The 72,089-nt window shown below is 39.8% G+C and overlaps 1 long non-coding RNA gene across 2 annotated transcripts in view; it reads left to right on the top strand.

The window, feature by feature from the left end:
* The first annotated feature begins 70,915 nt into the window (after positions 1-70,915).
* LOC107506734 overlaps positions 70,916-72,089 on the top strand; it is a 7,704-nt gene continuing 6,530 nt past the window's right edge. For both annotated transcript variants that reach the window (XR_004953607.1, XR_001595993.2), the window contains exons 1-2: positions 70,916-71,229; positions 71,850-72,089. The exon at positions 71,850-72,089 is cut by the window's right edge and continues 6 nt beyond it. This is a non-coding gene — a long non-coding RNA (uncharacterized LOC107506734). The remainder of the gene's footprint in view (positions 71,230-71,849) is intronic.

Genomic DNA, 72,089 nt, shown 5'->3' with positions numbered 1-72,089 from the left:
TTAAGTATCATCATAAATATTTTTGTGATAGAAGTGGAAATAATGAAAACTGGGGGTGGGGAGAGGGGAGATAATAAAACTTACTAAGAGTAAATAATGACTTGGGAAAGGAGGAGTAGACCTAATTAGACACATACCTGAGCCCTTCTATGAGAACTTCTAAAACTTCAGGAACAAACTCACTTGGCTTTTATTGAATAATCCAAGGAAGGCCAAGTTCAAGCTAGTGGTCTGTCACCCTGACTTGGTCTTAATGGTTTGTGCTACAAGGAAGGAGATAAGCCCAGAGTAGAGTAATCCCATGAGCCAGAGAAACTGAAACACAGGCAAATGGTGATAGTCTAGGTGGAAAGGCATGAAGACATGTGGAAAGTCAAGCAGAAAAGGTCAGGAGAGAGAACGAGGCTGGCAGTGGGGTGGGGTGGAGGGCAGGCAATGGAGGAGGGTGTCCTAGACAATGCTTGCGGGTGCTGGATCCTTTTTATGGCTCTGTCACTTCCTTTGTAAGAAGGGCAAGATGGAGTACCTATCACTAGATTTTATAATGATTGGTTCACATCTCATCCTCAGTAGAATATGTTCTTTTAAAGAGATCAGTTTGTTTTTGTATAAAGATCAGATGTCTAAGACAAAAAAGAAAGAGAATCAAGTGATATAAGAAGTGTACAATAAAAAGAAATATATCTCTCTATCTCTCTTACACTGAATCCTGCTCCCCAGAGGCAACCACCATTAATACTTTCTGGGTAAGAATTCAAAACGAGCACTTCTGTAATATTTGTTAAGGGTAAAAAATAGATAATTGCATAACACTGTGGTAAATAAAAAAGAAAAAAAGAAGCCGTTGTGAATCTCCAACATAGCTGCACAGGGAACTCTCTGACAAGCTCAATTTTTCCAATGATGTCTACAACTGGCGAGGAAAATAGGCTAAATTTATAGGAGCGAGTTTTGAGGAATAGTGAGTAACAAGAATGGACCGCAGGCAGATGAAGACAGTCACGTTTGCAGAGATGAATAAAGAGTGAGTATCAAAGTTCGCAGTGATGGTTTTACTTGCTCTGAAGCATCATGCTGAGAAGGGATTGTTAAAGAGATAACTGGCGTGAGTTTAGATGAGAATTTTAGGCTTACCAGGAGCCAGCTTGTACTTGCTAAAATAGATCAGGAATTGGGCTAAAACACCATTCATTCTTTTAAAAATAAGGTCTTTAGGTTGGTGGTTCAAAGAGAAAGAATAGAAATAGTGTGCATGAAGTTAATCCGAGACTCGAAATGTGATATCATGATATTCTTGTGAATATAGAGGTATATGTTCTGGGTAGTACCGACATTGGAACAGTTTTTGACTAACAAAGGATGTTATAAACCATAACCAACCTCAGCTGAAAGTGGGATGAACTCTGTCCTAAATCTTATATTATGTTTTTTTTTTTCACTAACTTCTGTGAAAACATATATAGTGTCTGCCATATAAGAGCTGTACAATAACTATTTGCTGAGCGATGAAATGCAAAAAGAAATGCATGAACAAATGAATGATTGCATTACTCTGGGAGGGGAAAAATAATCTGGGTGAAACAACTGGGAACAAGCAAACAAACAAAAAGCAAAAAAACCTCTCAAGCAGTGGACGAGAAAGATTATCAACCTGCCTTGAACAGGTGGGAATGGAAGGACCTCTGTTCTTTCATGCAAATCTCAGCTTCTTCAGCACAGAGAGGAGGCTAGGTGGCCGGAAGTTAACTTGGTCTATTTTCTGAGCTTCCTCATTTCCTGGCTTTATGCCGTTTTAACATTGTAGCAGATATGGGGAGAAATTTCGCAGAGTCCCACCAAATCCTTCTGTCTTCTCTAGTGCCCCCAGAGAGAGCCCATGGTAAGCTGTTATGACTTTGCCAGTTTCCTACCTAACAGTTTCCTCACTGCAGGACCTCTCAAGCTTCTTGTGGCACCCACTTTGATGACAGCAGAAGGGGTCCCCAGCCCCTTGGCCGTTGAGTGTATTCCCGACAAGTCATTCCTTCTCTTACTTTGCCTTCTTTTCATTTATTTTCAAATCATGCAAACGAGAGTCCCTTACCAATTTTTGTTTGAGGTCTTAAAATTGAAGCCTGAACTTGGTTAGTTCAGCTTGTGCTTAAAAGTCGCACTGGACTTGTGAACATGCTGGTCTGGCCTGGGTTCACACCCAAACCTTCCTTTCCAGGGGCGTGAGAGAATGTCCCCCTCTTCCATTTCGCCAATTCCACGTGCATCCTCTCACATATATCCCCACTTCGATTAAGAGGCACTTCTTTAATGAAAACTTTTAAGATCTACCCTTTCAGTAACTTTTAAATAGACAATTATTTAGAGAACTATTGACTATCGTTGCCATGCTGTATATCACATCCCCGGGACTTAATTTATAAACTGAAAGTTGGCCCATTTGGACCACCTTCACCCATTTTGCCCACCCTCACCCCCTGCCTCTGACAACCACCGGTCCGTCAATTGTATCTCATTAAAAAAAAATTAATTTGTGATGAAGCAGCCCTGGTGCTCACTAAGGGGAACTCCCTGTTGGGGAGGCGAAGTAAGGATGGGTCCTGAACCGTCGTCTTGTTGTTGACAGCACAGTCTCTGCCCGATTCACCCTCCATCCTTCATATTTTTGTTCCCTAAAGTGTTGTCCACATCACCTGGGGGCTTGTTAGAAATGCAGAACCTCAGAGTCAGCCTTGGACCTGCTGAATCTGATTCTGCAGTTTAACGAGATCGCCAGGTGATGTTCGCATGCACATTAACGTTTAGCGGCATGGTCTGTATTCCCTAAGACAGGGCCGTGGGGGAGGAAGCAGTCAGCTAACACTTGTCATGATGGGGCAGAGCTAAAGGGGAGGAGGGAAAGGAGGGGAGGAGAGGAAATGGAAAGAGGTCAAATTAAAATTATATAAATCGATTTGAGGTGAAAGCAATTTGTCACAAGTATGACATAAAGTTGTACCTAAGTACATATGGCAACACAATGCAATTGCTATACATTTTTTCTCGTTTTAATAAAAATAAATATTATGCATCTTAGGAGGAATTATTGCATATTCACATTTTACTTCCTACCTTGAAAAATTATTTTTCAATAGATTAAATATGTCCCATACTTTCTTGGGTCAATATTTTAGCAAACTCTTCAAAAACAGGAAAAAAGTGAATTTCTTTCTAGTTTAGGACACCGTCAGAAAATCCAAGCTGGGGAACTGTCTGGATCCTGCATGTTTTGAATAATGCAATTGCTCTCAGGGAGCTGAGGTCTAGTGTGGGGAGACCAACCAACAAACACTCCACACAAAGCACATATCACACGCGTTTAGTCATATGCTATTACGGCTAAATGCTTGGACCACAGGAACTCCTGGAAAGAAAACTTGTCTTTTCTGACAGTGGAGAAGGGGTCACGGGGAATACCCCAGAGGGTGTGATGCTTGAGGCGGGCCTGGAAGGTTAGTTAGATCTGAGATCACCAGAGTACGTGCTAAGGAGGTCGGAGGGTGGCATGCCTTGGGGACTGAACTAATGTGGTGTGGCTGAACTTAGGATGCAGGGGGGTGTGAGGTGAGGCAACACAAGACTGGTGAGGTGGGTGGGACCAAGTCAGAAGGGCCCTGAATGCCAGCATAAGCAAGGGAAGGTTTGCAGCAATATTTTTATTTTAGAAAGATAATCTGAAAGGCAGTGTGGGTGATGGGTAGATAGGGGTGCGGATGGGAGGAGGAAGATGGGGGGTGGTGGTGCAGGAGATGGATATACTACAGTGAAGAAGACCCATGGATGGGCCAGTCGCATTGTTACAAGACTCAATGATACTGAGAGGTGGACTTTAGGCCGTGACCAACGATGGTGGTAGAAGGCACCAGGAACGTTTCAGAGAAATTCAGGAAAGATTCCGGCTTTACTACCTCCCGACTGCTTTAGTTATTGACAAATGACCCGCAACAATTTCAGTCCTCATCGCTGAGATTTTGAGTGCTGGCTGTAGGAGGAACAAGAACACTCGTAAGCCCAGAAGCCGTTTACTCTCATTATGTTTTGTTTTGCTTTCCAAGTAACTCTTACCATTCTGTAAGGCTCTCTAAAAAGCTCCAAATGTCTTTACTGCCAGGACAGACTTTTCCCACAGCTCAGGTTAGTAACTCACAGTTGTGAAGACATCCGAAGAATGAGTTTCCAGTCAGCATTTTCATTGTGAGTTCATGCGACTGCTCTAAAGGCACATCCAGGATGGTGCGGCACATGGAGAAAGAAATGGGGAGGAGAAGGTGGGCAGAGAGGTTTGTCTTCTATTTTAAAGAGTTGACAGGAGCCCAAAGTTTACTCTGCTGAACCTGAATATGTAAACTCGGAAGTGAATGTCACCTGGCTTCCTGGGAGGCATGTACCATGAGGAGTGCGGATTGGGATACTGTTGTCAATTCTCGTACTTGATTTTCTCCTAGCTTTTCACCTCCCAACTTCTTATAGCCAGGATTGTAGCTTGGCCCCTCTTCCTCCTCCCTGTGCTCCAGGGTTTCTTTTTTGGGGCTCCATGGTTCTCTACAGCATCCTGGAATATTCCGAAATCGAATGCAGTCTCCGTGTGTATGCACATGGCTTTTTGACATTTACCTGACAGTCCACAGCATTACATGAGATTCTTCAGAGATCCATGGCCTAGAAAAGAAGAAGAATCTTGGCCCCGCCCCAGCCTGAGCAAGCACATCATCTCCATCCTGGTCTGTGTGAACCCCTGAACTCTGTCTCCAGCTAATGCCACTGTCATGAACTCTCAACCATTGTCTCTATCGCCCATTTGTCTGCTTCGAAGACACATAGCAATGGGCACACCCCAAACCTGAGCTTATTATCTTCCCCCCAAAATTGCGCTCCCTCCTTTGGTGTGATAAAATGCCACCTACTCCTTTCTTACCATCTATAGCTGACCTGTCACTAATTCTTTTTTTTCCCCTTTTAATTTCCCCTCTTTTGAACATTTCCTTCCTCTTTTGCCTTCCTGTTACTTAGAAAACAAAAACTAAACTTGAAAGCAGGGTGTGGGAGCCCTTGAATGGATGAGCCCAGCCTTATGTCCCACTATCACATCAGCTTACTCCTCCTACACTTCGCATCTCTCCACATCTCTCTGTCTTTGTCCAAGCCGACCCCTCTACCAGAAACACTCTTTCCTTACACTTTTGCCTTACAGCCACATCTGCAAGACTCAACTATGTGTTCTCTTTGATGTCTTCCTGACTACCAAGCTACTTCCATGTGTATACAATGTTTTTGGCATAGCACTTAAGTCAGTGGGTTTATTTCTTTGTTTCTGACCCCATCCCTCCAGGCTGGGCCCTATGTTTCTTGAAGACAGAGACTGTGGTTTACCTATCCTCGAATCATAGTGCCTAGTGCTAGAGGGTTTGGCACTGTGTGATGTCAAAGATGCATGTGTTCTGAATTGTGTTTTGAATCGTATGAATCTCAAAAATACTCTCCATAAGTATATTTTAAATCCATAGGACTGATAAAAGATAAGGCTCCTGAGCCAAAGATTCAATAGGATCTTAGTTTGGAAAGTGGTGTTTATATGAGTAGAACATTGCATAGAATATTTTTCAACAAGAGGTCTTGGGCCCACACAAATTACTAGTGACCATCTGGGATTATCTGCTGATCATTTCTTACCAGAAACCAGTAGTTCTCTGGCACATTCACCAAAATTTATTAAGCTCCTATTTTGTGCCGTGTCTGTGCTATATGCTGTAGGCAAAGTGTTAAACTGAACAGTTATGTGCCCTGCCCTTCTGGGTTTTTACATTCTAGTTGTGTCCCTTGTGCCTTTATTTTACCATTGGCTTCCATGTCTTAATGTGTGATTATTTCTGCCTGAACAGAAATATTTGACCTGGATTTCTTTTTTTTTTTTTTTTTTTTTTTTTTTTTTTTGGTAAAAATAGATCATCTACTCTCAGAAATCCTATTACAGCTAAAATCAGGGTGATCTTAAATTATAATTATAGGAACAATTATGACACTCATTAAGAGTTACTACAGATCACATTGATTGTACACTTACTGTTATGGGCCAAATGCATTTTCTTAAAATGCATGTGTTAAATCCCTAATCCCCAATGTGATGATGTTACAAAGTGTGGCTGTTGAGAGGTAATTAGGTTTGAATGAGGTCATGAGGGTGGAGGCCCTGTGATGAAAATAAGTGTCCTTATACGAAGAGGAAGTAACACTAGAGCTTTCTGTCTCTACCACATGAGAATTCACCAGGAAGCAGATCTGATTGCACCTTGCAATTGTGAGAAATAAAAATTTGTTGTTTAAGTCACCCAATCTATAGCATTTTGTTATTGAAGCCTGAGATGACTAAGACATTTATTATATAGCTATTACTGTGCTAGGAACTTATCTGCATTTAAAAAATAATCTTAACAGGCCTGGACAGAGGTATTATTATCATTATTATTTTGCATATTTTACAGATGAAGAAACTGAGGAACAAAGAGGTAAAACTACTTGTTTAAAAACTAAGGGCAGTATAATTTCGAAACCAGTATCTTTAACCTTTTATCTTTATTTGGGAATTCAGAAATGGAGAAATTGTTTAGAGTAGTCAAAACACACCAGCCACACTTGTGCTCAGATCTATTCTCAATTAAAATACAAGAAGAGTATTTAGAAGCATTCTATCACATAGAAATGATTCTGGCTTTAATTCTAATCTCAGTTCGTCCCAGAGAAGCTTCAGAGGAAAAGAGTCATGTCTTCAATTTCCTCAGTGTTCTCCCACAACGCCTAAAAAACTCACGGCAAGTGTTCATGGAAACGAATTCGTTTGTTTACATGGGTTTTCCCATGAACAGCTATGGGAGAAGAAGGAATGGGTGATTCAGTGGACAACTATATACCTTTTCTCTCTGGAAAAGTGGAGCTGAAGTCATGGAGGATGAGAAAGGACCTACCAGAATGTGGGTTTACCACAAAGCCCATGATTGTGTTTTACTCATCACCTCTGGTTCTTGGTACAATAAGTACTCATCTGAATGTATCCTCAGTTGAAGAATCAAGATATAAATTATAATCATACTTATACCAACAGGGAAATGTTTATTAAACATTTGTAATCATAGTATGCTAAATGCTTTACATATTTTCTCATTAAATTCTTCCACCAATCCCATGGAGTAAATATTATGAACACTTTTATAGATGAGTAAAACGAGACTTAGAATAAATTATTTGTTCAAGGTAATGCAGAGCTGTGATGTGAACTCAGGAAGACTTAACTATAGTGCCTAACCATCTTCCTAATCCACAGGAGGGACACAGCTCATGATGGGGGTGTGTGTTCACTGGGGATGGAGGTAACCTGTGGGAGGCGGAAGAGTAGAGTGCTGAAGAAAGCAGGTCCTGGAATCAGACCGCCTGGTATGAGCTGTTCAGTAGGAAACCGCCTGCCATCTCTGAGGCTCAGTCTTATTCTAAAGGGTTACAAGGATTAAATGAGATAATACATATGGAGCCCTTAGTGAAGTATGGCTGACAATCAATAAATGTTTATCATTAATATTAACATTATTATTAGATATGTGAATGTAGTTCCTTCTATTCTGGACCAGGTTGCCCTCGAAAGTAATACTACACGACACAAAATCCAGAGTTGCTCAGGGTCATGGATCACAAATGCCTTGTCCAAAATACAGCTTATTAAAATTGCCATAATTTCGAGAGTTCCCTCATGACTTCTATTCCTCCGCTTTGTTAATGAGTTGTAACAACACTTTAAAAGAAAACCTTTTAACGTATTTTCTGTTTATCTCAAATATGTCCTTCCTTTGTCCTCAAGGTTGGGCAGTAATTAAAAAAAATATTCTATTTTCCTTTCTTTCTCAGATCCTGCTCAACTTGAGCGGGCCCTGGCTCCCTGCCACCCACCTTTATTCCAGATGTTACCCTGGCGAACCTCTCAGGCTGTAACCAGGCAACCATTGGGAAGAGGGCCCTCCTGGCTCAGGGCCTAGAAAGAGAAGAAAAACAAATAGGAGGATGTCTTGAGTCTTCTACTTACTTTGGTTTTCCAATCTCATTTCCCTCGAACTTTTATTATTTTTGTAATGGAAACTGGGGGTTGGTATCTGGGCTGTCTGTTCACACACCAAACGTCCGGCCTGTTCTGGAGCAGGGCTAGGTCTGGGCTCCGGTTGGATCTGATCCTACGAATCCTGATTTGAGACTATGACAGCCAAGGAAAACATTCCTACGCCCCCTCTCACCATACTGGGAAGGAAAGCAGTGACCATGTGGCTTTGTCGTGATGACTTCTGGGGCCCAGCAGAGAAAGTTTCGTGCAGATAACCTAGGCATCCAAAATGGAATTTTTCCGCCCAGTTTTGAATCCTAAAACATCTCTTCAATGCACAGCCACCTTGTCCTCTTTGTCTCCTGCCTGGACTAGAAGTTAGTCTTTTGTGTGGTCTCCCTTAGAACTCCAGTCCTCCCTTCCTGATTCTGCAAGAGAGATCATTTTATATACAACAGCAGTGATAGCATGACCTCATTTAAACCTCTCCACAGCCTATAGTCTTGTTTTTCGGTCTGGAACCCTGTCTTTGAGAAGCATCATTCATTCATTCAACATTTATTTCTTGAGTACTTACTTAGGCCAGGCACTGTCACTCTGCTAGATACTTTGAATATATCTTATAAACAAAACAGAGAAGAACACTTGCCCTCATGAAATTTGCATTCATGCGGCCTAGGGAGACAACAAATTAGCAAGAGGAAAAAACCTGTCAGATGATGTTGGAGTGCTATGAAAAATAATAAAGTGTGGACAGTGGATGAGGGTGCAAGACTAGGGGCACTGGGAAGGGTTCACTGAGAAAAAGACATCTGGAAAGATGTCATTTCAGTAATTGGTGACAGGTCTAGCCAAGAAGGAACAATAGAGAGAGAGAACATTCCAGACAGAAAGGAGAGCAAGTGCAAAGGTCCTGAGGTAGGAACATACCTGACTGTTTGCGGTATAACAAGGTGACCAGTATGGCAGGATTAGAATGAAGTAGGGAGAGTGAAACAAGAGATGAGTGTGGAGAGGGAGGCGGAAGATATATTCTTTAGAACATTATATGAACTTTACTTTTCACAAAAGGTAAGATGAGAATTCATAGGAGAGTTTTGAGCAGAGTAGTGACATGACCTAATTTACTGTTAGAAGGATCATTGAGGCTTCTGTAGAAGATGTGTTTGCTGAAAGCAAGAGCCGAAGTAGGTAGATTTGTTAGGAAACTATTGCAATATCTTGGTAAAAAGTAATGGGAGATTAGGTCAGAGCAGCCGTGGTTTTTGCCTCTTAAAACCTCGTTTTATGATTCTCTACAAATAGACATCCACTTTCTGATTGAATTCCTCTGGCCACAGGGAACCCCTACCCTACTCAGATTACCAGAACTACTTTGAAGATGCTTAGAATTTCAGTTATTCCTTTGAATGAGCTAAAGTCTGTCTTCTACAGGTTTCTTTTCTTTATTATTTTGGCCCTACCCCTTGACTTCATTAAAAGCAAACCTTGCTCCTTTCCTCTCAGGCCTCCTCTTCTCCAAAATCAGCACCTCTAGCTCCTTACTTCTTCATTATATGGCATTGTCCTAGCCATACCTCCCCTTTCTGGGCACCCTTTTCTGAAGGTTCTTTAGTTGTGAGAGCTTTATTTTTACCACCTTGGCGGTGTGGGGCTATCAAAGCAGACTCTGTGATCTGAATCTCTGCCCTTTTTCAACATTTAGTTGCTGACCTCTCCATGCATCAGTTTATTTGTTTATTTTTTATAGTGTAGACTAATTCATTTCCATCATCTATTTTTTGGGGGGGCATGGTAAGAGTTAACTTTTAAACAAATTCACATCACTTTGCAGATGACAGCAAACACCAGTGTAATATTATCCTTATAAAACATATCTTTCCATAATGTGGTCCAACGCATAGAGAATATTTTTACTGTAGCATTTCCTGCCATTAACATTTTCCTTTCGCAATCTTCAGATAATGTTATGAGTGAGTTTTGTGTTATAAAAAGCTACATAAACACTCTCACTTTGTAATCTACTGTAATAGCATTAGACAGCTGTAGGCCTTTCTGTCTTTTCTTCCTTCCCTCCCAAGTGTAACAACACTAAAGTGTTAAGCCTTTCAGAGCTGTATGAGATAATGTCTCTTAAGAATGATCTGTGAGAGGCAGAGAACATTATATTGAGGTGGTACTGACACTCAGAGCAAAATGAGTGTATGAAACTTGGCAAAACTCCCATTTCAATTGGTAGCCACCAAGTCATCTCATTTCTGTTGAAATCATTTCATTAAAATAAGAGTATACCCCCAAATGATGGTAGAACAGATGGACTTTGGAGTGGCAAAGATGGAAACCATTTTTTCTCTCTAAGTTGGCACTGAAGGGTTGGAGTATGTTCTGGACAAAGAGTAACAAATGCATTTTAGATCTACAATCATTTTTCAATTATCAAATACCTACCAATACCATGAAGCTGGCTATGGAAACATGAGTTTCACAGGCCCTTGCCTTTGGTAGACTTGAAATGGGAAAGAAAGATATGTGCCCTGATGTTTGCAATGCTAGGAGATGCAAACGAAAGATACATTTAAAAAAAAGGCAGTGATTATCATCATTCTAAAAATTATTTAGTAGTTCTTCAAGGAAATAAGTGCTATAAAACATAGAGAACTCTAGTGATGCAGAAATAGCATGGATTTACTGTACAACAGGCCTAATTTTGGGAATCTGGAATCTGCCCCCTGGCAGAAACTTCTATGTCCCTCTTGATATCGATTTTTCTCTTCTTCCTTAGGAAGAAAATAACAAAAACAAAACAACAAATTCCAAATTTGTTTTGGATGACAGTGGCCACCTAGAAGCTGACACTTCCCAAACTCCCTTACATCTTGGTGTGGTCATGTGACTAATTACTGCCTAGAGAGATATAAACTAAAAGGTGATGTGAAGGCTTCTTAAAGAGAGCTGGCACTGTTAGGAAGTGCCTCCTTGCTGCTTCTTTATCTCTGTCTGGAATGGAGAAGGTAATAGCTGAAGCCCTAGCAACCATTTTTAAGACTAAAGGCTACATGCTAAGGATGGTGGAGGCAAAAGACAGAAGTCTAGAGTCTCTGATTAATTTGAAGTACAGTTATCCTGGTCCTGGGTTGCCTGCCTTTGAACTCTTTATCTGAAAGAGAAATAATTTTTATTCTCATAGATGTTTTTACTCCCAGTCTTTGTAACTAGCAGTGAACAAAACTCCTCATATAGTCTACTTATTTTTAAATGGAACATAAAAACTGGCACATAGAAGCCATCTAATAAGCATACTTTCTCTTTCATCCACCCGTGATCACGCCTTATAGGAAAACTCTTAATTTGAAACAAAGAAAACTTAGGGAAGATGATTAAAGAAACATCATTTTAAGGTAGGAGAGGGCATTTGACAGAGGGCTCCCAAGAGGGCAATTACCTTTTTTTGTGAAACATTTGTTTCAAGTGAAAACTGAAAAATGAAGTGTTGAGAAGTTTAGAGAAGATGTGAAGCACTCCAGATTGCTCTTTCCTTATCAAGTCACTTGTGGTGCCACTGAGGTCACTAGGAGTGGTTCTATAAAGATCCAAATCAGTCCATTTTTAAGACCTTAGCAGTCTTGGATAATACAGGTGGCCTGATTAGGGGGCTAGGCATAGAAAATGGGACAGAAGGTCAATGAAACACAGAGTTGTTCAGTTGTCGGTCATTAGATTTAGGCTGTATATTGAGGTCAGTTGGACCAGGATGCTCTGATGTCTTAGAAGCATAAGATGGTGTTGCAACACTGGAAGGCAGTAAGGAGGGAAGTAGGCTCCTTAAGTGGGTAGTCAGAGAATAGATTCCGGTGTTGGGAATTTACACAGTTCCGAATGACGTTCATGTCCAAAGAGTGGACTTGCATTCAGGTAGCTGAAATTGTATGCGAGAAAACCCTGAGGTAGAACAGGCTTGAAGAGAGCCAAGATTTAAATGGAGCATGTCTAAGAAAGGGTATGAGAGAGATAAGCAGCTACTAGTGTCTCATTCAGCCAGCTCTAGTCAGAAATAGTGGAGGCTGAGAATGGGCTGTTTCTAGCTGTTCCATTAACTTACTTAAAGACCTTATTAGTGATACATGCTCATCCATTGCTAAATGTCGAGATATCAAGGCTAATAACCTGAAATAGGGCTTATGAACCAGACAGCTCAATTTGGAAGGGAAACATTAAGTCATCTTCAAAACGTGAGGACTTCTTAGTCCAAAAAAGTGTGTGTGTGTGTATACTTTTTTCTATCTATCTGGCTAAAATATGCAAGAAATATGTATGCATATGTGCATCTATGTGTACATAATAGAATTTTCATAATAGCTTACTCATAATGGTCCCAAACATAAGAGCCAAGGTGTCTGTCGGTAGAAGTCTTGACAAGCAGTCTGTGGTATAGTCATACCGTGGAGAACTACTCAGCACAAACAGCACAGAAATACTGGCACGAGTGCCAGCAAGGATGGATCTCAAAAACTGCTTCGTGACAGAAGCTTTGCCCATGCTCTTTCCCAGTCCGTCACCACCTCCACACCAGTAAAGGCAACTACTATTCTGACCTTTTTCCACCATAGATTAGTTTTGCCTGTTCTAGAATTTCATATATGTAGAACATACACTATGAACTCTTTTGGGTAAAGCTTCTTTCTCTTCACAGCATCATTTCTTTCGACACTCAACCATGCTGATGCTATATGCATCAGTAGTTCATTCTAAAATTATGATTATTACTGAGTGGAACTCCATTGCATAATCCATGTATTGTTTATTCAGTCTTATTGATGGATGCCTAGGTTCTTTCCAGTATTTTAACTATTAGGAATAAAGCTGCCATGAACATTCTTGTATGTCTTTTTGTGGACACAGATTTCCATTTTTCTTCAGTAAATATTTAGAAAGGGTCCTATTGGGCATAGAATAGGTGATATTTAATTTTATAAGAAACCACTAGACCTTCCCCAAGAACTGTATCCTTTTACACTCCCACCAGCAATGCACAAGAGTTCTGATCCCTCCACATATTTGTTAACCTTTTGTGTTGTCAATCTTTTAGATTTTTGTTATTTTGGTGTGCAGTATCTCATTGTGGAGAATACTATTCTTAAATATATGAAATAAAATACATAGGTTTCCAAGGAAAAACATTTATTTTGAAAAATATCAAAATATTTAAAATATTTTAAATATAGTATTATGTGTACTTCTTTATTGACATTAAATAATAAGATCTTGCATGAGATCAAATAGATCTATGATTTCGAAACCTTAAGGAGTATACATAAAATTTCAAGACAGCTGTGATAACTGCATTGGTGCGACGTCATTTGTGATATCAATTTGTGACCAAAAGTAAGGTACTACTAATTCAACTGTAATGGTTTATTATAGTCATAATAGAAGGAAATGCTAAATTTCACACAGGAGTTAATAAAAATGAATATGTACTTTTTGTCACTGAAGTTTACAGACTCTAGGTTAAGACTCTCTGATACAGAGTCTATAAAAACAGTCAGTGGAGAGGATGGTAAAATTAGGGAATCTCTCAGGTACTAACTAATTCTGAGAATCTAGGCTGTTATAATACAACCAACTCTAAGGTCAAGGCACCAGGAGAACTGAATACAAATGAAGGCTCAGGAGCAATTATCAGATAAGGTAATTGTTCTAGTGCTCAGAACATCAGGTGAATGGCAATGCAAAAGGAGGCAAGGCAAAGGGAAGGAGGCTGGAGTAATTGTGGAGACTGCACTAAGGGAGACCAACCTCATGCTCTAATTCAGCAGTTCACCACTATATCTTCTTCAGAATCATCTTTGGTGATTTGAAAAATAAAAATAAAGTGTCATGTGTCTATCCCTTGATATTTTGATTCAATAATGATTGCGGGACCTGGAAAATAATATATATATTTAAAAATACCCATTGGTGAGTTAAAATAACATTGATGGCTGAGAATCATTGTTCTAAGTAGGATGCTTTGCTATGGTGTAACTGACACATGTGGGGACATGAAAGTTTGGGACCAATAGGACAGCAGGCCAGGGAATCAAGGCTGAGAAGAAGCCAGAAAAACAGATAGGCGATGGGGTGGAGCAGGCAAGAGCCTGGGAGATAGGCTAGAAGGATATGAGATTGTTAGGCAGGATCCTTATAGTCTTGGACAGGCAGTCTACCTGGCAAGGCATTTAAGGTAGGGACGAATATCATTATGTGTTGTTTATGTGAAAATGTGTATGAGCATGTATTAGTCAGTGTTCTCCAGATAAATAGAACCAATAGGATATATAGAGATATCTATAAGAGGAGACTTATAGGAATTGGCTCTCTTGGTTATGGAGGCCAAGAAGTCCCATGATCTTCCATCTGTAAGCTTGAGAACCGATAGTGAATAATTCAGTCCAGGCTCAAAGGCCTGAGAATCAGGTGGCTGATGGTTCTAAGTTCCAATCTGAGTCTAAACCCCTGGGAATCAGATGTGCTGATGTCCAAGGGCAGGAGAAGATGGATGGTTTCTCATCTTAAGCAGGGAGATAGTGAATTCACCTGCCCTTTTTTCCAGTTGGGCCTTCACGTATTGGACGATGTCCACCCTCATTGCAGAGAGCCATCTGCTTTACTCAGTTCATCAATTCAAATATTAATCTCTTTCTGAAACACACTCACAGGCACACCCATAAATAATATTTTATCGGCTATCCTGGCTTCTTTTAGTCTAGTCAAGTTGATGCAGAAAATTAAGCATCACAGAGCTTTGTAGCTGATCGAAATTTTAGAATATACAGACTCATTATTCCCTGCTTACCTTACTTATGCTTAGGATCAGGTGCTAAAAATCTCCAGCGTTCAGAACACCCAGTTACCAATAACGGTATCTAGGTGTTTTGTCCCTATGTCCTGTATCTTAGTTTCTTTTTTCCTTGAAGGTTTGGGTAGAAGAATCAAAGGGATCTGTGCTAACTGCCCTCAATGGAAACATACACCAACCAATGACACCAGACTGGCCCCTGAACATGGAAGTAGACTAGATTAAATATTTCTCCACGCCCTAATAAAATGTTTTAAGGCCAGTGGCACATGTATAGGTCCAGTTAGCCCTATCTTCTATAATTTTAAACATATTTCAATAAAAGTTGGTTCGTATAGAGAAACGTTAGTGATAGAGTATAAAAGAATGATAGAGTTGCTTGTAATAAACAGATAGAAATTGTATATGAGGACATTATTTTCAAAACAACCTCCTTGATAGATTAATTATATTAGATTTCCACTGTTCAACAAACTCTTGGGGCTTCTTCTCGGGAACTAGCTCCAGAGTCATTTGTACGATCACAAATTGTGACCAGGAGGCATATGAGACCTGATATATGTGCTTCTTAGATTCACTGGGCTAAACCTGCCCACTGAGCTCTGAGCCTCTTGCTGGATGGGAAGCTCCAGCTGCCACTGTCATTCCTGGCACTGTCACTGGCTTTTGCCTTCATGAGGATGAGCTCTGGGTTCTGACATAGCTTCCACTGAGCCTTCTGTCGTGAGAGCCCAGGACCAATAGAGCCAGCACCACAGAGGCTATGGCCCCTCCCCCCACACCCACGCTGAGATGCAGTTCTCTATCACTGAGCATAGTAGGTCATTTTCTTCATGCCCAAAGGGGCTGGGTCATACAGCTTTCAAGTGTGGAGGTGTTAGTACCCCATAGGAAAAACTTGACAAAAGAAAAGATGAGGACAGGAGAACATGACAGATAAAGGTTGGTTCCCTTCTCTCTCTGACGGGCTATTACAAGGAGTAGCCATTCTTTATGGCCTATTCGGCAGCACCCGTTTGAATTAGCAACTGGACATGTTTTCCTATAATGTTGTGGACAGAGCATTAAAGTACTGCCTTGTATTTGCTTTCCTTCCCTTCCTCACTCTGGTTTTTCCCTCAGTGCCTTGGGATTGTACCTCCTAGCAAAGCATTAGCACATAAGCTTTATGTCAGGCTGTTTATAGGGAGCCCGGTCTAACACTCTAGACTACCCAGTCGTCTTTGTGATAAGACTCATTCAAACTCAAGTAGTAGAATCTCTCCAGCATTTAGGAGAGTGAGAAGAGTGTCCCAGATATGCTGGAAGAAAATTCCATTGGGTAGTTTCACAGTGTAAACAGTGGTGAGAGCAAGGTTTGATCATGCCATGGGCTATGAAGAAAACCACATATTTTTAGTTACATGCTGTGAAATGTTTGTGTAAAACGAACAAAAGTACAAATGACCTGAAAATTTTTCTTTAAAACAATCTTTGATTCTCTTACTCTGTTTGTTCTATTTTCCTTCATAGTTTGTATGAGTATCTGAAATGATATTATTCTTTTTTCTCTCTTTTTTAACTTACTGAAATGAAAACTCCACATAGAGAGGAGTTTTATCTGGTCATGTTTTACAGCCAGATTCCTAACACTTTGAATAGACAAGCTAGAATCCTTGTATCTCATGGTCAGAAGAAATTTAAAGCATTCATGTATTCATTGATTTATTGATTCGCAGATTTAACAGACATTCATGCAAACAGATTTGTTTCTTTCTCCATAGCAACACTTAAAAGTGTCTGGATATTTCCTTCACAAACATTTTTTATGACTGAGAGCCCTGGAAGAACCACGTATCATGTTCAAGCAGAGCTGATATTCAGCTGATATGCAGCTTATATAAGTGATCCAGTTGGTAAACTCCTAAAATGCTTCCCTTTCAGTTAATAAGTAGTATAAGAGTAACTGCGAAACACTATATGATTAATTTGTAATACTTCTAAAATATACTCATCAGTTCAAGATTATTATCACAGGGTGTCCCAATGATCATATTTAAATAGGTTTCCTGACAAATTAATTTAACTGATTATAACATATTGAATAAAAGAACATGTCAAACGGTATTATAAGGATTAAAAAACCTAGAATGTAGTTATCAGTTCATTAGAACCTGTAAGAGGCCTTACGCCATGAACAGTATCATTCTGGTAAAGGGCAATTTTCTATCTAGTGATTCTCAAAGTATCTGGTGATGCCGTGACAGCAGGGGCTATGAAACAAAGTCCTGAGAACAGAGTGGGCATGGATTCTGCAACCCTGTTCGGCTGCTGAGTGGACCAACATGACGGCAGCACAGGGCTATGTGATTCTGGCTAGTTGCTTCAGATTGACCCAGACTAGCAGAGCCATTGCAAGGAGGCAAAGGCCAGGCACTCCAGGTCTGGGCCACACGGAAAGTGGGGACACTCAGGGGTGGGCCTAAGTGTGCATGAGGTCAGCACACAGCTGCCCTGTGGGTGCAACGAAATGCAGAACAGCGATGACCTAGTAATGACTCATCTACATGGGGGAGTCAGTGGACATGTTTTACATCATCTCTTGTGTCAAATCATGGCTCCAACGGAGATCATTAGCTAGAGACCCATGTTCGACAAAATCACCCTAAGATTTAGAAATTATTATAATGCTTTAACGAATGTTTTACCCTGTGACTTCGTTGAACAATTATAACGTCTAATAGTAGAGTATTTAAAATTCTACCTGCTGTTGGTGGTGTTGCTGTTTTAATATCAGTAGTATCGTTATGCCTTTTCTCACTATAAAAATCATCTACAAAACAGTTTAAGACTCATAAAGGGTTGCAAAAATAGTGCAGCATTCCCGTGCACCTTTCACCCAGTTTCTCCCGATAATACTGTCACACATAACCATAGTAGTGTCCCAGTCAGGAAACTAACATAATATAATGCTATTATCTTGAGTTTAGGACTTATTCAGATTCACTGAGTTTTTCATGCACCCGTGTGTGTGTGTGTGTGTGTGTGTGTGTGTGTGTGTGTGTGTGTAGTTACCTATATTTTTAAGGACTCCTTCCTTAGGATCTCTGTGCCAAGGCCATGGAGTTTTAGCCATAGCTTGGCAGAGGAAGAGCCATACATGAGTGCAGCCCACGTACTCACATTCCTTTAATTTGAGAATATTCATCCCATATGGAGAAACAGACCATGTTTATTAATCACTCCAGAAAATATGTAATTTTATTAGCTCAAACTCTGTCTCTGGGCATTGAGTCACAGGAGGGAATGGCTCCCCAGCGACCCAGAGCTCCTACGACAGGCCCTGTAGGGAGCGCACTTTGAGTCTGGCTGCTCGAGTGCACTGCTGGAAACCCAGGCAGAAATGTGTAATGGCACGCCAAGGGCTGTCAAGCTGTCAAGGCCCAGGCAGGGTTATTTGTGGCTTCCAAAGAGGGGCTATAACCTTTTATGTTATCCACAAATCTCTGCCTTCACGAGTCGGGGAGTAAGGCAACCATGCTGTTTGACCTAGCTAGCTCTTCCCCACCTTGTCCCCCTTCTCCTCCTATCACCATTCCACCCCCAGCCCTGAGAGGCCTGCACAGCTGTCCCAGAAAAAAAAGAAATAATACCAGATACTACGTTTAGCCTTACATCAGCCTCACCTGAAATAGCCAAATATCCTCCCTTTCGATAAGATGAGGGAAGGTCCAAGAAAGTTGTTGACAAAAGGGAAACTTTCTAATTTGAGGCCTTGAACGTTCTGTGCTCTTTCCAAGCAAGATAGAAAAGTCTTACTTCTTGACTAGGGCATTTTAAATGGAGGCTGTAGGCCAGGGACAGTCATGTCTGCATTTGTACTCTTTTATCATTCATCAGGCCAATTAGAATGTCAGAGCTCCGGGATATCTCTCCTATGCCTTGCAGGGTGCATGGAACAGGGTTCTCTGTTGTCACTTAACACAAAAGAAGTGTTGGATTAACTTTTCCCTAGAAACTTTTTTGATCTACCTGCATTTATTCACTCATTGCATTCACGGAGGGAGTCAAATTAGTGAAATGATTACAAGGGTGGGCTCTGGAATCAGACAGCCAGCCTTGGGTTTCAATCCAGCCTGTAACACTTATTGACTGTGACCTTAAGATTAAGCTAATGCTGTGGTTGAACTGTGTTCCCCCCAAATTCATATGTTGAAGTCCTAACATTCAGTCCCTAAGAATGTGACCTTATTTATAAACAGGATTTTATAGAGGTAATCAAGTGAATATGAGATCATAAGAAAGGGCCACAGTCCAACAAAAAGGGGAAAGTTAAACACAGACATGCACAGACGAAGTAAGCCATGTGATCATCAAGGCAGAGATTAGGATGATGCTTCTATAATCCAAGGAGTGCCAAAGATTGTCCACAAACCACCAGAAGTTAGGGGAGAGGACTGATAGATTCTTCTCTCACAGCTCTCAACCAAGATCAACACTGCCCGCACCCTGATCTTAGATGGCTAGTCTCTGGGCCTATGTGACAATAGATTTCTATTGTTTAAGCTATTTAGTTTATGGTACTTTGTTACAGCTGTCCTAGCAAACTGATACAGCTAGTTACTCAACTCTCTAAGGTCTAATTATCTTATCCCTAAAATGCAAATTTAACTTGAGCCGTGATTCTCAGTGTGGTCCCTGGACCAGCAGCATCATCATCACCTGGTACGTAGTTAAAAATATAAATTCTTGAGTCCCATCCTAGATTTACTAAATCAGAAATCCTGGGGGTGGGATTCAGGATCTGTATTTTAACAAGCTTCCCACGTGATTCTGATGCATGCTTCAGTGGGAAAACTTAAAGTATTGTAGAAAGGATTATATCAGAATAATATTAATTTCTTAACATAGTGGTTGACATACAGCAAATGCTTAACATATGATAAACCATAATAAGATATTCTCAAACATTTATAGAACATTAAGACATTCCAGTTACTAGAGTGTAAAGATATATAAAATATGGTTGTTCAATAAACTGGTGGAATTCACAACCATGGGAAAGGTATATACGCAAAGATTAACAATAACTCTCTTAAGTGTTATAATATTATTATTTAAAATATGCTTTTGGAACACAGTAGACGCTCTAAGGCAGTGGAAAGTCAAGGCCGATGTTTTAGATGAATGGACAGAGAGACATAATTAAGTATGGGAACATCTCCAAAATGTAACTTATTATTATTAAAATAATATTTGTTTGGCAATTTATTTTGTCTTTTATCTCGTATTCTCTAAATTCATTCTCAAACAGATCTGTGGTATAAGACACTGTTAGGGGAATAATAAAAGTACCTAACTATTAAGGGCATAAAATTAATACCTAACACATTATTATTGGGAAGATTAAATTATGCCATACACATAATGTGCCTAGAGAAGGGCTAAGGAGATAGGTAGGTCTCACTAAATCTTGCTGTCATTATTATTAGTATTGCTATTATTTTCTTCAAATATAGAACTGAGGTTCAGAAAGACAAAATAACTTGCTATAAGGGACGTAACTGGTTAACCAAGGCGCCTTGTTTCAACTTGTCAGCTCATGCTTCTCATCTTTGCCTAGTTCCATTGTGTCCTGCAGTCTCTCCTATGAGACAGGTAAGTTGTCTCAGCCCTGGCTACAATTCCTACAATTGCCCCAGTAGAATTTCTTCTCCTGTAACTTGTGGCCCCCGTTCAAATGACTGTAATAGGGACATCTCACCTCAGTGATCAATGGCTGCATGTTCTGACATTTCCAAGGGAACAAGAAGTTGAGCCTTTGAGATGGATATTCAGATTTTGGATGGATAATCAGAAAGGTGAACATTTAGAGTGAAGAAATTTGTATCAGACCCAACAAGACTGTCCAGGGACTTTTAGTTTGGGGCTGATCATCAAGACAGACTTGCTGTGTAGGTGTGTGCTTCCATTTCTGTCCCTGAGGTCTGAGAAAGAGAACTTTCTGGCCAGAAGAGATCTGGAACACATGAACACTGAAATGAGACACTATGAGCCTAGAAGTAGTCAGCTTGTGAACTATGACAACTTTGTCCTCCATGAACCTCTAAATTTAAATTATTTGCCCTCACACTCAAGGCTGTCTGGACTTGGACCTCAGCTTCCCAGTCCAGCATGATCTCTTGCCATTCCTTTCCACGCTCCCGCTATTCACTAACCTACTTCTCTGAGTGCTGGAACTCCAGGTGTCAGATGAGGTGTGCTTGACAAGGACAGAGGTTTCTTGTGTTGTTGTCTTAACTGTTTGTGTGGCAACTTCTATATCTTGCCCTAGACTTTACTGAAGGAGCTAGTGAGGCGGTATAGACAAAATGAAGTCTCTGTTTTTATTATTTGTTCTTTATTCCCTCTCTTCTACTCCTCGAATTACATTTTTTTCTTTCTGCTCTCATTCCTTGAGTGCCCGTTCATGTCCTCCCTCCCCTACTGCTCTTGACTTCATGATTGGCATTTGGGGAGATAATGGGCACTTACTAATGCCCCACACTTCCTGCAGCATCTGTTCGGAGGCAGAGCCTGGAGATGCAGTGTAAGCACTCCAACATGAGTGAAGGAGTGAAAGGTGGCGTTCTTTTGTCCTTTAAGAGTAGATTCCAACATCTGTCTGGCTGCAGGAGACTCAGACTCAACCAATTGGAGCTGGTCCTCCCCCAACATGTACATTAGCCACATACGCACACAAATATTTCATCCAACCACATACATATTGAGTACCTACGCTATTGCTGTACTCAGTCAAGTCTTTGTGGATATAACTAATAGTGAGAAAAACAGATTTAACACCTACCTTATTGATGTTGACTTTGAGGAATGCCATCCCAGGACCAAAAGTTCTTTAAGAATCTTTAAAATAATCCTTTTTGTTAAGTCAGAACTCCCTTCCTCTGCTGATACACCACTCATCTCTTCTGATGCCCAGGAGTTCTTCTGGTTTTCTTTTGAAAAAACCAGGGAGGTAGGAAGTAAAATGGCAAGAATGAAGAATCAGAAGACTTGTGTAGGAATCAAGGCTCTTCCCAAACTAGTTAGGTGACCTTGGTGAAGTGGAACCTTTTATCTATGGAAAGATGGTGTAGTATACAAAGCATTAACGTTGGAGCTAGAGGAATTAAGCATGAATTCTAACTCTGTTACTTCAACTTTAAGAGTCTCTATTTAGCTTCTGTTAAAATGGGAGAAATGATATTTATCCCTCAGAGTTGCTGTGAAGATTAAATAAGAAAATTTAAATACAACGTCTGATCCACAGTGAGCGCATGATAAGTGTTAATAGTAAAGAGATGTTTTCAGAGAGAAAAAAATGATACAAAGGAATTCCTGAAGTGGATATGAATGAAAAACCTTATAAACTCCAGCGGAATTACAAGTAGCCAATAGAAATCTTTGAGTGATATTTTGATTATATTTCTAGCATCTATTGTCATGAATGAGATACTTTTGAATTTAGTCTGGAATGGTCTGTATTTATAGACATCTTTAAATTATCAAAAAACAAGATCAAGCTGTGATTAGAGCCTCCTCACTCACTCTCATACCCCAAATATAGAGGTGAGAAGGCTGAGAGCTGTTGAACCCATAAACCTCATCAGCTACCCTCTATACGTTCTAGGAATTCCTCAGCCTTTGGGAAGAAAGACAAATTCCTTTTGGAGGAAAATATGTCAACACAGGAACTGAAGGCCAGTGCTACTCTGTCCAGAAGAATTTGTGATTTCCCTGATTAAGGGAACCTAGAAGATATTTCATAAGCCTCTTAGCTGATGTGTCCTGGAGAAGTTAACTTGTACCTTCTTAACCCAGTCCCCTCATTCTGGGGACAGGGAGACAGTAGAGTACTGTAACCTTAGGTTCTTCATTTCTATCTCTATCATTCAGTAGGCCACACATATATTCACACAGATTTTTAAGGGTGAGCCTCGTTAAGGGGGAAAAAAAAACGGGATTTTCTTTGGGATGATACAATTTGCAGATATTTTGTTTCTCATTTCACAGAGAGAGAGGTACCTCTACATGAAATGATAGACTGATAGAAGCATATTTAACTGGTGAATAAGAAAGAAGAGAAAGTGCCTAAAGTGAGAAGGGGTTGCATTACCTGATTATCAGCCAACTGCCTATATCTTACTGTCATTGGATGAACTGGGCATAATTTGATTCTCGGTCACATAGATTTGGGGATCTCATCATCTAGTCTCATAGGGAATTATTAAGTATTTTCGAATGGACTACTTGCTTAATTTAGTCCATTCGAAAATATAATAGAGAGAAATATATGGAGTTCCATGGGAAAGATGAACAGAACAAAGAAGAAAAATCCTTTCTCTGTAGCCAACAAGAGGAGTCACAAAAATTGAGGCAGGAGGCAGACACGAGTCTTAATTAAGGTTCCTCCCAGACCCTGAGGCAAAATCTTGGATGCAGATAGTTTATTTGGAAGATAATTCTATAATGTATATGGTGAAAGCAAGACAGAGAAGGTAGGAAGTAATAAATAATCTCCTGCTGAAGATCTGAAAAACTGCATAGAATATATCTTACAATTATCTCATCAGATGACTGCCTCCCATCCCTCATGAGTTGAGGGTTGCTCTGGAGTGTTAATTCTTTCACTTCACATACTTCTGCCTTTGGCCTGACTACAACAGAGTAAGCTCAAACAGAGAAGATGAACAATGTAGGTACTTTATGTGTGAAGTTGGAACTTGTGGGCTGGGGAATATGGGGGCTGGGCACCAACGGCATTAACTACAACAGAATTAAAATGCAAAAAGTTTACCTTCTCTAAATCTTCACAGCTAGGAAGAAGCAAAACTAACATTGGAACATAGGTCCCTTGGGGCTCCAAATTATTGGAGAAGAAACTATAGCTTGAAATAAAATTTAAATTCAATACATGACACTGTATTATAAAAATGTACTATGACTTATTCCCTAAGATAGATATTGAGATATCACTTCTATTAAGCAAGAAAAGATTGAGGAAAAATAGAGTAGAAGAGAACAAAAATTGTATAAAACAATTAAAATAATCACTGGAAGTATTAACATGTAGAATTAACATCGTAGAAATTTGAATTAGCTAAGCAGAAGCAAAATCCAAGAAATAAATCAAGAACTCAGAGATTAATAATAACAGAAAAATGAAGGGAATGTTAGAAAATTTGACATTGAACATGGAGTGTCAATATGCATATAATAGAATCTTTTATAGATGATATGGGGACGTGAATGATCAATACTATAGCAATAAAAAGACACGATCAATCAAAATTTCAAATATAATAACCACATTCATAATAAAAACATATATCATCAACTCACTAAGACCTAAATTGCTAAAGGCCTGTTTGAGGGATTTTGAAGCAGAAAAATGCAATAAGGCAGACTGAAACTCAAATTTGATATCGGCATATAAGAACTCTAATTATGAACTACTAATACAGTTATAAAGTCTTTTTGATATAACACACAACAATATACACAAAAAGATACACCTACTTCCATTTTGCTTACCATCTACTACAGAGTTTATAGTTGTTTTAATAACTTAGAAACTAGTAGAATTTCTACATTTAATTTGTCTTATAATTAAACCCATCATGAAACCATTACCCCTACATGCATATTACTGACTCCTGTTCTTTTCAAAGTTTTATATCTGAGAACCATCCTGGTCTAGGATAAGGGACAAGTTTATGGAAGGTCATTTTCAGTCAGCAAACTTCCGACCTTTGTCACCTTCACAACTCATCCAGGGTAGCTCTCCACAACTCTAATTGTCTTACGCTTCTCTGACACAGAATTACATACATTTATCTTTGCATTTGGTTCTTTTAGAGTATTTTAAAATTAGGATGTAATTTACATGCAGTAAATTTCCTCTCTTATAGTGCAGTTATGTGACCACCACAATCACGATATAGATCAATTTCGCCATGCTAAAAAATTTCCTCACGCCGTTGGTGGTCGACAACTTCCCTCACCTTATGCCCATGGCAACTACGGATCTGTTTTCTGCCCATTTAGTTTTGAAATTTTTAGACTTTTTCTATTTTTTTTGAAACTGGCTTCTATACATTTGAAGTTAATTCCTGTCGTTGCAAGTTTCAGTAGCTGATTCATTTTAATGCTGAGTACAATTCCATTTTATATATGCACTTTGGCTTGTTTATTCATTCATCCATCGGAGGACATTCACATTGTTTGCAATTTTGGGTAATTGTAGATAGAGCCACTATAAACATTTTACCTATAGGTTGCTTGTACAAAGTTTTCTTTCATTTCACTTATGTAGTTAGGATCAAAATATATGAGTTGTAAGATAAGCATATCATTTAATTTTACAAGAAAATGTCCAACTCTTTTTCAAAGTGGATGTACTAGTTTGAATTCTTATCACCAAAATTTAAGTTTTAGTAAAGCATTACTAGAATTTGGTATTGTATATTCTTTCCCATTCTAATTGGCATGCTAGTGATAGCTCATTGTGGTTTAATTTGCATTTTCCTAATAACTAAGGGTTTTGAGCATCAGTGTAATTTTTATTTGCCATGTATATATCATATTTTGTAAAATATCTTTTCAAATCTTTTGCCCATTTTAAAAATTAGGTTGTTTCCACTCTTATCATTGGGTTTGAGAGTTCTTTATTTATTCTTGATACGAATACTTTATTAGTGTTTTGCAAGTATTTTCTCCTAGTTCTTGGCTTGTGTTTCATCATCTTAACAAAGTCTTTTGCTCTTTCTCCAATGGCTTAAGTGTTTTGATTCATGGGGGAGTGGTCAGGGCTGAGTTGTGTCCTCTTCAAAATTCATATGTTGAAGCCCTAACCCTTAGCACCTAAGAATGTGACCTTGTCTTGTGAAACGTTTACAGAAGTAACCAAGTTAAAATGAGATCATTAGGGTTGGCCTTAATCCAAAGAACAAGTCCTTTCAAGGAGAAAGAATTTGGAAGGGAAGATGATATGAAGGAAGACAGAGGGACAAGTTGACCATCTGCAAGCTAAGGAGAGAGGCCCAAACAGAGCCTTCCCTCACTATCCTTAGAAAGAACCATTCTTGCCAATATCTTGATCTTGGACTTCCAGCCTCCAGAACTGTGAGAAAAATTTTCTGTTGTTAGACCACCCAGTCTGTGGTACTCTGTTATGGTGGCCCTAGGAAAGTAATACAAGGTGGCAGATCTGGGTAGGGTTCCTTTTTTTCTTTTCTTTTTCCTTTTTTTTCTTTGATTTTTCTTTCTTTCAAACAGCATTGGCTCCTTCCTTCCTTAGGCCTGTAATTTAAAGGATGCTTTCTCCAGATTCCTGCTTGCCCTTATTCTATCTCATCAATATCCAGTGAGGCCTGTGGGAAAGATCCTACAAGTGAATGCAAACTGCCTCTATGTGCACTGCTTGTGTACACTGGGTTTCTGCACACTTATGCCAGTTCTCACCCAGCCTTGGACAACTTATCAGAAGTTTAGCTTCTTACCTCCTTGTATGGCAGCCCTGTTTTCCTCCCATGCTCTGATGCAGGAAACCAATGCATGTGGTTTTCTTTCCTTGGCAGCACTGGTCTTTGCTAAAATTTCAGACTAATTGATTTTGACCCCAGATCTTTGGATTCAAAAAAAATTATAATTTTGTAGCATATCCAGCTTTTTTTAGTTTATAAAGTGGAAGGGATCCTCTTTTCATTTTTTTTTTTTGACATCCTAACCAGAAGCAAGAAGTCTCTTTGCATTTCAAAGTCCTATATATACTTTCTTCTTCCAAGAATTCCTTTCTCCTGATCGTCCAATTCAGATATCAAAACTCATGAATTCCAACACTTCCTCCATGAAAGCTCCCCTTACTGCCATGAATAGAATCAGTTGATCATAGTCTGTGTATTTCCATAGCACACTGGGTAGACTTCTATTGTTATACCTGTATTACAATATTTCTTAATATGCTTGTACCTTCCATAAGACTATAAGGCCTCTGAAGGCAAACCCTAGGTCTTTCTGGTTCGCCTTGCCTTAGCCTTCACCATAGTTTCAACATACAGTGAGTTCTCAAAACATGTCTGGTTCAATAAAAGGTCTCTAAAGAAAAAGTGTTGAAAGGCTGGTTCTCCATTCCAATGGGCCAAAGTGACACTACAGAATTCCACATGGAGGCTTCTTGGCCTCTGGCTTTTGAGATAATCTGGTCATTTCTTTCTTACAACATGTACCTGCCAAGGCACATCCCTGACCAAGAGGGGAAATGCATTGACCAATAATAGGCACGAAGACATAGTGGCTAAGAGCACAGGCTCTAAAGTCAGAATGCCTTTGCTTTGAATCTTGGTTACTGTACTCACCACCTGAAAGATTTTCTGCAACTAAACATGACAAAGTTGATTCCTTATTGGTATAGTATCTATCTCAGAGGGATTGTTGTAAAATTCAATGTAAAACTCAATGGAAAGTTTTACATTACTCAGCACATAGTAGATGCTTCATTAATACTTCACAGAATTAGCATCATCTCCCCGTCATGCAGTGCCAGGCCAGGAATTCTGCTGGTATGGTCATTTACCTCCAGATCAATTGTGTCTTTTCCAGAAATCTGTATTATAATCTTCAGAAGTTAAAGCCATGACATTCACTTAAGTGGAGCTCTTGGGAAGTGTTATGATTAATTTTATGTGTCAGTTTGACTGGGTTGAGGGATGTCCAAGTAGTGGGTAAAATATTATTTATGGGTGTGTCTCTCAGGGTGTTTCTGCAAGAGATTAGCATTTGAATTGGCAAACTGGGCAAAAAAGATTGCCCATACCGATGCAGTTGGGCATCATCCATTCCCTTGAGTAGATGTGCTCTCTATCTGACTTAGAAAATTCATCTTTTTCTACTTAGAACCAAGACCAAGACTTACAGCACTAGCTTGTTCTCAGGCCTTTGGGTTTGGACTAGAATTTACACCATCAGCCCTCTTAGGTTTCCAGCTTGCAGACAGCAGATCATCAGACCGCTCAGCCTCCATAATTGTGTGAGCCAAACTCTCATCATATCTATCATCTATCTATCTATCTATCTATCTATCTATCTATCTATCTATCTATCATCTATCTATCTATATCTATCATCTATCTATCATCTATCGAATCTATCTTCTATTGGTTCTGTTTTTCTGGAAAACAGAACACAGGAAAATGTATTTATTTCAAACACTTTGAGTGTTACTGTGGTATCTGTCAAGTGCCCAAACCTGCTATAATTGGTACAGGGTGATGGTTTAGAATACAAGCTGCGATGCTGGAGAGACTTGAGACCCAGCTCTGCCACTCAGGAATTAATGTGGCTTCAGATAAATCACAAGACCCCATAGGCTTGGTTTCTCTATTTACAAAGTTGTACTGAGTGTGACAGCATTGAACTCCTATGCCCAGTTCATGGTATGTGATCCGGAACTGTTAGCTCCTTACGCAGTCTGGTTTATCCTAAAAGATTGGCACTTTGCTGCCCAGCTGGCATTTCCTCCAGAGTGTGGTGCTGCCAGGCCTCTGGCTTTACCCTTTCTCCTTTTCCCATGCCAGATGGAGCTGGTTTTCCTTTCTGGCACACACTCCACAGAGGGACTTGGGAAAGGAAGAAAGACTGAAGAACAAACCAGTCAATTTTTCCACTTTGCAAAAGTAGCTCTGTCAAAAGGTTGAACGGGGGAGGAGTTTGCAGCCATTGGCTAAAGTGGGGGCTTTCTTTCCTGTCTGCAGACAGCCATTAATCATGCCCTCCATTACAGCTCTCTGGCCTGGCAGGCCTGAAACAGTGGCCCCTCCCTCTGTGGTCCATCCCTGGTGTCAGCGCTTCCCTGACTCACCCCGTTCCCTGTATCCATGTTCCATGTTCTTCTAGGGAAAAGCCGTGAGACTGGCACAGGGCAAAGCCAGCAAGTAACCAGCAGGTAGTCTGGTACATGGAGGAGTGTCCTGCAGTCGCAGCTGCCAAGCGAGGTGCTGGGCCTGACAGGGCAGATGAAGCCCTTTGTTTCTGCAAATGGGCCTTTCCTGGCAGTGACAGAGCTAGCCTGCAGTCCAGCCTTCTCCTCCTCTGCAGCTGCAGCCATTATCCTAAAGTGGTTCTATTGATCTGCTGACTCTCTGTCTCCTGCCTGCTGTCCCCCTCCTATTCGCTCCCCCGATGGTCGAGCTCCTAAATACTCTGTAGCTAGGCTTACACGCACAAAGCTTTTTCTTCAGGGGTGAACGAAGATTTTGAAGTTATATTAGACGACTGCATTCGTCTCCTGTGAAAGCGGATATTCCCACGGAGGAAACATTTTCAGACTAGCAAAGGCTATGGTGCTCCATTTACCAACCGTACCTTCTCCTGGATTTTAGTTTTTGTTGCTTCAGGTTTTTGCATGATCTAAGAAATCGGGATGATATGAAAGTTCCATTTCGAAGTTTGCATTTTGGCAGACTGTACTACATTTGGCAGCGTCATGAAAATACCTCATTTTAAATGATTATCAGTCCTATTAACATCAATGTAGTTTATATGCAATCAAAATAATTAAAAATTATTCAGAATTTTTTCATGAGACATAGTTGTAATTTCTTTAAATGTTTATACCCTTATCTTATTCTTACTGATCTTGTGAGATAACTATCATTACCCCTATCTACAGGTGAGGAGAAAGAATTGACTTGTAATTCATAAATCCAGCAAAAGCATAGACAGGATGCAAAGCTAGGTCAGTTGACACAATAACTTACTTTTCTCCATATGAAAGGCTGCATTTATGATGACACTTGAGATTTTAAGCATACATTTGATTAAGCTGTGCTCTGTTGCAGGCAGGTTATATTTGCTGTTACTTATGAAACTCAAGCAGCCTTCCTACATCTTTCGGGGATAATGACCTGGGTGTTAATCTCGGAGCACTGGCCCACCATGAAGAGTTTTAACTGAAATACCCTCATTTAGTTCTTTTGTGGCTCTTACAATTATGTTAAATATTTTGAGAGAATTTGGAACTGCTGTCCTTCAATAAAAACAGGAAACCTTGATGATGATTTAAGCCTCTAACTAAAGACGGACCATGAATAAAGTCTGCTGAGAATTTTTTTTTTTTTTTTTTTTTTTTTTGCCTGGTGAAATTTAAAATCAGAATCACAGATATGGAAACCTATGCTCTGGTCTCTGGATGTACCAGGCATCCGGTCTCAGGTCACCAGGAATGATGAGGACCCAAGGCCAGGATGCTGTCATGACCTTTAATTAAACTTACGATCATCTTCCGTCCCTGTGTGGAAGGCACATTTAGGAGAGATGTATGTACCTTCCACAGGCCTAGAATGAATTATTGCCTTGTTAGAATAAGAGTGAAGGGAGGTCTCTGGAAGAACCAGATTCTGATTATTAGTGAAGGCAGGAGAAAGGAGCATCAGTGAGACAATTCCTGTACATAATTATTATTTATTACTATTGAACAATACTATCTGCTGTGCGCCAATCCGGTTCACTGCCATATATAACATTGACATGCTCTTGGCCCTGCCGAATCAATACCTTCTATTGCAGACTATAGAGATGACTTTTGTCCTTTATCTGCCCCCACTCCCCATTTTCAAAATGGGAGATGTTTAGCGTGGAATATAATTTTCAGTTTTTTCATTTTAAGATTAGTACCTACAGATGTTCTTTACAGCAAAGTTTGGCTATTTATTTATTTTTTTTTTCAGTTGATAAAATCAGCATATGTTTTTACTAAAAAAAATTACAGCAAATTTTGTAAAAATTTTTGAAAAGGAAGGATGAGTGGGGAGGAATGAAAAAGGTGTAGGACTAAGAATCTGGATATTGGAGATCTAATCTTAAAGCTGTCTCGATATAACTAGGAGATTGGGCTCCTGTCATAATTCTGCTCTTTTGAGAGTTGGGGCAAGTTATTCAGCAAAACTAGAGCCATTGGTTTCCACATTTGCACAGAGCAGTTTTAGACTAACTCAGAGCTTAACCCATAATAAATGAGGGTTGTGTACTGATCAGAGTTAAAATCTAAAATGCTTGAATTACATGCTAGCTCAGGTTTCCAGACATCACAGGATCCTGAAATAGTGGCCAACTTCCTGCAGTTCTGTGCCAAGAGACAAGTATTAAACTTATCCTTTGTATAACTTTATCAATTCATTTTAAAGAGAGGGCCTGAGAAAAATTCAACAAGAAAGAAGACCATTAATGTAGTACAAAGTATTCTTGTTAAGAACTTCATAGTTTACATTATAGCAGATTTGAGTCAAAACTACACTCATTCTGGATCTATTCTAGTTTGGTCTTCCTTCTTCCTCCTTTTCTTGAACTACTCGTCCATTCTCCGTTTCCCTATAAGTTTTGGAACTGATCTTTAATAAAAATTTATAATTGTGGCACCAGTCATGTTTTTTTTTTTTCCATCACTTTTTGCGTTGGTTTTCTGTAGGCATTGAATAATCTTAATCTGTATCGTTCATTGCTTCATAAGAAAAAAATCTTATATGTGTGTAGCCACATAAATACAAAGGGTAAAAAAAAACTTAGTCTGTAGGTGATACTAAACATTAATTCTGCTGTTATCTTATTCTAGAAGTGGATAATGAATAGCCGAATATCTCCAATGAATGTTTGTTTTACTATGCATTTACCTCTTTTTGTTACTGTGAAAAAAAATAGTTAAGTATACACGAATAGATAATTCTCTTATGATGCCATCTTGAAAAAACATGCATTTTAAATGAAATTGGCCTGCTGTTTCTCATGTGATCATACACATACCGGGCTGAAAGTTGTATCAGTTTGCCTTCAATTTTAAGGAGTATCTGTATTTCACATTATATCTGTTCTGTTACCTAAAAAGAGAAATGCCAGTATGCTCATCAAAAGCTGAGTTTTGAGTAAAGATTGGGTAGAAACTTTAACTGAAAGCATAAAGTTTTTATTTCATAAAATATATGCACCACCCCTCACAAAACACAAGTTTGCTCTGATAGTTCAACTTATTTCAAATCAGGTTAACTTAACCTAAACCTGTCACATAAACAATAGATTGCTTTACAGGGAGGGTGAGGCCTGTGAAAGAGAAATTTTATTCCAAAAAAAAAAAAAAAAAAAAGTGAATGAATGAATGAATGTTGTTAATTGTGAATGAGAGGCAGCATAATATAACATAAGGAGTCCAAGATTTTCACTAATGCATGTTTGTGTCATAATTCCAACTCTGTCACTTAACTTGTGACCTTAAATGACTTTTCAGATTCTCAGGTTCCTTAAATGCTCTAAAGATGTTCTAGAAAACCATATGAATAAGGTCGATATAGGATTGATCTCTTAGAATAACACAAAAGGTCAAAACCAAACAAAAAAAGATTTGATTATGTATTAAACATATTTTCATGCTAAAACAATCATTAACTAAATTAGAAATGTACAAATACCTGTGTCATATAATAGCTTTGTCATATAAAGAAACTTTATACAACAGTAAGAAAAAGATCTACCCCTTCATAGGAAAGGACCTGAACTGTTTCCTTTAATATACATATATTCTTGCAATGCTTAAAGAAGGAAGGAGGATTTTCAGCTTCCTTTCCTGACATCACTACCTCTAAGCATAACGGAGAGGAAATATTTCTTTTCTTATTGCTACACCTCTGGCTTTGTCCTCCTTACAAGTTCTACTACAGTATAAAGGAGACTAGAATTTGATACCTGAGATGACACTTTATGAATGAGAAAGGTTACTCATAGGTCAGGACCTTCAAAAGCCTTTCATTTTTTAATTTTATATTTGTTTTCACATTCTCGCTCCCATGGATTAAGTAAAGCCATGACGGGTGCAGTGATCGTCCATCTCTCTCGTTTCCAGCTCTTTCCTTCCCTCAATACTTTTATATAATGATAACACAGGGTTTGCCCCTTGGGGGCTATTTGGCTAAGGTGACATTTAGATTTAGGGCAAAGGTGAAAAAAGTCTTATTTTGATCTTCAATACAAGCTGTTTTCTATAGCCCAGATTATACCAGGGAACCTTGCGTTTTGCATGTCAGTGATTGCATGTTTGCCTGGATATTAACAATGCGAAACCTTAGCAGAATCTCTTGGTTTTAAGTGGGGTCTGGCTCCAGCAGGTAGGTGTTTTTCCTCAGGTCCTATTCTGCTGTCCTCAGTCAGGTCAGGATAACCCACCTTTTATGGGGGAAGTGAAGTCGTGGAGCCATGAAGACTTTGCAGACTGGGCGAAGATCTCTAAAGGATGTCCTTGACTTTCTAACCCCATTCCTATGTCTCCATCGGCATCCCTCCAACTTTGGGAACACTCATGGGGCTCTCAGAATTTCTTGCACTTCTTTCCTTAAAGACACTAGCAGGTTTTTGAGTGAGGAATTGTTTGAAAGCCACCAAAGTTCTCTTTCAATTTTTCCAAAATGTTATGTATTTGGCAGATTTATCTTTGTGCAGATTTTTATAAATGTGCACTTAAGCCACCACATATCCAAGATTAACAATGTATGTATTTCTACTTAAAATAAGTTTGTTGAGAATAAATATATAGTTCTCAAAAGCATATCTCCAATTGTGCTTTTAATATTTGAATCTTAAACACATCCACAATTCATATGTGGAAGGGTGTAAGTTATTCGTAGTCCTTGTTGAGGTTTGATCACGTGTAGCAACATTTCCCAATGCTGTTAGGGGGGATTTACCAACGTTGATAACAAGTTACACACCCTGGCATGGGAAACTGACATTCATTCACCCAATGTCAGTTTGCATAGAATTTTCTCTATTAATCACAATTAATAAGAAATATAAGGGATAAGAATTGGCAAGTCAAGGGGAAAAGAGCCCTCATTTAAGAAAAAAAGAATACACTGAAGGTAGTCAGCATTCAAAGGCTTTGACACAAAAGTCACAGTGAGCCCAAGGGATTTGAGGTTAGCAAAGGTCATTTCTAGATCATGCCTCTCCTCTCCCATCTGGTTGGTGTGACCTGCAAGAAGCTGAATGTGCAATCATCAGCTTATGTGCTTGTAATGGTGGCCTTTGGCCAGCAGCAACCGAAGAGAAGAGGGCTCAGAGGCAATGCAGACTCCAGCCAAAGGAAAGACTTGGATTTTTATACTCATTATCCTTCATATACTCAAAACTAAAATAGATAATTTCTCATGACAACTTCCAAGAGTGAAAACCAAGAACTTTAATTATGTTAGCCACTGAGTACAATGCTTTCTCTAGGGGAATTTAGAAGCCAGTGATTCCAAAAGGATCTTCAATCGAAGGGAGGTTGATGCCCCTCTGCCCTCTCCTCAGGTTTAGTTGTGGCTCCCAAGGGGTCCTTACGCTCTTTGTCCTCTTCGTCCTGGTGAAGCCAGGAGAAACTCCGGGGTGCCAGTGACACATTCTCTGGGGGGAAGGACTTCATCAGGAACCCTTCAGCAGGCTTTTTGATAATAAGGATGTGAAATGTCCCCATGACAGGAAATTCTCAGTTATATTTGTGCTTTCCTGTTGGACCTGGTGGATTTTGTTTCCATATTATTATTTAATTTACAGACAGGAAAATCACTTGGATCTGGAGTCCTCTTGATAACGCTATTAATGCAATTGCCAGGACTTCCCTCCGTGTGCTGTCCGAGCCCTAGGACACTGAATGGCCGGGCCGTCCTTTCAAAGTTCCAGGTGTTGGTTTCAAGGATGATCACATGACATTCCATAATCACATTTATGAAAGGGCTAATTAAAAATACAGACGTCTCCACCTCACAATACCCAGACAGCTGAAATACTTATTAGTTTTTTTTTAATATTAAAACTCTATATCCTCACTTCTCCTCAACAGAAAAGCTAATAATAGACAGCAAAGCCCAGACAGACGCGTCTTCAGTCTTTTTTCTCCCAATAAACGACATGCTATGTTTATTAAAACAAACAAACAAACAAAAAACTACTACTTCTACAAATTGGTATTTTATAAAAAATGCCTTTTTAGATTACTTTGTTTTCCCTTTTAGAACAGCTCAGACACACGGTGTTGTTTATGTAGGGAAAAAAGGTTTTGAGAGTTTTGTAGCACAACTGTTCCAACGCAGATCTGATGGCCATCAAAAAATCATCTGTGTCCAAGAACAGAGAAACCGTTAAGGATCATTCGACCTTAAGAAGAAGGTTCCTTGTACTGCAGATGTCAAGCTGTTTCTACTTTCTAAGAGGCAGAAAAAAACAGAACTATTAGTATATTCAAAAATGACTTAATGATGTGTGGACCTAAGAGTTTTGCTCTGATAAATGAAAAACCCTTTACATATGTGAACCAGAGCAAAGACTTTCTCCCTTGCTCTGGTAGATAGGTATTTTAGATTTTAATGTATAGTTAAAATAATGTAATGAACAAACAAATGTATATTCTACCAAAATAATGTCAGTTAAGGTGCAGACATATCTTGGAAATGCTGATGTGATCTTTTATTAATTTTCTTTCTTTTTTGCTTTCTTTCTTCCTCCTTTCCTTTCTTCTTCTTTTTAATTCAACTCCAGATCCAAGTGATTTTAATTCATTCATTCATTCATTCAAATATACACAAACACAATTTTTGGTGGACTTGCCAGGGAAAAGGCACTGTGCTAGGCACTAAGTATGGGTCCCCAGAGGCTGGGGTAAACAAACCTTGCCCTAGAGGAAGTCATGTGCTGTCAAGAATAATGCTCTGTGGTCAGTTTAGAGAATGGGCTGGAAAGGACAGAACTAGAGATTGGAAGGTTGGAGATATAATCCAGATTTTTGTATAGTCCTTTTCTGCAGCCCTAGGGGAGATCTGAAACATCTTTTGGCAGGACAGCTGTAAATGTTTTGATTGTTACCCACCCCTTCCTTGGAATGGGAGCAAAGACAAAGCACAGCCCGAGAGAGGTGCCAGCTCCCCGACATGGCTTTTCCTTTCTGGCTTTGCATCTCTATTTTCAGCTCTCAGGAAAAGTGCACATGTTTGTTTGTTTGTTTGTTTTTTCTGTCTACTGTCATCCCTTTCATTTTATTCATTCCTTCATTCCAGAAATGTTTTTTGAGCATCTACTAGGGTGCAGGCACTTTCCTAAGCATTGGGGATCCACCAGTGAATAAGGCACGTTTGGCACCCACCCTCAGACAGCTTATAAACCATGAGAGACCAAGTGGTCCTTCCCTAGAGTTCTAACGTCAATGGCAATTGGCTTTGGGAGAAGAGAGAGGAACTTCTAATTACGTTGCTACCTTCCAGTCTTTATCATTTCTAAAACTTTTATTTCATTATTTTTTGAGTGTTAAAATATCCTTAGCCCTTGTAGTAGGACCACTGTGGTGAAATGACTGTACTCTCTTTTTTGCCTTTGTCATTTGGACAGTTTCATGTCCACCATAAATGTATGTGTGAATAATGTCATTTAAATCAGATAGTGTCACATTAATAACTGCCACTAGGCAATAATTTCTGGCTTGATATCCATTTACAAATCTGAGTGTTTGCCCCATATTCCCCAATTTTTATGCTGTATTTTAGAAGTCATTAGATCCCTGCTGTCCAAGTGTCCACTATGGTGGCCACATGTGGCTTTTGAACACTTGAATAGTGGCCAGTCAAAACTAAGAGGTGCTATAAAAGTAAAATATACACAAGATTATAAGAATTTAAAATAAAAAAGAATGCAAAGTATTGTATTAATATCTTTATATTGGTTACACATTGGAATGATAATACGTTGGACATATTATTACATAAAATATATTATTAAAATTAATTCCACCTGTTTCTTTTGACTTTTTAAATAGAGCTACCAGATAATCTGAAATTACACAGTGGCTCTCATTACACTTCTATAGGACAGCACCACGCTTCTTCCTTGCCACTCCCCTTTTTACCAACGCATGAGGCGCCATTGTCAATTCTTTCCCTCTTCCTTCACACCCCTCCTTCCTCCTGGTAACATATGGCACATGTTATGGAATATTTACCACGTCATACACATGTGGTGGTTGCCAGGAATACGAGAGTGAAAGAAGGAAAAATGTCTTCTGCTCTCACATGGTTCTGTGTTACAGGAAACACCAATGACATTAGGATGATCACTCCTGCCCAACGCACTTAGCCATAATTATTAGACTGATGCATTTGAGGAAAAGTGCAGCCTAGTCAGACACGAACCACACTATTCACATTCCACAGTTAATCGTCTGTCTTGTGATCTTAGTATCTACAGCATCATTAGCACGATGTTTCTCAAAGCTTTGTAGAACATGTTTGGAAAACTGCTTTGGAAATTAATAGGCGTTCTGAAAAGAAGCAAATAAAAAACCCATTTGTGGTCAAAGACATTTAGGGAACTCTGGGTTAAAAGAAACACAACAGATCTCTTTACTACAGCCCTTATCAAAAGACTTAGTCTTCAAAAGCATCTTTATAAATTCCCAACAATCAGATACCATGAAGATTTTCTAAACATATTTGACCAAGGGTTCTTCTGGTGGATTTTGCCCTGGGAACAAAATTGTGCACAACAAACTTTTGGAGATAATGTTTAGCTCATTTCTTCATTGTCCTTCATTTTGACATGCTCCTGTGCTGGTTACTAAGCTAATGCCTCTCAAGTGTTCAAATCCACACTGTATTCTTTGTGCTTTGTGTTGCTGGAGCTGGAGCTCTATACACCACATTTTTGCTTACCACCTGGCTCCATGCTGGGCTCTGTCAGTAGTGGGGGCTGGAGAGAGAGAGAGACCCAGAGACCGGAACGCTGGAAGAAGAGAAATGGGCTGGCTCTTTTCTGTTTCTTTTTGCTCTCTGTTTCTCTCAGCTATAGCCTAAACAATGCTTCTTCATCCTGGTAGCAGTCATTCTTTCCTATCTCAGCAGCTGAAACCAGTTGGCAGCATTTTTAAATGGCATTTATTAAATTAGTGTCATCATCCCTGTTAGGACCTGAACATGTGTATTTCCCTCAAAATTTCATGTGTTGAAGCTGTAACTCATAATATAACTGTATTTGGAGATAGAGCCTGTAAAGAAGTGCTAAAGGTTAAATTAAGTCACAAGGGTGGAACCCTAATTCAATAAGAAGAGGTATGGACACCAGAGGGCTCTCTCTCCCAGCTTTGTGAGGACACAGTGAGAAGGCAGCTGTTTGCAAGACAAGAAGAGAGACCTCATAAGGAACTAAACCTTGCCAGAATCTTGATCTAGACTTCTCCAATTTCCAGAACTGTGAGAAAGTAAATTTCTGTTGTTTACGCCACCTACCTACTCTATGGTATTTCCTGGCAGCCAAGCCTACTAAGCCGCTCTCCCTCCCCCAACCCGGCTGGCCAGCAGGAGCCCCCCTCAATGGTCTGAGTTTTAGCTCCAGGGTTACCCTACTCTAAATTTACATTTTTACATCTCACATCTCTTCCCTTTGCTATTGCAGCCCTAGAGGTCTTAGCAATTGTCTATAATTACTACTTGGAAATGCCACAGGGCATTCTCTCTCCCTCTTTTTTTTTTTTTCCAGTTATTCCACACAGAGTTCTTTATCCATTTCTCCTAGATTGTCAAATTGATTGATGTGTAATTGTTCATAGTATTCTTTAATGATTCTTTGTGTTCCCATGGTGTCATTTGTAACTTCTCTCTCATTTTTGATTTTATTTACTTGGGCTCTCTCTTTTTTTTAAATGAGTTTTGCAAAGAGTTTGTCAATTTTGTTTATCTTTTCAAAGAACTAGTTCTTAGTTTTGTTTTCTTCTATTTTTTAAAAAAAATTCTGTTTTGTTTATTTCTGCTTCAATCTTATTTCCTTCCTTCTGTCTGAGTTTTGCTTGTTCTTTTTATATTTCCTTTGGGTACAAAGTTAGATTGTTTATTTGGGATTGTCCTCATTTCTTGAGGTAGGTCTTCATGGCTATGAACCTCCCTCTTAGAACTTCTTTTACTGCATCCCATAAATTTTGAAAAACTGTGTTTTCATTTTCATTTCAAGATAGTTTTTTATTTCCTTTCTGACCTTTGGCTGTTTAGTAGTATGTTGTTTAGTCTCTACATATTTGCATTTTTTTCCAATTTTCTTCCTGTAGTTGAATTTTTTATTGAAAAAAAAAAATTAGGTGGTTTCTAATTCCTGACTGGACCTGTCTATATACCTCCTTCCTCTCTCCTACTCCCTAAGCCAACAACCTAGGGGGTGAGCCCAAAACTTATTTGAATTGAGATTGCAAAGTTTTCCAACATCAGCCCAGCCAGTGCCTCTTGGCTGAGATGATTCATCCTTGTTCTCAGCCCTCAGGGTAAACTCTTCTTACTCCCCAGATAGTTAAGGCTTAAGAAGAGTTTCCATGGAAACAAATTTACCACCAGCCTACCTCTGCTTGCCTTTCCTGGTATGCTTAACCGTGATCGAGTAGCTTTGAATCTGCTACATGTTGTCTTCTCTAGTAGCTTTGACAAAATCATAGAGAAAGAACTTGACCACACTTCTACATTCTTCTTAACCACACTTCTATATTCTTATTGTTCTCCAGGAAATACAGAGTTGTGACTCTCCCTGGCTAGCCACTAGAGCAGCTAAACCTATCTGAAGAGTTGAAGTCTACCAAGTCAAGGAATGTTTGATTCTCAGAACCGGATGGTAGTTTTGAATTCATTTTTGCCTACATTGGCATTTTTGCATATGTGTGCACGTTTGGGTGTCGAGTGTCCATCTATGCCTATGTATGCACATTTGAATATGCATGAGCATGTGTTGTTGTGTAGGTGTATGAATCTATAAGCGGATGTGCTTAAGCTACATGGGACCGGACCTACTATTTTTAACACTGTATCTCCAGTATCTAGCACATAGTCAAATATTCAACAAATTTGTTGAATAAATGAATGAATGCATGAAAAAATTTGTGTTAATGCTAACACAAAGAGAATAAAATCTCCATATTGCTTTGTTTAAGGTAGATCCGTCTAGATTAGCTCTGTTTAATATAAATATAAGGTGAGCCACCTATAACATTTTAAAATTTCCAGTCACCACAAGAAAAGGAAAAGAAGAAATTAAATTTAAAAATATATTTTAAGTTACCAATATATCCAAAATATCATTATTTTAATATAATCACTATGAAAGAAATATCAATATAAATGATAAAGAACAATTATTACTGAAATATTTACATTCTCTTTCTGAGTCTTTGAAATTCAGTGTATACTTTATTCTCATGACATGTCTCAATTAGGAGTAGCCATATTTCAAGGGCTCAATATACCCATGTGATTGATTCATGACTACAGTAGTAGTGTGTCTCTTAATAATATCCTGTGGGTGGTGGAGAACAGTGTGGTATACTTTCTATTTTCTGTTCTTGAAAGTTGCAAGATCAGAGGTCTTAGGAAGTGGAGCTTCCTCTTGGACTTGGGAGATATTGATTGCGAATATGTATCTCTAACATTCTTCAAATTGCTGCAGAAATTACCCAGTCAGCTCACAGCCCCTTCTGTACCCTCCCACACCAGCACTGTGGGATGCAACATAAACGAGGGCCCAATTCTGAAAACCACTGCCCTTTCCATAATGCCTGATGCTCTTTGCTGGAAACTTGTCTCCCACAGAGTTTCAAAGCCTGATCCCCGATTCCAGAAGTCTGTGTATAGCTTACCCTGGAACAGGCTCCAACCAATCTCTTTCCTAATTCATGCTTCAAATTCAGTCACGAAGAAACAAAAAATAGCAAACAGAAACAACACACACACACACACACACACACACACACACACACACACACCCCCAGAAAAGCATGTTTGGCCCTCTTCTCCACTCTCATATTAAACATCCTCAGTCTTTCTTTATCACATCTGATAGCAGACATTTTATATAGGAGTCTGAATTTTCTCCCCAAATTCTCCTTGAGCCAGAGCTCCTCCAGATTCACAGTTTCTTCACCCACTCCTATCAATATCCCATTTTATGGTCGTGACATTGGTGAAAATCCAGATGGCGTTAGTGGAAGGCCCCATGTTTCTCTTCTCCCTACCTCATTATCTCTATTTCAGACAAGACAGAATCTCAGAGATGGTTCCACTACTTCAGACCATCTTCCTATTCCATTTGACTTAGTGCCTTTTTCAGTTTTCTAAACTGGAGTCCTTCGTAACAAGCAGGGGGGAAAAGTCTTTACATATTTTCATTAATGTATATTGTTAACTATGCCAGTAAATTATGGATAATTTACTTTAGATTTAATGGCAACATTTTTTCTCAGTAATGAATTGGTTATTTGTTAATGGGAAAATATTTATCGAAGTGGAAGTGTGTGATCTCTCACATCACTATTAAACCTTGTTAAACCATTTTTATTTTCAATTTGGGTTTAATTAAGATTCATTAAGCATTTTATTAAATCTAAATTAAATTCTAATGGAAACAGAATCTACTAAGGGAAGACAGTTGTGTCCTTTCTTTACTTTCTGTTCTTACAGAGTGATACAGTTATAGAAGGACTTGGGGTGAAGTGGGACTCCTTCATTATTGATAGAATGGAAGGAATGCAGGTTTGGTCAGAGATTGATCATCGTTCAAATTTCAGAACTGCTCACGTATGAGACCTTGGATAAGTCAAATCATTTTTGTGATAATCAGCTTATGCGTTTATAAGATGAGGAGTGCAGCATTACAGTGTTTGTGGAAATGGAAGAGCAAGTTTTAGATACCAAATGAAGATTTATATCTCTTTTCCCTGCCTCAGGTATCTGTAACTCCTTAGAAAATGTAATTCAAATGTAAATTCTTTGGAAAAAAAATAAGGAAACTGCAACTTTAAAAAATAGCAACGTACATGGAGTTGTGAATGTGAAGCCTGGATTTAAGAGGGTGTAGGTAGAACAAAGGCTGAAGAGTAATTACAGTGTAATGAACCGGGCTTTGGAAAAGGCTAGACCAGAAACACAGAAGCTGGAGGTGAATTCGGGTCAAATATGATGCGTCCTGCCCACCTGAAAATCCACAGAAGAGATGGTCTTCCCCTGGGTATGAAAGTAAATTCAAGGCCTGGTCCTTACGGGGCAGTTGGTTAAAGCGAAACTTGAATGGCCCAACTCAGTGGAACTCACAGGTAAACCCTAGTCCCGTGGACAGTCCTTGACATGGTCAGATATCAGTAGTGTTCATTTGTCCAATAGGCTACTGCTGTGGACCTCCTATGTGCCAAACTATATATCAAGAATATGGTGGTCAAGGAGACCTTCATGATCTAATGAGAGAGGGAAATGCCAATAGCACACCCCCAAATCATAGTGATACAGTTGGGATATGGATAATGTGCTGTGTTAAAGAGATTTTGTAATGTGCCAACTATTAAACACCTATTCTACGTGACTTCTCATCATGGGATCACTCAGAATCTCTGAATCCCACTTTAGGTTTCTACTGAGCTCTTCACTCAATCTGATTCTTGATTTCACTCTCACCTGAAGCTTCCAAAAAAAAGCCCCTCTTTTCTCTGACGCCTCATCATTTAAATAATGTTCTATCCTACCTCTCAGGTGAGGTGGTTGGGTCGTATCTTTTCAATTAGAAGCATTCACCTTCGATTTGACTTTTCCTTCTCCTGGAGTGAGTTTGTTAAAAGTAAGAACAGATCTTTCCTTCTTTAGATTGAAACCTTTTGCCATCTTGATATCTGAAGATAGTTTCTATATGTATAAACCCAGAGGAGAGTCCCACTTCCCAGAACTCTGCCCTACTCTTCAAACATTCAGTAATTAGAATTAGAGGGAAACAAGATACTCAGTAACCTATATAGGCCAAATAGAGCAAGAGGTAGCAACTGGCTAATTCTTCTTTTAAAGAAAAATCAAATATTTTTTTTTTCATCCGCCTAGCACACACTTACGTGCATAGGGACATATCTGTGTGAGCATGGAGGTATACGTACATGTACATCACTCTGCTGAGTAAGTTTCATTTCCCCTCCAGATCTATTCTCTAGAAATTCCCACCCTGGTCTGTGACTCAGAAGTCTGATCAATACTGACAGCCCTTAAAGGATTCTCTTGACTTCTAGCTTCTGATTGGGGGTTAGCCAAACAGAAGCTTCAGCAGGAAAGTTCAGAGAAGAAGGAGAGTAGGATGAAAGGCGATATTCTCTCATCTCCCTCCCTGTGAGGACTAAGGCCTGCTGCATCCATTGTCCAAGACTGCAGTTCCTGTGATATGGCCCTATCGCTCTGACTGCTCCCCATGCTCATCTCTTCAGTACCACAGGGGGTCACAGAGCTCTGCTGTTGCCACCCCTAGGACGTGGCACTGCCCCTTGTGGTTTCTCCCCAGTCTTCCTACATCTTTGTAAACCATCTCTTTATTCAACTCTTATGAAATTGCCCAATTCAAGCGTACCATCTGCTTTCCACTATGATCTTGACTGACCGGCGCACACACAAGCACACAGACTGAAGCTCCCACTCAGTGTCTTACTAGACTGTCTCAATGAAATCCAGGTAAATCGACTGTCCTAGTGGCCAGTCAAGAAGTCTCTAGCTCGGTCACTAGTCAGCTTTAAATATAATAAAACTCTGGAAAGATAAACAGATGTGATTCACTCCTTCACCATGCCTTTCTGCTCCCAGGAACAGGCCGCGCTTTGTAAGTTTCTGTCTAATACCTTCCTTTGTCTTTGTTCCAGAAATGGAGAGGACCAAGTGGCCCAGATGGAAAGCAGAAATGCAAACAGAGGGTCGTGGAAGAGGAAACTTAAAATAACTGAACAACTTAAAGAAAACAAACGAGGGTTTATTAGAAACAACAGCTTCAAAAGAGAAAAAAAAAAAAAAAAAAAACAAAAAAACCAGTCCCGGCTTAAGAAGAAAGAAGATGCAAGGGCACAAAAACAAGCCAGATGAGAATCACTGCAAGGAAAACCAGAAAGGAGGAGGAAAGGACACAATCCTGCAGGAAATGGACCCAGAGAACAAACTTGCAGGGTAAATGAGGCCATCGCTCCATGGGGTGGGATCCCGACTTTGTGGAGGCAAACCCCAACCGAGTCTGGCCTGGCACCCCGTCCCACGCTCAGTTCCAGAGCCAGTTTTGGAGAATATACCAGGAGGCCTGGTCAACAGTCTGCCTCTGCCACTGGCTATGAGATCGCTCCATCTCTTTCTTGCCTGCCCTTTTCTTGCCTTCCCTCTTCCCTGCTGTCTTTTTTCCCTGTGTCTGGTATTAAACCCCCATACAGATATTTGACTATCTTTGTTATTATTATTATTTGGTGACCATCATTGTTGTTGGTGTTTTACAGTTTTCTGTTTTTTCACGAAACGGCAGCCCTGAAATTCAAGAACCACCTATCCCTCTCCCAAAAATCTCATCCGGAGAGTATTCTCCTATCAAAAGCCCTGCGCTTTATCCTGTTTGGGAAAGAATGGTCAGGGCACTGGTCATCATCTCACTGATCACACTCCCAGTCCTTGCCAGCAGTTAGTTGTCCATAACTGAGAGGGACTAGATTCTCTTCAGCCTTTTCCCCTCCATCTCAAGGCCCGGGACAAACTCTTTGGTGTTAATATACTGTTTTTAAAAATACATCCATCAGAGTTAGATCATCAGAAGAAACGAAAAAGTCAAAGGTAACATCTCCAAAAGATAAGATTTAATTAAGTTTTGTGTTTGTTAGTGGCGGGTGTTCTTGCTCATCAGTCTGTCCACGTCTAGAGCTCGGGTTGAATTTCATTGTCAATCTATTTATAACAAAGATCATCTTTTCAGAGCAACTGAATCCGAGATGGCTTTTTCCCCCCTAGCTGACTGGATCAGGCAATGGACTTCGAGGCTCCAAAAGGCCGCCTTCTGCCAGCTTAGACATACTAGTCTTTTTCCAGCCCAGCTGAACCCTGTCATCTCTCCACTCTGACGATAAGCCCTATCGAGGCTTGCTCTTTCATCTGCCTGGGTGGTATCAAGATTTTTGGGACATGTGACCTCAGTCCTTGTGTTTGGGTGGCATGTGGCTATGAAATTCTGTGGGAGTAAAAAGGTTTTATAAAATAGACAATGATGACCATAAAGATTAAAAATATAAAAATAAGCTGTATAGTGCATCTACTCTGCCGTGCATGGCGCTAGGGACTCTGGAGAGATGATGTCTAATGCTCATAATAACCATGGGAATCACGGACTGTTATCCCATTTCTTAGATAAGGAAAGAGGCCCAGCGGGCTGAATATCTTACTCAAAGTCACATGCCCACAGCTAATGAGAAGCAGAAATGAGATTTCCTTTACATCTTATGTTCTTTCTATCAATTAAAATATTTTGTGTGGTATTTTTCTCCTTATCACACATTAAGTACCTGTCAAGTCTCCAAAAGATGGGAGGGAAGAAGGAAAGCATTCACTAATGTTGCTGGGACTGCCCGTTTCAGTGGAAATGAAAGGGAGACTTGCAGGAGATTATGCTCAGCTCAGCCATCCTGCCACTCAAACTGGTCTGTATGCTCTATCCAGATCTACCACATCTTTAAACATACTCAGGAGCCTTTCTCAGGGAGCATTTTTCTGTCCTTTCCAGACCTCATCTTGTGAGAGCCACACGGTAGGAATGGAGAACAGGAAGATGATAGTTTCTAACCCTTTCGCATACTCTTTTCGCCATTTCTGCTCTAAGAAGTTGGGTGTATTCAGTTTATAGCTGTCATCATTGCTCAGCTCATTTCTGAATAATGCCAATAGTCATGACAAGTCCTTTCTTTTTTTCCCTCTGCTTATGCTCTTGCCTTCCTCAATATCCCCCCAAAATACTGGACAAGTCTAGGAAGGTTCACAGCTTCCACCTCACTCTCTAGCAGGGTTTAGAATTATCTCACACATTCTAGAGAGAAAATCCAGGGCACAGTATTATTGAGACCACTATGCACTCATCTCATAAAGTTGTTTGTCCATTCATTTTTTTCCATTCATTCATTCATTCAACAAATATTTATTGAGTGACGAAGTGATTATAATTTCAGACTCTGGAATCAGATTGTATAAGTATGTATTCCAGCCCTGCCGCTTTATAAACTATATAAACTTTTGAGTGAGTTACTAAAGCTCTTTGGGCTTTATTTACCTGTAAAGTAGCATTAACAACAGATAAGTGTTGTTAAAATTAAATGCATATCAAACTCTTAGCACAATTGCCCAGCACATATTTAGTGAAGTCAGAGATATTTTGACCTCCTGAGAAGGGTAGTGTGTTCATGTGTCTGTGTGTATATATCTGAGGGAAGCAGGGAGAAACTGGAATTACTATGTGAATACACCTCCATATGGATCTTTAGATCTATTGATGTGGTCTTGAGCAATCCCCCTGTTTCCTCTGAGCCTCAGTTTTCATCATTTCATGGGATGAGATTCAATAAGTATGTAAAATATTTAAAACCATTCTTGAATCAGTGTAATTGCTCAATAAAATGCTGTTTGGCCCTCATTATCTCTTGAACTACTCACCCATCAAGGCTACAGATCCAGGGACCTGTATCGGGGTTTTTAAAAAGCTGCTATGAATTCTCACAACTACAGTCAGGAACATTGTCCAAAGGGGACAGTGTGTGAGGGGAAGGGCGAGCATAGTCATAAGACATTCATTGACTTTTCTGAGAAAAATGAGCTCAGGAAAACCAAATGTTGGCCACTTTTCCCTTCTGACACCTCATCTTTCTCTCAGATTAAGCTAAACTTGTGACCAGGCTCTGGCCTGGAGCAGGTCCCTCCCCTGACACAGCCAGATCTAGAGAAATGAGAAAAGCGGCCAAGATGAGGCGGCATGAGTGGCTTTCATGCTGGTTTCTCCTGGGGCGGGGGGGCGGTTGGGTGGAACTCAGGCCTTCCGTCCCCTCCAGGTATCGCCCAGGAAGCTAGAAATTAAAGACATGATATTAAGTCTAAATAAATCCATAGTGGCAAGTTCTCCAAAGGCCAAAGGGATCTACTTGATTTTTTTAAATAAACTTTTTAATTCTGGAAAAACTTTAGATTTACAGTAATGTCTCAAAGCCGATGAAGAAAGTTCCTGTGTGTCTTTCACACAGCTTCCCCTAATGTTAAATCTTACATAACCATTGCACATTTGTCAGAACTGAGAAACCAACACTGATAAATTACTATTAACCAAACCTCAGACTCTATTTGGATTTCATCAGTTTTTCCACTATTGTCATTTTTTGTTCCAGTACCCAATCCAAGATACCACACTGCATTTAGTCTATTCGGTTTTTAATGTGCCAATATTTTACCTTTTGATCTAGAGAGTTCTGCGTCTACTATAAAAGTGTGGAATTTGAGCTCTCACTTTTACATCCTCCCTTGTAGAACATTCTAACTCTAGCATCTTCATCTCAGCCACATCCCAAGGATGTGGTCAGGATACTCAGATTCTACTTGATACCTTATGAGAGATTCTTTTAACTTTTCACTCCTCAACTAGTGAATTCTCTTGCCCAAGGAATGCATTAATTATGTGCCAGGCAGCATGCTAAGTGCTTGTACAGATGATCTAATTTAATTTTTATAGCATCCCCCTTGAAGTTGCTACTATTATTATTACTATTTTCCAGATGGAAAGACTGGTTTCCAGAGAGGTTTATAACTTTCTCAAGGTAAAACATTTAGTAAATGGTAGGGCCAGGGTTTGAACCCAGTTTTCTGACCCCAAAGACAAATTTACTTTCTCTGATGTTTCCATTTTAAGGCCTCTGCTTTGCAGAGTCCTGCCGGGAAACTCCACAGTTTCTCTTCTGAGTATCTAGTGGAATGGTTGACAAAGCTGATGCACTGGTATCCTTGACTGGAATTAGATCAGGACTAAAGGCTTCAGAGCTTCAAGAAGGAAACGGAGGCTCCAGCTAATGGATCTAAAATAGTGAACAAATCCTGGAATTGTCCAGAATGCTGAATATAAGAGCTTATGGGAATGATGCCCTCCCTCTGTATACACAGACTTACAAAAGCCTGACATTTTACCTCCTGAATGCTCAGCGAGCTATGCACACATTCCCCGCCCCAGTGCTGGTAGGTTATCTTTGGGAAAAGGAGAACTAGCCTGCCAAGGGATCAGGGTGTGGAAAATCTTAAGCTGAGCACAGAAGGTTCACACTGAGTGTAGGATGGGGCATTCAAGAAAAGACCAGGGAGACTGCAGGCAGACCCAAGATTCATTTAATCAATTTTGGATAGAAGGTGTGTGGGTGAGGGTGTGGGTGTGGGTGTGTGTAGCCATGCATAACTCCAGTTCGAAGAGATAGTAGTAGGACAGACAGACACAAATATAGATTTGTAGACACCTGTAGGCATAAGTCAATTCATTCAGTAATTCATTCATCCATTCATAGGACAAATATTTAAGTACATTTGATGTGCTAGGCCCTGTGCCGGCACAGATTTCTGGCTTCGGTCTGCATTTCAAAACTTCAATTAAACCCTCCATGAGTGCAGCTATATGCGAGGGTCGGGAAACTCACCTTTCTGTACCTATTTTTCTCATTTCTATCAAAGAAAAGGAGAAGCTCATTTCTAAGAGATGCAAAATATCAGAGAATTAGTTCAGAGCACCTTGCAGGGAAGTTCCATTCCTAATAGCAGGAAGAAAATATGGTCCTGTTGTCCTCTAGTAGTCCAGAATGCTTCAAGGTAGAGCAAATGCAGGACTCTGGGGCCAACTGAGGTTTGGGTTATTGAATCCTCTCATTCTTCCTTCCCATGTATGTCAGTAATTAAGTTGAAAATGAGAAATGCACATCTAAGTGTCAGGGTAAAGTGAGGTGTCTAGTGGGAATGGCCTTGGTGTCTGCTGGGTGGGTTCATGGTGAATGTTGTCATGAAGGTAAAAAATGGACGTGCTCTACCACGTGTGGACCGCTGGCACTAAAATGGACAGTGCTGTTATAAGAAAGGACTGAACTACGGGACCATCAACACAAGGACACACGCTCTCCTGGGAAACACCCATCGCAGCAGTGGAGGAGGGAACAGGGACTCAAGAAAACAGAGTTATGAGAAGCACACGGAACAGAATATCTACACTGATCCTTTATTTCTTCCAGAAACAAAACCTTTTCCAACAATTCCATTGGTATGTGGATTGTGCACAGACATGGGGACCTCGAACTGCTTCTTGGGGAGGCTGCGAAAGGTATGAACCTTTTTGTCACCTGGAAGTCAGGTACGAGTTGAAGAAAGACAAGAAGAAGAAAGATGGTCACGGCAAAGAGGAAGATGCTGTGCAGTGAAGGGTGGGAACATCTGCAGGGTGTCTGCTCTTGGCTCAGGGGCCCGTTCCGACAGGGCCCACGCTGGGAAGGTTCAGATGCATTTGGAGCTTTCTGCTTGGCTCCAAGAGATGGGATAGTATTAAGGAGAGAACTGCTCAGCTGGATGTCAGCAAATATTTCCCTCCCAGGAAGAGAAATACGAGCAGGGGCTGGTATTCACAGGAAGTGGTTTATGCCCTGTAATTTGTGTAAAAAATAAAAATAGGCTGAGGATGTAGAAGCCTGGAGAAATATGTGAGGGTCCAGCTGTATTTGCCTTTGTCTGCTGGGTTGTGGTAACCCTAGGAGGAGCCAACATGGATTCAGCTGTGTTCTGGGTTCAGGGGACTGGACTGGTTAATCAGCAACACCAGGATCGGTAATACCAATACCTTTCTTCAACAGGAATTTACTAGAAAATTAACCTGATATGATTTTTGTTTCTTGATGGTCCTGCCCAACCCTTGACCAAAATCTCTGTGGCTAGACTGGACCCTGTTGGGTTTAGCACTAGAATATGACCAGGAGGCTAGTTGATAGACAAAACTGGCCAGAGGGGATAACAAAAGGCAGCTTCCGCATTCTTAGAGATGGAGGCAGGTAGAGAGAATGCCTCAGGGGACATTCATTCATTCATCTCCTTATCGATTAGTTCAGAAAATATTTGCTAAGAGTCTATGATATACAGGGCTTCCTGCTAGACACTGGGCACTATTATGATAAAACTTTTCTCTACACTAAATAATTCACTATTATGGGATGAGAGAGAGAAAGAAAAAGCAAATCATGGGAGTCGTAACATGTTTCAGGGATGTAGGGAAAGTTGTGGCCACCGCTACATGGGAGAGGATCATAGACGGTTTCACAGAGGTGGTGACATTTGAGTTTGGTAATGAATGAGTGAAAGAATGGATGAATGGGAGCATGGATACATAGTGTAGTTTGTGTAGTTGGCAGTCTAGAGGAGAGATTTTCGAGGATATTACTTTTTTTGAACATTTCATAGGCTGTTTTTGGACAAATTAGGTAAGTATTTCATGCTCATGGTAGCCAGACTGATTAACACAAATGACATTTGAGTGAGAAAGAAGGGGAAGAAGATCCAGAAAAAGAGGGGAAGAGAGGAAGTTAATTTATTTCATGGAGCCTCTTAAAATGATCAGGAGAGAGTTAATGTAAATTTTGTCTCCATTGGAAAAAAAAAGGAAAGGGGGGAATATTATTTTTCACATTAAGAAAAACCGTCGAGGAGGATATCTATTGGCTTTTTCTTCTCTTAGAAATTCAAGATCGCCTTCTGCATCTGGGGGACCACACCCTCTCTACTCTAAGCCTGCATCCTCTGGGGCTCCCACCCTGATTTCAGAAGGCACATGTGACCTAGGCCTGAGCCAATGAGAACATTGAATTTAGTTATATCTTTCTTTTCTTATCCAATCTGAAATCTCGGTCTTTTAATTGGGGTGTGTAAATCATTTACATTTATAGTGTTTATTAATATGGTTCAGACTAAATCTACTATCATGCTCTTTGTTTCCTATCTGTCTTATCTCATCGTTTTGTTTTATTTTTTCTTTCTTTTGAGATAACTGAGTACTCTTTATGATTCCATTTTGTTTCTTTTAGGTATTAACTACACATCTTTTAAAATTTTATTTAGTAGTTGCTTTAGAGTTTATAATACACATTCTTAACTTACCACAACCTAACTTCAAGTGATATTACACATGTTCTAAGACCTTTAAAATAATATACTTACACTTCATCCCTCTGGGCCTTTGTGCTATTGTTATAATATATATAAGTTGTAAACCATGCACTGCATAGTTATTAGTTTGTTTTAATAGCCAATTATATTTTAAGGACTTAAATAATAGCAAAATCTTATACATTTCCCATATAGTTATTTCTTGTGCTATTTATTTGTTTAAATCATGTGTGGTAGGCAGAATAATGATCCCCCCCCCCCACCACCAAATGTCAATGTCCATTTCTCAGAACCTGTGAATATGTTTTCTTACATAGCAAAAAAGACTTTGCAGATGTGATTAAGGTAAAAGACCTTGAGATGAGAACATTATCCTGGATAATTCGGTGGACCTATTCTAATCGCACTAAGCCATTGTGATTATGGTGTTTTTTTTTTTTTAACAGCACCAATAGGAAAGTGATACCTCATGTATTATCATTAAAGATGATGTTACCCCTAAGAGAGTGAAATTTTGGGGGGAGCAAAAAATATCACATTTTAATGTAGAAAGTACAGATATACATGCAGTACATAAGCAGGAATATAGAGTATCCATGGTGTAACATTTTTATGAGGTAGCAATTAGGGAAAAAACATCTATGAGACTTCATGGGGGATGCTATGGAAAAGCAGTTGAGAAACAGCAGTTTAGATGCACATTTCCATCTTGTGTCACTTTTCTTCTGATCGAAGTATTTCTTTTATAATTTCTTGTAGTGTAACTTCACCATATTCAGGCAATATATTTATTTTTTAGTCTCTATGTCTGGAAAATCTTTATTTTACCTTCATGTTTGAAAAAAATATTTTTACTGGGTATCAAATTCTACAGTTGACTTTGTTTTCCTTTAAGTACCTCAAAATGTTGTTCCACTGCCGTTTTCATTTGTTTTTGATATGAACTCTGCTTGACCCGTACGTTTGCTCCTTCGTGTTTAATGTGTCCTTTTTTTCGGGGGATATTTTACGAATTTCTCCTAATGATTAGTGTTCAGAAATCTGATTATGCTGTGCTTTGGTGAAGTTTTCTTTGTATTTCCTGTGTCTGGGGTTCATAAAGCTTCTCAGATCTGTGTATTTATAGTTTTAATAAAACTTAACATTATTTCCTCAATTACTTTTTTCTGTAGTCCTGTTTCTCCTGTATTGGGTACTCTACTTTAAAGGATATTAGGTCACTTGAAATTGTCCTACAGCTCACAAATGCTCTTTTACTTTTTAAAGACTTTTTAGTCTGTCCATTTTTTGGGCATCATTTCTATTTCTGTCTTCAAGTTTACTACTTTTTTTCAGTATGTCTACTCTACGCACATTGTAGATTTTTTTCTCAAATATTTTAGATTAGACTAGAAGTTTGATATAGTTTATAGTTATATCTTACTTGTCTCTATTTAATCATTTAAATATGAAATAGAGTTATAATAACTTTTAATGTAGCCTGTTAATTCTAACACCTGTATCAATTCTGGGAAATTTCAATTGGTTGGTTTTTCTTCTCATTATTTCATTTTACCTTTTATTTAGATACCCAGTAATTCTTAATTTAATGGTAGACATTATGAAGTTTACTATGTTGGGTGTTCGATATGTGTATATTCAAGTAGGTGGATAAGTTAGGTAGGTAGATAGATAGATAGTCCTATCTTTTGAATCTTGGCTTTAAGATTTGTTAGGTGAGACCAGATTAGTGTTAGTCCAAGGCTTACTGAGACAAAACCTTGTGTTGAGAAGAAAACTGAGGACCTCTTTGAGTCCAGCAAGAAAGAATGTTTGAATTTATCAGCTGTGTTTATCATGGACAGCAGATGGGAGTGACAGGGCACATATTCATGTCTATGGTATAGAAATTAATGTGATAAAGAACAAAGAACGAAGTGTCAGAGAACAACGGATAATTTTCCAAATAAGTTGGAATATTCTGACTGGGACAGCAGGGAAGATACCTGAGCACATTATCCACATTTTGAAGAAAGTATGGTTCAACCAAGTTAAAGGACTTGTTTAAGGTCAGTCAGATTTAAATGCAAGAACCAGGATTTGAATTACATTTAGATTGATGTTATCCCAATTTTTTAAATTACCAATTTAGTAGGGGAGATGGCAGCACAATGACAATCGGTGGGCTATTTGGTGCCTTACAGGAGTTTTTCACTGTCCTCCCCAGCCTTACTATGTGGGTTGCTGCTTCGTCTATCTATTCTAGTTCAGGACCAGCCCTGGAAAAGGGAAGCCGAGTAGGTAAGCAGTCAGCGATCTGTGGGTCTGGTGGCTGTAATGGGACATATTGAAGGTAAATAGTCAAGAGAAGTAGAGGAGATAGCTAGGCACTGTTTTAAAAGGCACATCTGGGCTCAACAGGAGGAGTTCCCTGAATGATTATCAGTATTAGCTCTGAGAATAGTCAAAGGGAAGTGAGGGAGTGTTGATAAAGCCTGATGAGGCAACAACTTAGCTCTCTTTTACCAAGATCATGACTAAGAACTAGATAGAATGAAATTCTGCTGGGCATATTTTCCTTTTGTCTGTTTGTTTTTCATCCAGAATTCTAAATGTGAAACCACGTCTCTTTCTGACTGTTCTTAGTGGGACTGTTGATGTCAGTCTCTCACTTCTTGCAGTTGTGTTTAATCCATGGGATGGGCACACATTCCCAGAACCAACCAGAACTCTTCCCTGGAGTGGATATACAGGCGCAGAGATGGGGGGAAATCTCCCTCGAGATCTAAGGTCAACCCAAGGCAAGACATGGAGTCCTCCAGCAAGAATGGAGTATTTCCACATTCAAACTATAAACATTATCATCTTACTTTTTAATATGGGTACTTCTTAAGAGCGCACAAATTTTGAGAGTCAAATTGGGAAATATGATTGTGGACATATCCCCCTTTATCTTGCAAGTGAATCCCTGGGCCTCAGCTTTGCCATTCAGCCCCAGCCTCTTTGCTGACACTGACCTCCCGCATCTCTTATCTTAGGGACTGAGAGCATTGTTTGTGGTGCCCACTGGTGTCTAGATGTGTCTCTAGGTTCAGACATTACCATCCTGGCTTTTTCTGGTTTTCATTTCCTTTTCTTGTCTGCTAGGCTTTTGAAATACATATTGCAGCCACTTGTTGCCCTGTTTTCCAAGCTGCCTTGAACTGCTGCCAGGGGCTGTTGCCAGAGGAGCTAATGACTAAGTCACTCTCCTTTCAGCCTCTGGCAAGACTGGAAATTTACTTGGGAATGGGGGTGGGTAGCAAAGACCCAGCCATCCTGAACCAATCAGAAAAAAACCACAATAAATAAAAGTGCCGACCAGGGAGTCAATCACTTACCCTCAGAGCCCGGCACTGAGCTCAGCTTGGAGGCGATGACCAGGACAGGGATGCTCTAGTTTGCTCCTGTGGAACCACATCAGAAGTATAGACTTGGACAAAAAGACAGGCCCATGAGCGCAGCTTTGGGGGTTCCTGTCAGCAGGGGACAGATGCTCACTGTGCTTCTGAGCCAGGAAAGACAATAGAAGAGCAGAGGAACAATAGGATGTGAGCCAGAGTAGGCAAAAAGGGGAAGTAGATTACAAATGATAATAATAAAATAGCTAACATCTACAGAAAATTTATTTTGTGTTGGGCCTTATCCTAAGCACTTTTAAAGTACTGCTTCACTCAGTCCTTCAGATAACTCTATCTGATAGGCCTTATTTTTATTCTCACCTTCAAGAGAGGAACCTGAGATAGAGACAGATTTTAGTTGAGGTGGCCTGATATTTCCCCACAGATCCTCCCTTACGTGGGCAATTACCATGTCTCCATCATTGGTCATCCTGCTTTTAAATGCTTTTCCCAGCTGGTTCATTGGTTCAGATGTATCCAGTAGTTGTACCGAGTTTTGCCATGAATTACATGAGACTGGAAGATCAGCTTCCAGAGAAGATCTCAATTCCAGCTGACATTTTTGATTGTACTTTGAGACATCATGATGCCAAGGAACCATCTTAAGCTGTGACCCAATTCCTGATCCACGCGACCTATGAAATAATAACTGCATTGCTTTAAGCCACTACATTTGTTTTCATTTGTTACACAGCAATAATTAATGCAAGGAGGTTTATGATGGAAGGATTGGAATTTATTGAAGGGTAGAACTAAAGAAAATATGGGAGTAGGAAAGGGACATTCCAGGCTGGGAAAATGGGAGATCAGTGGCGACACTCGAAGGTTCATGAGAGAGAGTTATAGACACACCTGGAGAGGTTGACAGAGTTGATTAGGAAAGGCCTTAGAAGAGTTAGTTCATTTTACAAAGCAAAAAGAAGGGAAAATGGCGGAGAATGTAGAGGAATTATGAGACAGTGAAGAAAATGTACCTCCATGAACATTTAGAAGGAGATAAAGGGAAGATACTGTATTTATTCCAGATGACCTTGATTTTTTTTTGAACAACAAGTCATCAATCGCTTTACATGAATCATCTGATTTAGATTTCACTGTCTCCTTGTGAAAGATTTTATTGCTATCTATATTTTTACAGAGAAGGATTAAAATGTTCAGAGAGATTAAGTTGCTCGCTGATTGCCACCCAGTTTAGAAGTGGCAAAATTGGGAAACAGGCCCAGGTCCAAGTGTTATAGTGTCTTGCTGATGTTCTGGATGCTTTTTTGGCAGATGCCGTAGGGAACGTGTGCTCTCTGCCTGAGCTATTTTACTGCTCTGTATCGAGTTCTTTGTAGATTGTTGTAGACTGCTTGGTGTGTCTAGCATCAGAGGAGTAGGGCGTGAGTGGGAATTAGGTGCAGGCAGAGGAAGAAAGGTTCTTTTGTTGAAGTACATGAAGTGAACTAGTACAGTCAAGGGAATTCTTTCAGGAGGTGGAAGATACCCCATGTGCAAAGGTTATAGCCACTTCAGCGTCTGCACACAGGAATCCAGGACTTCCTAGGGACTTCAGAACAGACAGCTTAGTAGAGAGAATGGTGATGACAGCAGATGAAGGACTGTGCCCAACTATAAGACAGAGCATGAGGTAAGATGGCAAATGGTGACATGTAGGTAAGGGATGCGGGAAACCTGTTCGGTTCACTCCAACGAATGTAATGTAAATGTTCATAGATCTATCGAAACTTCATGACTTCTGGATGAGGCACTGCCAGCCCTGAAACAAGAACCTTCATTTGTGCTTCTATCTTTATCAGCCAAGGAAGAATTTAGGGTTTGAGTTTATTGTTACCCTTGTTAGTTCAATTAACAGCGACCTCTGTCCAAAAAGATGTGAGGGCATAATGCTTCGGAATTTGCAGATGGGATGGGAGCCTACCACGGAGGGAGCAAGAGTTTCCTAGCTTTTAGTGAAGAGGGACGGCATGCTCTTCTTGCCTTTCCAGGCCTAGGTAGGTAGGCCATGATCCTGGGGTACTGAGAATCTGCCCTTATGTGATACTGGGAGAATGACTAAGCAGGCAGGAACTATACTTCTTTCATTTTTTTTCTTTCTCAATGCCTAGCTATGTTTGGCAACTATTAAGTGCCTTATGAAAGTGTGTTGAATGAATGAATGAATGAACAAATGAATGAATGAGGGCATGTCTCCTCCTAGTCTATTTTGGATAAACAAACATTCTAAAGACTACCTTGAATTAGACAGCACATGTGCATTTCAGAGACGGAGGGTCTTAAAAGTCCAAACTTCAGACACACTCTGTCCTCTCTCCTGCTTTACTCCCCCCTCACACTAGAAGCCAGCCTCCTCTCCTTCCCCCCTCACAGAAGAGGAAGGCCAGCTCTACCGGCCTTGGCCCCAGTTTGCTTGTATAATTAATGTGGGATTTTTCCTCCTCTAGTAAAAAATGACCTTGTCAAACCAAGGATGACAAAATCTTGGTTCCTGAGCGATTGTGGGCTCCCTGCCGGGATGGCATCCTGGGCCCTGCACAGAGAAATCTAATAAAATCAGTGTCAGGGGTTCCCTGGGTGCCAGGTCTCTTGCTGCCTGACCCTACGAACCCAATTTATTAGCCAAACTCAAGAAAGCAGACAAACCTCCCTGGCTCCAGACAGGAGACTTCCAAGCGGGAGCTAATGTGCTGGGGTGAGGCTTCAGGAAACATGACAAGAGACATGACAGGAGGTGCCAGCCCGGCCGTGGAGTCTAGGGAAGCCCTATTCAGAGCATCTCGCTGCTTTGACAGGGCCGGTTTTAACCCAGTGGAGGGATGTGTCGGATTGGCCCATTGGGAAAGGGAGCTGTTTTTTTTTTCTCTTTGCACTGTTATTAGCTGGGCCAAGAACCACATGCCTGGCATGAGCCGTGTTCCTGGGAGTCAGCAGGCGTCAGTAGAGGGATAGCTAAAGAATAATATTTGTGAGGGGAGTTTCCATTTTGTAAGTCGAGCACTTCATCCTGTGCCAAGGAGTTTTAAATGTCCTGTTATTATTTACCCTTCCCCGCAACCAGAACTCCATGTCATGAGAAGTGCTTAGCGTCATATACTAGTGCCACACTTTATTAGTGAATGATCTTGGGCTAGTTTTTTTTTTTTTTAATTTGCCGACCTATTAAATGAAATAATAGTACCACTCTCATAAGGTTGCTTGTGAGGACTGCACTACGAGAAGACAGAATCGACCTGAAAAACAAGAGCATTTCTCCATACCAGCAAAAAAATCAACTAGGTGGAAAAAAAAAAAAAAGTTTATGGCAAATAGTCACAAAAATTCTGGTGTCTAAGAATTAACAAAGTATACACAAAACCTATGAAGAAATCGTTAAAAGGATATGAAAGATCGTCTGATAATTTGAGGGGTATTCCATGCTTATGAATGAGATGTATTAATATTATAAATTAGCATCAAATTAAAGTATAAATTCAGTGCAATCACAATAAAAATCCCAGTTGGATAATTTTAAGGATCTAGAGACTAGAAAAAAAATGCATCAAAATGTATATGGAAATATAAAAGTACATATGTAGCTAAATAAATTTTGGGAAAGAACAGAGGTGAGATATACTGCACGAAATATTAAAATATACTACAAAGCCACAGAAGTAAAAACAATATGGTAGGTGCCACAAAATGGAAAAATACGTCAGCAGAAAAGCAAAGAAAGCTCTCAGGCAGGTACATGCATATCTGAGAAGCTGAAATATAATAAAGCTGATGACAGGAATCAGTGGATAAAATTTTTGGACTGATGGTGCTGGAAATCTGACTCACTGTACGACAATGGAAATCCTTCCTTATAACTAAGAGGTCGCCAGATGGATTAAAGACCAAAATTTAAAAATAAAACTCCGAGGTTAATCAAAGAAAATACTATCATTGTGACCCGGGGGTGTGGACAGATTTCGTAAATGGGTCTCAAAAAAGCACAAATCACATGCCATCGAAGTCAAGAATCCCTGATTCTAGAACTCCACAGGAATGGTTAACAGACAGTTAACAGATTGGGAGAAATTACTTGAAAATTATTTGCAAGTTTTAAAACTGAAAAAGGACTAATTTCTAAAATATAGAGAGAAACTACCACGTATCACCAAGAAATAGAGGCAAAAGGCATAAGCAGGCAATACAGAAGAGGCAGTGCTAATGATCAATAAATATATTAAGGGATACTGGAACTCATTTGTAAACAGAGAAATATGAATGGAAAAGAAGAAATGAGCCATTACTTTACCCCATCATATTGACGAAAACTAAGATAGTTGAGCAATGTCGGGAGGGATGTGGGTAAACACCTTTAGTGTCTATGAACTACTGTTAAGAGTATAGACTAATAATAAAGACTGATGGCCATTCGGAACAAACCCCAGAAATTCTTAGCCTAATACCCTAAGATGCTGCAATCTCACTCTTATTTATACAATGTATTTGAGAGATAATGTGGCACAAGTCTGTAAGGGGACAAATAGAGGACGTACATCATAGCCTCATTTCAAGCAGGATTTGTCAAACTATGGCCCTTGTCCACATCTGGCCACACCCATTTATCTATGTACCATTTATGGCTGCTCTTATGCTATAACAGTAGAGTTGGATACTTGCAACTAAGATCTTAGGGCCCGCAAAGCCCCAAATCGTTACTATCTGGATCTTTATAGAAAAAGTTTGCCTACCCCCAGTTTAAAGCATCAGGGAGCTTACCACAGGCAACCTGGGAGATTAACTGCTGAAGGTAAAGTTAAGTAAAATAAAATGTACATGAACTATGGAATACCATGTGGCTCTTACAAACCATAAATGTGTGAGATGTATACTCATAAACGCAAAAGATCTTGTAAAAATGATGCTGAATGTAAGAAAGCGATAGAACCAAGTTTACAGTACTATAACTTGTATGGAATTAAAATATCTACATAACAACAAATCTATACATTTTGCAAAGATATACACAAGAGAAAGGTATCATATGAAAAGGCATTATGACTGCTAAAATGAGTGAGGACACATGAATGAAACACACCAGGAGATGGCCTTTGTATGAGTCTGATGATAGAAGCACATGATAAAATGAGAAGCATGATAGTCTCATGCCCCGATGCCAAAGATCCAGGACTATAAGTGTAAAAAGTGCTTTGTACAATGTTTAGCACATTGTGAGTATTCAAAAAGTATTCACTCTCATTTTCATTATGAGCATTATCATTGTCATCATCATCATTTCACTATTAATCTTTCGAAAGTAAAATCCTTACCGTGGAGCTCAAAGTCAATGAAGAAGAGCATGCTTAAGAGAATCCTGTCTCATCAGTGAGCACAGAACAAATGGACAGACAGCAACCTTCCCTAGAGGAACCCTCTTTAGAGGTCAAAAGGAATCCAATTTATGGCTAAAACCCATGAACTGACAGGGAGGGAAAAAATGGCTTGTTTACTGCTATAGCCATGATTTCTGTCCACGAGCAGTTTCTGGCCCTTTGCCTTCCAGATTGCGTGTCCTTATTTTCCTTTCACTTAGTTGGAGCCATATGACTGACTAGTTCTAGCTGAGGAGTCATAGTGTAAGTGATGTGTGCCACCTTTGGGCCAGAGTATTTAATGTTCTTTCTGGATCCTCTAGAGTCTTTTTCCTGCTGGCGCAGTGGCTAGCTGCACTTGAGATGGTTGTGGCTGTATTGGTCTCTGAGGTACTACGACGATCAGAGGTCCCCTGCAGTCCCATGGAGGATATGTTTATCGAAGCCACTGAGATTGTTGGGACTGTTTGTTACCCCAGCATAGCCCTGCCTATCCTGACTGATACACCTTCCAAATCCTCAACACTTGTGTTAAGGTACTCTCGAAGATTAGGACAGATAAAATTGGAAAGACTCTCAGAGGCGCCTTCTGACAGTGGCTGAGAAATCGAATGTACAGCACAGGGGACTAGATCCCAGTGAAGAAAAGCCCACACCCTCCACAGAAACTCCTACCATTTTAACTCACCTCTTCCCATTGCTGAGATTCTTGTTTGAAGTCAAATTCTACCGCCTTGCCATTTCCACCCATTTATATTAGTTCTGTCCTTATCCCTCTTACACATAATAATCCTTCAGGAAAACTATAACAAGCATATTAATGGTTCTGCAAAGATGTCCCCATGCTAACCCTTGAATCCTGTGAATTTGTTACTTGACATGAAACAGAGATTTTGAAGATGTGATTTATGTTAAAGATCTTGAGACGGAAGATTATCCTGGATTATCTGAGTGAGCCCAATGTAATCACAAGGGTCCTTACGAGAAGAGGATTAGACTCGGAGATGACGTGAAGACGAAAGCAGAGGTTGTAGTGATGTGATAGCTGGATGGGGACCTCGAGCCAAGGAACCCTGGCAGTGTCTAGAGGCTGGAAAAAGCCAGGAGTGATTGTCCCCTAGAACTCCAGAAGGAGCGCATCCCTGCCAACACTTTGATGTCAGCCCTGAAAAACCCATTCCAGGCTTCTAACCTCCAGAATTCTAAGATATAAAGTTGCGTTGCTTTAAGCCACTAAGTTGCTAATTTGTCACAGCAGAAATAGGAAACTGATAGAGTGAAATTAGTTACCATATTTCTTTTCATTTTCTGTTTCTAAACTAATTGCATTTTGGTACTCTAGAATTCATTGCTAACATGTTTCCTTGATATGTTAAAAACTTAGTTTCACTATCCAGTTTGTAAAAAAATGGGACTCCTAGAATTTTGGCTTTATTTTTATTCTGGTTGTGACCTAACCAAGGAAATACACAGTAAAATTAGCTCTATCCAGAGAGAGGCACCGTGCGGAGCAAAGCAATGTCGACTCTCCAAACAGCTCATTGGACATGGCAGCTACACAGACTCTAAATCCTTTTCATGGTTGGTATTGCTGTCATTTAGATCTAGCGCCCCAGTCCTACAGTGGTTCAGTTGATTTTTAAAAAATTAAATCTGGATTTTACTATGTTCTTTGGATTGCCAAATATGAATTAGTTAACTCAGGAGTTATGCAATTTGGTCAAAACTAACTACATTTAATAACCTATGTTGCCTTTCAGATTGCATGTCCCTGTCTTCCTAATAATCTCTATGTTAATGAGAAGTCCATTTAATAAAATTTATCAGATTCGAGAAATAGAAGGGGCTTCCTCTTCAAGTTGACAGCCAAAGCATATTAACATCTAATTTTTCCTTATTGATTGGTATGTTCCAGGCTCCTTGCTAAGAACGAAGCAGTTATTGCCTTATTTAATTCTCAAAACAGTCTTATGAAGAAAGGGACTGTTATTGTTGTTTTATAGTGGAGAGAGTGGCACTGAAGAGATGGTTAAGCACTTGCCCAGTTTTCATAGCTAGCAAATGAGGAAACTGGGCTGAAACCCAAGCCATCTGGCTGTGCCGACAGTGCCTTAAGTCCGTGCTGCAGTATCTCCCATGAAGACATTTGCATGGCCCTCACTGGCCTCTGCCTTGGCTTTGTCTGATTACAGGTCCAGAGGCAGCCTGGAATGTGTGGACATTGTCCTTGGAAATGAAAGGACTTGTCAGCTGATTTTTGATGGATCACATTTCTTAGAATAAGCACAAAATAAATATTTTCCATTTGCTGAGTGATTTTATCATGCCTCTCTGGGCTGTGCTTCGAAGGGGAGAGAGGAAACGGGTTTCATGGTTAAAGCCTGAGAAATACCTTTCGGGCAGTCACGGGTGAGAGGTTAGTAATGGGTGACTTCGGCCCCTATTCATGCTCACCTGGCACAGGAAGCTCTGGCTGGTTTGGCCCAAACTCTTAACAACAAAGTTCCTCATTTGTCCTCCTGAGTTGATGGTCTGGTGGAGAATTTGCCTAAGAGAATTTGTTCCAGGAGACACCCAGCTGCAGCTGACAGGAAAGAGAGAAAAGAGAGACAGAGGCATAAATCTCTGGCCTTCTGCCTCTTTCTTGGGGATCTGTTCTTTCCAGCCCAGAAGAGTGGAAATGAGTAACTAGTGAGTCTCGAATTCTGGATGAGTGTCACATCTCTGGGCAGACATGTGGGGCCCCCTGAAGAGAGGATTATTCCTTTGGGTGGAAAACCATCCATATCCAATATTAAAATTTACATTAGCCATTGAACACATTAAAAAATGATCGGCATCATTTGTCATCAGGGAAATGAAAATAAAAACCACCATGAGATACCACCTTGCACCCATTAGGTTGGCTATAATCAAAATGAAAGACAATTACAAGTGTCGGTGAGAATGCAGAGAAATTAAAACCCTTTGTACACTGCTGGTGGGAATGGAAAATGGCCAGCTGCTTTGGAAAGCAGTCTTCCAATTCTCCAAGATGTTAAACATGGATTTACCACATGGCTCAGCAATTCTACTCCTAGGAATAAACTCAAGAGAATTTGAGAGGGTTTGGTTAGGTATCGTCACTTGGGAAGTCTCAACTATCTTGATAATCCCTGTCCTACCTCTGTTTATTTTATGCCATATTTCCTAATGATAAAAGTCTGCCTCAGATTAAACTACCAAAAGCCCACCTCCTACCTCCTCCCTACTCAGGCTGCCTCATCTTGTTATTCTCTCTTGCCTGGCACCTGAAGGCGTTTGAATTTCTGGCTACTTCCCTAATCAGAGAGAAGCATTTTCTGGGGCATCACTGAGGGAAGAGGGGATACTGATGGAAGACAACACACCTGGAATTAGCAGCTATCAGAAATGTGGTGTGGTCCTCAGGAGAGAGTCCAAAGTCATGAGATAGGAACGGCAGGTCAGGTACTGAAAAACAGATTTCCAGAAGCAATAGGAGAGGCAAAAGGAAACCAAATGTTTCTAGCACGAAAGAGAAGAGTCTGTCTGAGCCCGGTTAACACTGGCGCCTCAGTGGAAGAGGGTCATGAGTTCTTAGAACAGTTGAGAATGAAGCCCCATACTCTTAGATCTTGGGACTCATGCCCTGGAACATTTGGAGGCTTTTGGTTCCCTGGGGGACATGAGGAAAAGCAGCAATTCTCTTTAAAGGGTTTTTTTTTCTGTTAGTAATTATTATCTTCAAGTAGAACACTTAGAGTCAGCCAAGAGTAAGTTCTAACCAATCGATCAGACATGTCTGCATGGGTCTGAACTTTACATTCAGGCAGGACTAAAATTCTGTCCAATGGGAATGCTTGGTCCCCTATTTACAAACTTGAAAGTTTCAACAAAAATATGGTCAGTGTCTTCTAGTTCCACAAGCTGATGTATCTGGCTGGCAGAATTCTTTCTAATTGCTTTATTCCATTAAGCTTTCATTCTCTCCGACCAAACCCCTCTCAAAACCAAAGACAGCTTGTATTCTGCAATTGTTTTTCCTTCCTGACTATTTAATAGCATCCCTATTATTTACTACACTTACTGGTGTGTAGTGTATGAGTTTCAAGTTTATATCAATCCAGTAGATTTGAACTCATTTCTACTGTGTTTTTATTTACCACGCCTTTTTTATTTATTTATTTATTTATTTATTTATTTATTTATTTATTTATTTATTTATTTATTTTTGCATGTGTCCCCGTCTCCATCCTGTTTCCTGATTTCTCTTGGGTTGTTCTAGCTAGTTTTATGTTTTTTTTGTTGTGGTCGTTGCTGTTGTTGTTGGTTCTTTATTTTTTCTCTATGTGTTTGGGAGTTATATAATGCCTATTGTTCTAGTTGTTGCCCTTAAATTTTTTAACAAGCATAATTATCTTAACAAAGTCTCTATTTAGGCAAACCGTCTGTTTCTTTTCTTAGTAGAAAAAGGACCTGTGAAATTATTTAACTTGCATCTTTCCGCCCTCCATTTTCTATGTTACTGGTTCCAGTATTTTAATTTTCTCCCATTATCAGTTATCCTCTAAATAAGGCATTCTCATCACAATTATTACATTTTAAAGCAATTTTAAAAGATTTGAAATTATGTTTACCACTTGTTTTTCTTAAAATTGCCTCTTATACTCTACTGCTTCCTTCTTGAATCGCTTTCCATTTTTCCAAAGCATATCTTAGTAGAAGAAAGAAATCATCTATGATCTATGCTAAACACATAATATCCATCATCTCCTGTCATTGTATCCATAGTTCTAGAAAACATGAATTATTATTCCCATTTTGCAGATGAAGTGAGAAAAGTGAAATGCTTAACCAAAATCAAAGAACTAGTGCATTTTGGATGCATCTGATATTCTGTTCAAAGACATCAAAGAAGCAACAAATCTAGTCAAACAGAAACATCCTAGGCTAATCGAGAAGCAGTTAAAGGCTTGGAGAGTACTTGTAGGAAGACCCTGGTGCTGAAACTCAGGTTATTTGTACCATAAAGTTAACTTACAAACCATCCATTATCCCCAAAACAACAACAACAACAACAACAACAACAACAACAACAACAACAAAAACCTGCTTCAACAGAGTTTTCCAAGCCTGAGGGTTAGATTTGGCCCATAGTTAACCCGGAACAGGAAGGGTACGGTGATGGGGAGAAGGTAATGGTATCAAATGGCCAGCTCAGTTTTACTCTTTCTAAGTATCTGAATCTTACAATCTAAGAGAAAATGTTTGGGAGTAATTTTTAAAAATTGTTAGCTGCATAGTTGTTTTGTTAAAGACTTTATTTTTTAGAGAAGTTTTATGTTTATAACAAAATTGAGAGGAAGATACAGAGATTTTCCATATATCCCTACCTTCCCCCCTACCGTCTCCACTATCATCAGCATCACTCATCAGAATAGTACATTTTTTACCAAAGATGAACCTACATTGACACATTATAATCACCTGAAGTTCACAGTTTACCTTAGAGTTCACTCTTGGTGTTCTACACTCTATGGATTTAGACCAATGTATGATGACATGTATCTATTGTTACAATGTCGTACAGAGTATTTTCACTGCCCTAAAAAGTCTCTGTACTCTGTCTATTCAACTCTCTTCCCGTATCACTGCATAGGCTTTTATTTTAAGTTTTCAAAACATATCTGAGTCAAAGCCTACGGAAAACACATCACGCCAAAGCTTATTCAGGACAATATATGATGGCTGGTGATGCTTATAAAGATAGCATTACAAAATTAGTAAAGAACAGAAAGGAGACTTTACTAATTTTTCATCATCAGTCATTGCCTTTGGTGGTATTTGTGGTTGATTATGACTTAAAACCCTTTGGGGGTAATAATAATAATAATTTTTAAAATTCACCCAAAGTCAATACTAAACCAGCAGTTCACACACAAAACAACACCAATTGTTAGACATGCAACACTCAAGATAATATACTCAATCTGTCTATGGGTTCCACACTTCTCACAAGCATGAGACTCACAATTAAAGCTAGATCATTAAAATTTAGCTTGTTGGCGGTGGCACATTTTGCAGCTCATAGCCTCTTTAAAACAAAACTTGCTGTTATTAGAACAGTGACAACGTGCTGAAAACCCCCACATCCACCCTCCCTTAGCATCCTATTCTTTCTAGCTTGCACTTTAGCAAGTTGACACCTTGGTTTTATGGGCAAGTTTAGTAGATTGTTGATTCTGGAGATCACCCATCTGCAGGCGAGCTCAAGCAGAGGTATTTTCCCCTTAAATGAAGCATCTGCCCTAATTCAAAAAACTTTTGTATAGAATTTTCAATGTCCTGGGATTCTGCTACCCACAAACCTTTGGATGGTGTGAAAATAGTAGAGTCAGGAGGATTGCCATCACGGCAGTGCCAAACCACATTCTGGTTCTAATACTGGCTAGCTCTGTAACCTTGGTTACTTGACTCAGCCTTTGTCTTGCTTTGCTCATCTGTAAAATGGAATTATAATACCTGCCCCATGAGAATGTTAAGACAGTTTAGTAAAGGGAAGTGAAGTTCTCACTATATAATCAACAAATGTTAATTATCGCTAGTTTATAGTAGCTGAATTAGTTGAGGACTGAGGTCAGCATAGGATGGGTCAAGGTCAAGGTAAGGTCAGGGCAAATGGGTGTGTGTTACTTGCCATTGAGTTGGCTTTGACTCCTGGTGACCCTATGAATGAGCTATGTCTAGAATGTCCTATCTTTAACAGCCCTGTCAAGGTCCTGTAGATTTGTGTCTACAGTTTCTTTTATGGAATTAATCTATCTCGTATTTGATTTTTTTTCTTTTTTCTGCTGCCCTCTATTTTTCCCAGTGTTATTGTTTTTTTTCCAAAGAACTCTGAAAATGGGTAAGTTTTCAATGGACTTTGAACACAAATGACTTACTCTCATATACTATTATTCTATTATTATTACTACTAATGGTGATTTATAATATTAATAATTCTAAAAATCATACAAAAGGAAATAACCAATGAGTTGTGCTATTAAAATTTATACAACGTTAGAAATAAATATGCCCACCTGCTCATCCCATTTCACTCCTCCATAATTCCACTCTAAAAATTAGTTGTGTCTCACCTTCTGACTTTATAGATTTATCTATGTCTTCACCTATACATCTATATCTATGTACTTGTATCTCTATATGTGTAAGATCTATATATCTTAACTACATTTTCAAATATACATTTTGCCAAGGAGTATGCAATACATAATAACCTATAATTTGCTTATCTGTTAACATCATGAACATCTTAACTTATTAGTGTAGACAAACCTTCCTCATTATTGTTAATGATTGCATATAGTCATATCTTGGTAATCTGAGCTTTCACCTGGCATTTTTTATTTTCTGTGGCTTAATTATATTTATACAGGGGTTGCAGTTTCACGAGAAAGTTGCAGTTGGAATCAGCCTCAAAAAATCTCTTCCTTGTATTAAATGTATTCATCAGCATTACTCGGGGGGGGGGGAATGAAGCTGCTTCGTGTGGCTTGGTTTCTTGGTGCCCACGTGTCTTCTCATTCCCAGCAGGCAGTGCTTTGGTCTGTTGGACCAATATGGACAACTCGGCTTGGCTTGAGAATGACCTCTGTGAAGGTAACCCCCGAGGTATAAGCCCAGCCAGGCTAAAAGTTTGGGCTGTCCATATTCAAAGTTTCGTGAGAACTCGGTATAGCTGATCTTGAACTTCTACTCTGTAAACTCCAAAGACCCAACAACAACTGACTGCATGTTCCAGAGTTTTCAAGATTTACTTAGGTGCAAAAATTCTCCTATTTTTCCTTTATCTTACTTGAACTTTACAGACTCCCTTGCATTTGGGAGTTTAATAATACGGATTCCAGAGAAGGAAGTAAATGCATGCTCTAAAGTGAATATAAGTTATTTTGTAAACAGATGACCAACAGCAATCAAAAGATTTATAACACTGTTGCCTCATGAAGAAATAAGGAGGAACAGAAGAAAGAAGATGAGCAAATGGATGGAAACTTCTAGAGCACTGAGCGGTCCAGTGTGGTAGTTACTAGTCACCTGTGGCTAATAAGCACATGAAGTGTTGCTCGTCTGAATTGAAATGTGATGGAATTGTAAAATACACACCAGATTTCAAAACCTATAAGAAAAGGAATATCGAATATGTCATTAATAATTTTATTGTGATTTCACGTTCACATGATAATATTTTGCATATATTGGGTTAAATAAACATTACTAAAATTAATTGCACCTGCTATTTTCCCTTCTTAAATGTGGCTACTATAACATTTCAAGTTATATGTGTGGCTTACATTATATTTCTATTGTACAGCACTGCTCTACAGCCTTCTTTCATGAATAGTTAAGAATCGTTTCCTATTTATTGTATGCAAATAGCATCTTTAGCAGAATGAGAACAGTTTATACATTATTTATTTAAATATGCCTACTACAACATCAATTTCCCCCCAAAAAAGCTTTTCTCACTATCCCCGAGGTAAATCTAAACCCTGCCCCTGCTGCACACTCACAAATTATGAATTAGTGAGTTCTAAATGAAAGCAGGCCTGCCACATAGAGCACATGAGAGAAAAAGAAATTAATGTGACTCATCTGTAAACTTAAGTCTGATTTAGAAAAACAATGATTAACGTGACAACTCTTGTCTTTAAAGAGACAAAGTGGAAAATCAGAGAATAAAGAATCTAAGTGGATTTAGCATAGCACTCAGAGAGGTCTCAGGCTTTGAGGGAAACATGGCTCTGTTGTCTTTTGGCACCTGTGACTGCATACAGGTGCTATGGCCTTTTTTCATCATAGATGCTTCCTCTCCTCCCCTCACCCCCATCCCGCTCCCACGAGATGCTTCAGTAGAGAGGGAGGCTGGTGGCCCTCTCTCCACTCCCAGCCACAGGAACACAGGAACTGTCAAGGTGACAAGATTCCTTGGGTCAGGCCTGATGAAATTGCCTCTCTCTGTGTTCTCACCTCCCAGTCCACGGAAAACCTCTGTTAGAGGACACTCTCTTCGCCCATCTGTGCTATCCTGAGCTTATTTTGCGGGTTCTCTTCATGCCTACACTTCTGTGCAAGTAGCAGTGACCAAGAAACCTGGCTGTGCAGCCTTTGGGGAAGGAAACCCTTGGCTAATGACACTGGGACCAACCGCTGAACTGCAGCGCCAGAGACAGAGACTGAGGATAACTGTTACAGGGAGACCTCTTAACAAGAGAAGGCACCCCAAAAACACAGCTGTTTGTTACCAGAGACAGGGCACTAGTGGCGGTGGAAGGGAGTGCTCCAGGGCCCCAAAGATGGGGTGTTAGTGTACAGTCTTATCTTTAAACGCTCGGAAGTCAGAAGCGGAGAATGGGAAGGGGTGGAGCAGCACGTATTCTGGTGAGGCAGTGATGTGATCCTTGAGGTGCGGGACAGTTCTCCAGCGCGCCAGGAAGGGAAGGGAGAGGGAGCAGGCAGTGAGAGCCACAGGACCACTGACAGCAACGACTGGTTTATTAAGCCCTTACTTTGCCTCAGACACTATGAGAGCTTCACACGTATTGGCTTATGTGCTCTTTAGAGTTGTTCTCTCCATTTGATAGACAAGGGAGCTGTGGCTTTGGGTGGTTGAATAATATGCCCAGTATCACGCGGCCAGCATGCAGGGAGCCCCAGGCTGCAAACGCAGGCCCGCCTGATTCCAAAGCCTCTAAGTTTTCCACTGTGCCCAGAAGCCAAATCATGAACACTTTCTGTTTCTTATTCTTCCCACGGTTGAGACTTATTTTGTGGCTCATATAAAGTCGATTTTCACATTGTAACTCTAGATCAGTGGCTCTCAATTTGGCAATGTCCGGAGACATTTTTGATTGCCACAACTGGAGTGCAGGGTGCTGCTAGCATGGAGTGACTGAAGGCCAGCGAAGCTGCCAAGCATCCTGGGACACACAGTGCAGCCCCCACAAGAAAGAGAATTAGCCAGGCCCAAATGTTAATAGCATAGAAACTCTTATGTAAAGGAAAGGCATGGCTACCTATGTGGTCACCTGTCTCATCTTGTCTCGTCCAGGCCATTTTATAGTTCAGTTGGCCATTTATTCATTATATATAATATTTTATGTGTGTGTGTGTGTGTGTGTGTGTGTGTGTGTGTGTATCACCAACTAACTGGCCAACACCATGACGCCATGTTAGGTTCTGTGGACATACATTATTAAAACGTCAAATTATTTGATTCAATATTTGTCAGAATTATAGTTGGAACCGTAGGCCACACATTTAAGTATTGTGTAATAGAAGAATGTTCTGTGAAGAGGTGGTTAATATTTTTGAGACTGTAACACACTGAGTTAGCCTTTAAATGTTTTTAGAAAGATAAGATTAAAGACTGTTTACCTATCAGTTACCAAACTTGTATTTGAAATTAAATCCATACTCATTCTATATCTTGTCACTGTAATATTTTTTCTTTACGTGAATTTATTAAAAAGTACAAAGAACTTTCCTAAAACATTGAGATTTGTTTTAAATATATCTGCAAAGAATATTGACTTTTAACCTCAGACTTACATGTTGGTTATTGAAAATTATATTCGTTGGAGTGTTTGTTGTAGAGAACTACATTTACGTATGATTTAAATACTGTTTGTCATAAGAGTTGAAGCATGTTCATCTATCTTGTAGTTATTAACCCATTGACTGAGATTCATTAAGTTTGAGAAAAACAGTGATATTGAGCTAATAACATTCTCAAAATTCTTCCTCCTCACATCGATTTATATAAGCAAAAATGCAAAAATACCTTAAAGAGTTTAATTCTGTAAGACATCTCAAAATCTTCTGCAGTGCTGGGAGCTCAATGGTTAGAAGAAATCAGACTTGGTTCCTAGCCTCGAGAGCTAAATGTCCGACAAAAGAGGCAAAAATCAAAGAAATACTCACATGGCAAACTAAAACTCCAACGGTCATAACTGCAAAGACAGAGAGATTCAGGACACAAAGGGTAAATGGAATGGGGAATGTGGCCTCATGGTGGTGGGAAGGGGGGAGGCAGAAAAAGCTTCTCTAAGGAAGTGCCATGTGAGCTCAGAATGCAGCCACGTGGGTAGTGGTTACTCCCGGAAGAGGGAAGAGCTCGTATAAGGGCCTGGAGTCAGGAGAGTTTGGTGGGCAGAGGAGCGAGTACAGGGCACAGTGGAGTTGGAAGGCCAAGCAGGGGCTGCATAACATGGGTCCTGACGGGCCATCTTACCATGTTTACATTTTCATTTGGGGATGAGTGTGGAATAACTAAAATGTCAACATTAAGAGGGCAAAGTGAGATGTGTGCAATTTGAGAAGCTTGTTTCTGGCCACTGCGTGGTGAATGGATCATTGCTGGAGAAGCAAAGAGACCATCTGGGAGAAAATTGTGTCAACCAGTATGGAGATGCTAGTGATTAGAAAGAAGATGGTGGCAATAAAAACAGAGGTGAGTGGGCGAAGTCAAGGGAGGGAGGTAAAAGTCATAGGGCTTTATATATATTGTACGGGCTATAATGGGGGCAGATGAGGAAGGTGTGTGGAGGACTTACTCCTGGATTTGGGGGTTTGTGCCTCATGTACAAGGGACAACAAAACCATGGCTAATGATTCAGCGGAGGTTTCCTGATGCACCTGCACCGCCTCCTATGACAGGAAAGGGGGTAAGACCTATCTCCCTACAATGGTATACACTCTTGCCAGGTGCTTGATATGGCCTTTAATCCAGAGGAAAACAGCCATCCGCTCTGATACAGGAGGGGAAGTCTGGGACATCTAAATACTTAACTCAAGGAATTCGAGCCCTGCCAAGTCCTAATCATGACACAAATCTTTATGCCCCCACTTCCTTCTGTGCCAGTAATGACATTTGCAAGAGGAAGGAAAAATTCACAGAAAATCAAGATCCTTCTCAGTGAGTACACTGGTCAATGCTTGCTGGGCTATCTGCTTCGGCTGTTAATTTGCACGGGAACAGCTTTTGGGCTGATTCTGTGATGGGTCTGCTGCCAAGATCAGCCGTTTAAAGCTTACTTGCATTTCTGCTTTCTGCATGTGACATATTTACAGGGCCAAGAAAGAGCGAATAGATGCAGGAACTACAGCTCGAAGAGGAAGGAGGTGAGATGATTGCCAAAGTCGAGGGAAGGAGCAGGAACGACGAGAGGAGAGCCAAAGAGCCGAGGTCCTGATTGATGAAGGCAAGGTCTCAGCCTGAGCCCAGCAAAGAACAGCCACTCTCCAAGAGGCAGAGGCACGGCTCTCTAAACGACCTGTGGGGTCTGACCTCGGTTCAGATCCCAGCTCTTG

Source organism: Rousettus aegyptiacus, unplaced genomic scaffold, assembly GCF_014176215.1.
Source record: "Rousettus aegyptiacus isolate mRouAeg1 unplaced genomic scaffold, mRouAeg1.p scaffold_m13_p_12, whole genome shotgun sequence".
NCBI classification, from domain to species: Eukaryota; Metazoa; Chordata; class Mammalia; order Chiroptera; family Pteropodidae; genus Rousettus; species Rousettus aegyptiacus.
Note: the sequence above shows the minus strand (reverse complement) of the source record. Positions and strands in the feature narration are given on the sequence as shown.